The sequence below is a fragment of the Nesoenas mayeri genome (assembly GCF_963082525.1).
Source record: "Nesoenas mayeri genome assembly, chromosome: 8".
Classification (NCBI taxonomy): Eukaryota; Metazoa; Chordata; class Aves; order Columbiformes; family Columbidae; genus Nesoenas; species Nesoenas mayeri.
In genome coordinates, this window is record NC_137554.1 from 18,947,339 (window position 1) to 19,019,427 (window position 72,089).

Consider the following 72,089-nt stretch of genomic DNA (forward strand, 5'->3'; position numbering starts at 1 on the left):
AGGCCTGTCTCCTGCCCTCATGCTGTAAAGACTCAGGTTTTTCCCCTTGTCCTCAGATATGTGCACCTGAGGCAGAAATTCAGAGGGAAGCTAGGGTAGCCTGCTGAGGGAGTTGCTATGTCTAAAAGCCCACACTTGCATGAACTTCTCAGGTGGACCTACCTTGTTTTCCATTTTGTAAGGTGCATGTCCTTGCAGTAAGGAGCTGCTCTTAGTCCCTGGATAGTTTAATTGTACTTTGAGTTGAGCAAAATCTGAGGTACAGGACACAAAGATTTCTGTGTAAGTATGGTCTTCATGAGATAAATATTACAGCAGTTTTGGAAGGCAAATAAAGTTGTAGATTAAAAAGCTTTTCAGTAAATGGTTTAAGATCCTAGGGCTGTGTAAAATAAGCTAGCAAATGAGAAACCTTTACCTAATGTAGTTAAAGCAGCCTTGATTCAGCTCTGCAAACACAGGCATCTAGTCCCACTGAGCTATTCTAGGATACTCGGTGGCCTCCCTTCACCTCTGCAGCAGGGAATGGGCAGTGTGTCCACCTCCGTGTGTCATCTACCAGCCCCAGGGGAAACCTTAAATAGCCCACGGGCTCTACATACTGTAAAGTGTTTATACAGTCAAGTCAAGACAGAATATATATGTGCTTAATACTGATCACTTGCAGTATGCTTCAGGATGTCTCATTCCGTGTCACTGTTTCTATAAGCATATGCAGACACATAAAATTAACTGAAAGGACACTGCCTGGAACACATAATATGATGCTATCATGCTTTTAGGAATTTACATTCCAGTTTAAAGAAACAATTGCACAATTTGGCTGCAGTGGCTGATATCTTATTGCTGGTGTGATGTCTTGGAATCTGCACACTATAATGTCTGAAAGAGTACTTGGCTACATGATTTACTTCCCCAATATATGTAAAACGTTCCTCTTGTGTTTTTCTTTCTCTATAGATTGTTGCAGCTGTTTCTTTTTTATTCTTTTTCATAAAAAAAAAAAAGCTGAAATCCTTTCTGAATTCTAATCAGACCATGAATTGGTACTGCTATTTTTAATTTTGTAAAGTTTTTTTTACAAAATTTTGTAGAGCTTGACATTTAATATTTTGAAAACAAAGGATCTCTAAGCTGTACAGTTAGTGCTACTGACAACTTATTAAATTTGTAATTCTACCAAGAGAATTCACCTTGTCCTCTGTGAAGCTTTGTTGGAGGAGACTGTAGACAAGCCTGTGTGATGACGCAGTCTTTGCCCGGAACAGGCCATGGTCTGTAGCCACGTAGTCCAGCTAATTGGCACGTGCAGCAAAATGTTATTTTCAGAAGACTTCTTCCATTACACTCTTTTGTCTTTGTTTAGTGAACGTTAGACCAAACATCAGTTTCTGAAGGGACCTGGGATTGCAACAGTACTGTATGTTTGGCAATACTTGGAAATGCTGCAGTCATTTCCCTTTCCTCTGAGGCTGTAGGTTCCTAAACATCCTCATCTGCCCTGTAATTAGTGGTAAACATCCCTGATCATAATATTTGTTTAAATCAGTTGTCTACAGTACCAAGTTCTGGATATTACTTAATTACTCTGCTTAGAGTGAGACAGCCTACAATGTATTTATTGGGATTTAAATGCAGAAATATCTAGAGTTAATATGGAAGTATGAAATGATCAAGAGAACTTGAGACAAAAAACTAACATCATATTCTCTGAAGGCTTTTGATGGTCCAAGGGAGAGACATTATATCGTCTCATTTACCACCCATCTGTATGGAAAGGATTAGGCTTTGCTCTTCTTGCAGATTTGTTTTGACTGACTCTAATTATAAGCAGATTTTTACTTTGCTTTTTAGACATGATATGCAATTTGTATTTGTTTTTCTATATTATATCACCTCGACACCAAGAGTGGATATAAAACTCATGAAAACAGCAGTATAACCATAGAGTATGAATTTCATCACTTTTATTAAGAAACTAGGCCAACACAGCTCATATTTATGAAGTGAAATTATCTAATTGTAAGCTCTTTTCAAAACAAGCAAACTAAAATAATACCCCAACACAATCTGTCCAGTGTGGTGTGATTTTTTTTTTTTTTGAGCCTCAATAGGTCAACATTTTCCAAGGTTGAATACAGTTAATTGCTATAGTGGTTTTATTAATCTATCTATATCTATTATCCTGTCAAATGTAATGTATTTGAAAAATTGCCATCACTTGTTTTTTTTTTTAATTATTATTCTTATTAAGTAGATGAGGGAAGAATGAGACAGCATTCTGCCAGTTTAGCTATTTTAAAGTTTGGGGTTTTAATCTTGCTTAACAGAAGCTTTGAATGATTAATGTGAGCAAATGCATTTAGTGTTGTCTGCCAATGGGAAGTATACCCGAGTTACTTCAAGTGCTGATAATGAAAATGTTAAAAGCAGTGATTTGTTATTGCTGCTGCCATTAGTTGCTGTTCTACAAAACATGTGACCTGATGATATAAACTGTTATTGTCACACATGTGGTAACACAAAAGAAAAATCAAGCAAGAGAAATATCTCTACCAGTTAACAAAAAATCTATTTTGGGAAAAGGAGCCTCCCTCTTTCTAAATTTAAGAAAAAAACCTCAAACCTTATTTTCAGAAGGAATTATAAAGTTTATAAACCCTCCAGCAACAAGGGTTGCTAGACTCATAACTTATTAGCAAAATAAACACTAAGCATTTCATGCCATTAAAAAGAACTGAGAGTCCCTCTGTGATTTCTCTGAGCATTCTTTGTAGATGATTTTTTCTTCATCTGGATGAAGCGCTTTCTGCAGGCAGAAAGGTTCTCTCTATCTGCACACAACCTGAGCAGCCTCTTTGTGTAACCGCTTCAGAAGATGGCAAGTGAAGCCTGTTTGTATATGGAGAGGTACCATCCTTGGTCATCCCAAGCCTCTTCCACTCAGAGACCAATATCTACCTCTTCTGATTTCCAATCTAAAACAAATGGGAAGGCTTTTCAGTGTAGTTCCTTGTTTATTTGTTTTTCCCCCTACTCAGGCTGGCTTCTGTCACAAATGTGCTACCCTGAAGGAATGGCTTTTGAAATATCTCCTGCAGTTTTTCTTTGAGGCTGTGGCATCTGCAGGATCCATCAAGCCAAGGTCTGATGCACGGTACATACATCAGAAGTTAACAGCAGCAAAAGCTGTACTATCCCTAGCTGGGTTTCCTATTGAGTCCTTGCTTGCTGAAAGTGGTTTTTAAGAGCTGAATATTCAAACATTCATATGATAATCCTTTTACATGGGGTCAGTGTAAAACAAAAGGACTATCTCCTATATTAAAAATCTATTTTCCTACAAAACTGAAGTTACCTTAAAGCTTTTGGTACTAATGTGGTTTATGCTCAGATTTGCTTTGTATTCTGCTTTAGACATGTACTTAAATATTATCTTGAGAATTTAATAAAAATTATGGAGAAAAATAATTTGTGGAGCCTTGGATAATTTATAAGTTACAATATGATCACTTATAACATTCTGTAGGTTACCTGTTGGCTTTAGAGCACATGTACATAGTTACAATTTACCAATGTAACTTCAAAGCAAGCCAGACATATTATGCATATGGTAACTGTTGATAAGCATACTTATCTGTCATCATAGTTATATCACTGCTCAGAGATTCTAAACAATGATTTTTTTTTTTTGTGAGGGTCGAGACTCTACCTTAAAATATATTTACATATCTTATTACATTGGCAAGAGGAACATCTTAGAGGAATAACTATAGTTTCTTCTCACTACAAGGCACATGCAACAAAAGTGAAATCCAATTGTTTGCTGTCTGCACTGACCTGTGTTTTCATGTTTCTAAGGAAAAAGCTTAGACGTTTGCGTTGAAAAAATTAGGAAAATTCTGAGTGAGAACAAAAACTTAAGGGGCAAAAAGTACTACTGTGAGCCTTCCACCAAAAGACTAGGCTTTCCCAACAAAGGTGAGACAATAATTTATTACATCGTCACAATTATTGCCTTTTAAAACTGGGCAGCCAAGTTTACAGCTTAAAGTAAACTGTTAAAAACCATGAACTGGCAACATGACTGAAGTAACTTCAGTCAAATAAATGTATCCAGCTGAATGAATACTTCATTTATCCTGTGAAATCACCCCAGAGGATCAGTGTGATGCTGTCAAGGTTTATGGGGCTGCTGTCAGAATGGTTTGTTCTTTGTATTCCTGAGAATAATGCAGTTTGAGCAGATGCTAGAAAGGTCCCTGATTTCCTATGGCTTTCAGTGTCTGTGCCGAACTCCATTAAAAGAACTGAGAATCCAGTTTTAATGAGATTTGAGAAGTCAAATTGGTTTTTGAATGTAAACCAGAGTACTTTGATACTTGACCAAAGTATTATAGCATATACTGTAGACAAAGTACATTTATAGCATATATTGTACACCATAATTCAGCAAAAAAAATGGAATCTACACCATATGAATACTGCACTTCACAGCTTAAGATGAAGCAAACAGCTGTACTTCACAATTTGTCTTTTACTTTGAAAAAAAATAAAAGTAAAACAAAAAACCCCCAAAATATAGCAATGCAGGTATTTTTTCTTCTGTGTTACATATAGCCAAATAAATATTTAATTCCTAGCAGCAAAACTATTTTATTTCAGATCTCTCAAAACAAGAATACTGAAAGTATGTTATTAGAGTTGTCAAATGTCAATAAAAGACTGGAATCTTAGGCTATAATTTCTGACTGAAATTTTTAATACCTAGTTTTTAGGGTTTTAATGAGGGGAGAGGAAAACAAATGGGACTCCTCCATGGGAAAAGGAAGGTGGAAGGTAGTCCGTCATTAATTCTAACAGCAACAGACCAGTTCAGCAGCTTAGTATTAGTAATTGTCTACTACCTGATTTTTCCTGTCTACTTTAAAACACTGGCATTCCAGAAGAAACCTTTTGAAGTTTTCAGCCTTTCTCTTTAGTTTACCATTGAATTATTTCCATGAGTTTGAAGGCTGTGCTTGAGTTTTTGATAGAAATTTGATTCAAGAAATCGTGGATAAGAATCTCTTTCCATGTGCATGTAAATTATTCTCTGTGCTTCATCAAAACAGGATTGTGTTGCTTCTTGAATATTCCTTGTAATTGCGTTCCTCACAGGACTGTCAATGTTAATCTGAAACAGAAAAAAGAATTATTATACTAAAGTATCACTGAATATATGCCAAGGAAGGGTAAGGAAGATTAAATTTAGGAGACTTGTAATGAATGCGTTTTATTTATATCTTTGTATGTAACCTCTAATATCAGCACCTTACAAAAAACCGTGGATTCTACCAGAGTGGAATTCTCCCTATAATGCCAGAGTATCCTGTCTTATTAGTTGACCAATTTGTTCCTCTTTTGGTGTTTGATTTAGTAAGAGGCATGTTAACGGCTGGAGAGGGAGCTTGTTCCCTTGGGGACCAGAACCCTTCAAGACTAGGGGATGTCTGAATTTCCCAGTCTGCCCCATAACCTTAACAGAAAAGCCAGTTTAATCCCAACTATTGTGATCAGTGGAGGTCAAGACCAGTAGTAAACTCACTGTTGCTGGGCCCATATGTAGAATATGGACCAAGGACTTCAAACCTTAGGCATATTAAGCAATATATATTTTCCTCACTACTTCTAGGAAGGATAAGAACATATATGTGATTCAGGAGAGGATGAAGACCTGAGAACATGGAGTGGTTGCAGTGAAAGGAATAGCTAAAAGGTGCTGACATCCAACCCCCCTTTTGCTAAGAATTGTTCCTAGAGCTGGGATTAGATCCCTGAAGAGGAAGCCTAACTTCTGAGTTCTAATGAGTCCAAGTACCTAGAGGTGCACAGTACCTGTGAAAACACCTTGCTAAAATTATTATGATCTCTGAGATAAAACTGAGCCCATGTATCAACCTTGTTAAGGAAAAGTGTTCTGATTCCTAGAGCTCTTCTGCTGCAATCCAGGATTTGTAGCAGAAAAGCTGAAGGTCTGTGGGCGTCTAAGAGTAGAAAGTTTTAGCAACAGGAAAGTATAGCAGATACAATGCAAACTTTTGATAATCCATTAGCTCATGATGAATTAAATTGCTTTTTTTCAGCTTGACTTTGTCAGTATTGAGAGCAGCACTCTAAAGATGTGAAGTTAGTGCTGATGTCTTTCATATGTTGGGATGTTCTTCCAGAGAGGTCATTTGACTTGCATCTTCTAAATGCTGCTGAAATTTTAATATAAACTGTGTTTAAAGTCCTCATGAGCACCTACCTTTTTAGAGTGATACCTAGTTCTTGTGTTAACCGTGAATATCAAGAAAATGTAAAGGCAGAGTTGTGAAGACTCAGAAACCCGATAGCCAAGAGCAAGATTAACATAAGTATTAATTTAGAAAAAACAAACAAACAAATACAAAAAAAACCAAACAAACAAACAAAAAAAACCAACAAACCAAACCAAAACAAAAAACAACCAAACCACAGAGCATATTTTTAACTGTCCTGATTTAAGCCCTTACTTTTGGTTAATGAATTTGTGGTTGACATTACTGAGTTTGGGGTTTTTTTTTAAATGCAAATGTCTTGCTGAGTTTCCTATTGTTGCACATGCTAAAAATAAAATAAATGAGAAGAAGGCAGAAAAATGTATTGTCTTTCCAATTGGCATTTAAAACCAACAGAGGGAACCTTAAAATTTCTTCAAGGTTTGGATTCGTGGGAGTGGTTTAGTCATTTAAAGCATCAAGTGCTCTCTGCCAACATTTGGGAAGCCAGCTGAGTTGGTTTTGGCTTGCCCTTCAGTGTCAACAGGGAGGGTCCTATTTGAGACTCTATTATAGTTTTATTTTTACACATAAACCAGAAAATAATCTAGCCGGATTTTTTTTTAGTTATGTCATTCTATCAGAGGCAGCAGCAGTAAAAGCCAGTATTAGCTTATTTTTGCAAGGAGAGTAATAAGCAGGGACAGCTAAAGGTCGTAGAGCATGACTGGTTGAGCAGGAATGACTTTTTTTTTTCTTTATGTTGGAAAGAAAATCACCCTCAAACATTTTACATACAAATCTGCTCTGTCTTCCCTAAACTGTGTGCTGCTGGAAGCAGAAAATAATTAATCTATATTGGAACCTTTCTTTTAGCCCATTTTACACTGGGGACAGCACTCGGTAGAGTTTTTACTTCGTTCATTTATATTTACTCTTGCAAAGACCAGAGTAACATATACATGTAGCAATGGCATAATCCAGAATCTATTAAAATCATATCAATGAACTCTAGATCAGATGCTAAAAAGAATGGAATTAATCCAAGAACGTGGTTCTTAATCTAGTTGTGCCTTTTGCTTTGTATCCTTGGCAGGTACAAAGATATACCTATAGACAAGATGTCAAGGCAAGTATTAACATTCTGGATGCAAAAGAGTTTGGGGTGGATGAATAGCAAAGTTTTCACTCCCTTTAAGATGAGATGCTAGCCATTTGTTATTGCTTTTTGTCAGCTACATTACACATCGGGATTGCTAGTAGAGGAAATAGAGAACTCATGTTATTGTGTGTCACCTCATTGGGAGCCTGGGGTTGAATGTAATGTGTAAAAAGTTTCCTTGCCACAGAAATCCTTTTCCTCTGTGATGTGATCATCTTATAAGCTTCACAAGCAAGCCAGAATTCTATGTTTTCATCACTGTGCTCTGTCTTCAAGTAGGTCTTGTAGATCATAGGCCCATCTGTAAATTTCAGAAACCAAATTCACATACCATGACTATATGCATTACCTTTAGAGTCCTTCGAAGACAATAGGGGTGTTTACAAGGCTGTATAATTCTTGATTGTACTCCTATAAATATTTTTACTAGATTATGTCAAAGTGGGGAATTAAACACACTAACCCTGGAGCCCTACATTTCAACATGGCATTTTCCTGCCTGTGCAGAGCTCTCTTTAACCTCGGTGACATTTCACTGCGCAGGGACAGAGTGCTGAGAACTTCGTTCTTCCTAGTGTGTGCAAACTTCATCAAACATATCAAAAGGCTGACAATTACTTTAAAATCCCTGCTCTAGTTTTGTACAGAAGATATGTAAGTATTATCAAATAATCATGATTTGAGTTAAAAAATATATATATATTTTCTTGGTGTAAGAATTTGGGAAAAAACAATGGGGGGGTGGGGGGAATAACGTTTTTCTTGCTGCTGTATTGACTGAAGTTAAACAATTAAAAGAAGAATCTGTTCAGCAAATAAGTGGTTCTGCACCCGAGAATATCTTTGAAACACCTGGCAATAGAGTTTGACAGCAGCAATCAGTGGGATTTTGGCAAAGATTAAATTCCTGACGCTGCCTTTTGTCATGTCGTTAGTCTTGCTTTGTACAGGATTAGGCGATAATGTTGTTAAAATGCCTCTGGCCAGGAGAACCCTTCTGAGGCTTCACTCTATGCTGGCTCTTGAGCAGGAGTAGTCTCTGTACTTTCAGAGCAAAACCTAAGACAGGCGAACACTTTGCCCGCCTTTCATAAAGAGCTGCATATCCGTTTGATTTAGAGCTTCTGGCTTTTCATGTGAGTGCACCTTTGCATTTTCTTATATCATTAAGCATTTAAATCCAAAATTAACAAATCTAAGTACAGGGAGCGAGGTATTTTAAGAAGGGCAGCATCTGAGCACTGCTGGATGCTACAACATTTTATTTAAAGCAAGTTTTCCTGCTGGTGCAGCATTCTGGGCTTCCATGTTTCTAAAGACACTGAGCACTGCCTGTTGCTTGTGTTTTAATTTAGTCTCTTGTAAATGCTGGCTGTTGTTCACTTTATCCCTCTGCTTTCCGTGCAAACTGTAACACACCAGATTGTTTGCTGTTAAAGATTTTAAAGGCAAAATATTTTTCTTTTGACTTGTTACAAATTCTGTCTGTTAGTCGTCTTGCTCTTTGTAGTTTGTCTGTAGTTAGAAAATAATGCTAGTCCTCCGAAATAACTTTTAGAGGTTTCTGATGTAACTCTGCGACTTTTTCATCAATGTTTTAAAAAAAGTAGTTCAGCAGTGATGTTCCAGACTGGCGGCCATATGAGAAATTTGGGAGAGCTCTGAATGAGGCAGGAGAATACTGGAGAGGGAAAGTTCAGGTTTGTTACTGAAGCTACAGCTCTTCCCATACATGAGATGAGGGTCTAAGTTCCATGGATTTAACTTTACAGATGTACCATCAGCTGTGGTGTCTTTGCCATACACAGGATTTCCCAAGAATCTTCTTTCACTTCCTTCTAATATATATTGCTGTTAAGTGAGGATATAGCAGATAAACCAGCCCTTATCATGTGTCTTTATAAGAATTACATGTGCTTGCAGAAATGGCAAGTTTGAGAAAACATTTACAGCATGCTATGTTTCTTTTCAGTGTGATGCATGCTAAGTGTGCCACACAAAGGTGTTTTCATTAGCTGGTTATAACACAGCATATATTTTTACTGCATGACTTATTGATTTTGCATCATGGGAACTTTTGTCAGTAATTCATCTGGGATATAAACATACAATTACTTACATTTACTTGTTATCAGCTTATCAAAAGACTGGGACCATTGCAGCACTTCCTCCGAAGACAATCTTAGGAAAAAGGAGATTATTGTAGGTTTAGCTGTGGTTCAAAGTGTAACAAAAAAAAATAAATGAAATTACTTTATTGAAAATCTGTTCCCTAATTTAAATAAGATCTATATGAAACTTACATTTTAAAGAATTTTTCTGTGTGTCCAAGATCTTGTGTTTACTATGCTGAAGCAAATACTCCTCATGCTGTAACAAATACAGTTCCATCTCAAGGTGATCCCATGTAATTCCTTTGGTAATGACATTCACTTATGTAAACTGGGCTTAGGAGAAGCACAAGGAAAGTACTAGCTTTCTAGATAGCAACTTCTTTGGGACAGGAATCATTGTATCGTTTCAAATACTGATGTTTGTATTTAGTAGCAAAGTCTTTAAAGGCTTGAGATCTCGTAATACTTAAAGGGCTTTAACATCTGAGTTGACTTGTCACCTGAGAGCTGAATATAAGCTCGGAATATAAAGTAAATAATGAAAGGTTAATACAGTCTTAGCTTCCATCTCTCTCCAGTTGTTTACAGTGCAGTATGACACATTATTGCTAATCTAGACAGTTCTTGGAGGTGACTAAAATCAGATTTCTTTCTTTCTTTCATGTTTGCTGCTCTTAAGCAGTAATTTCATAAGTCTGTCGGAGTCTCTTGCCTGATTCTGGGAACCAGCATGGAAGTCGTGAGGTGAGAGACTAAACAATTTAAGGAAAAACAAATGTTTGAGGGCAAATAGCTCCATTTAAGTGCATGTAGCTCCACTTACACCGACTGGTTTTTAAGCATTGCAGTTATAGGACATCAATGCTGGTAACTTGGAAAAAATGCTTATGCTTATATTAGTAGAAGAAAGCACATGTGATGTATTCCAGTGGGTGCTTTCTGTTATGCATCAGCCAAACTTGGGTGGAGAACCCTTCTTATTGAGTATTATGTTTTCATAAGAGCTGTAATTTTGACAACAGTTACTTAGTATCACAGAACTTTATTTTAAATTAAAAGCAAAATTGACTCTGGTATGAGTGCTGCATGGTGCTTCATAGATTTCTGCTACACAACAATCGTTATATCACCCATTTATTTTTAACTTTATATAATTGTCATGCTGTGATAGATGTACATGCTGTGATTTACTGATTATATTGTCAGGCTTTCATGATCAGTCAGACCTGATCAGAGAAATATATAATAATAGTTATTACTATTATCAAATCGTGGTGTCAGTAACTTGCTAGTAGCTCTTGTCAGTAAAAGAGAATTTTTTTTCTCTTTGTTGTGAGCTACCGGCCTCCTCTCTGTATAAACTCAAGAAGCATGTATTGTGGGGAGTGAGAATCTCTAGTACTTTGAATGCTTTTTTTGTTGCTGAAGAGCTGCTTCTGAGTCAAATTCACTGTTATTAATGCAGATAATTTTCCCTTCAGCAACAGCACTTGTATATAGAACAGGTGACAATCTTGTCTGTCTCTCTGAGCATCGTCAGTAGGGACATCTTATTTCCATTTCTAATTATTTTGTGTTTAGTATTAATTTGTGAAGCAGAAAGAAGACTGCCTGATGGGACAGATGACACAGAGGAAAATCTTTTTACTTGTATTTTAAAATCAGGAACATATGAAAGGCAGTAAGGGAAATGTGAACACGGGTTACTGGGATCTGTATTAATGCCACTTTCACAGCTGCTGCGCTGACACTAAACATCTTGCTGCACTGATTTGCAATGTGATTGAATTTGCTGAATAACATATATTACACTGAAAAAAAACCCTGAATATTGTCCAAAAATAACTAAGACTTTATAGCTGGGACTCCAAATTTGAATTGGAAAAATGCTGTTGTAGTGTCTTATGGAGCTGTCATTCGCTTATTGTACCCTCTCCAGTGTAAGGGCTGCCCTGGCCACTGATGTTGGGGAGAGGAGTCCTCATCCAGGAGGCATTTTTCAAAATGCTGTCTGGATTTCTGCCACTTGACTTCTGAAAGTGCCACTCGGGTGAGGTCATCAGACACACCTCAGCGTTGCTGTGGAAGACACACTTCAATCAGTAAATCAATCCCGTGTATGATCTGATAGCAGCTGGCAGGTGGGTTGGATGGCCTTTCACCACCCCAGCGTGATGTGCTGACCCAAGTTGCAGCCATGGTTGGCCTCTGCTGAGGCTGGTGGCAGCTGAGGACTTGCAGGAGGCACTTGGTCTCTTATTCACCACATGTGTATTATTCAACATTTGCTGACAGTCTGAATTCTTTTAAAGGACTGACCCAAAATATTTGTATTACAAATTCTTCACAGGCCCGAATCTGGACTTAATCCAGAGGTTAGTTTAAGCCCATGCCTATTTAATATAAAGGAATTGGCTGTATGAAGGTGGTCAGCTGGGGCAGTTATGAAAATGTTGCACTCTTTTCCATGATCTTCCCATTGCAAATTTTGAGATTTTTGTCCCTCCTAACTTACAGGTGCATGTACTCCTGAACATAAGAATCTTATAGTTACTTACTTAGAACTGATCCCTTTTTCTTCTGCTCTGAATATCTTGCAAAGCCAGCAAGTATTTGGACTCATTCTCCTAAATATGGAAAATATGTGAGTTTTAAACCTGCTGTGCTTAGTTCTGGTTATCTTAATTTCCACTTATATTATAGGAATCCTACCAGTTCTAACAGTATTCATATTTTATGCATCTAATCTCTGAGCCATGACCAAAGCATTAGATGAAAAAATATGTTTGTAACATGCAAGAACTTAAAACAAATTAATATTAAAAAAAAAAAACCACCACCAACAAAAAAAACCAGTGCAATGGATATCCCTTAGGGAAAAATAGAAGTGTTAATAATTCTCTCTCTTTGCTTCTCTAATTGTGGAAAGAGATTACAAATGTGACCTTGACCCAAGGCAGAAGAAAACCAGGAATCTTTTCCCTGAAAGCTCAGGGTGACCTGGATCAGGGATCAGAGTTCAATGTAAACAGGACAGTGCTGAGTAATTTGTTAAGTGCCTGAGATTAACATTGAGATTTGTCCAGCAAATATCTCAAAGTCAAGAAATATTGGTATTAAACTTACTGTTGTGTAGAGATGATATCCAAAAGAAAAGGTGTAACTCTTTGTTAGGAATGAGGCAGTCTGTCTGAAAACAAACAAAAAACAACACCAAAAAAGCACGCACGTGCACACACACACCCTCCCCCCCCCCCCCAAAAAAAAAAAACAAAAAACAAACCCAAAAAAAACCCACAAACAAAAACCAAATCAACCAACCAACCAACCAAAAAACACTTGTGACCTCAAGTATGTCTATTTCTTCTCCTTTGGCTTTCGTAGAATCATAGAATTCTAGGGATTGGAAGGGACCTCGAAAGATCTGTATACACCTGCCTGAAATTGAAACACTAGTCATACATTATTTATTTAAACTCACTTTTTTTTCAGGTTTGGGTTTGATTGGCACATGCTCCTCATACAACCAATTTTTTCTTGAAATGCATAATAAAATAGAGCAAAGCTGTCTCTGTGCAGTCTTCTGAACCTGTGAGGTTATTGCATTTACCTTTAGTCTTATTTTCCTTCTTTCCTTACATCTATATCCAATTCTACATTATATGAGAGTCTTACCCAGTAGATTTCCTACAGGATAATAAAACTTAATTTCCATTGCCTGGCTCCTACTTTTGTGGAATTCTCTGAACTACATGCTCTGCTTGGTTTCTGTATGATTTCCTCTACATGTGCCTATTCATTTCACCAGTATTTACTCACTTCACCCTCTGCCTAAAAGCAATCTTTTAAAACTATGCCATATTCTGTATTTAAGCTGAGGTTATACATTTAAATTCTGGCATATGGTTGTTGCTTATCACATTATTTTAGACAATTTTACCCAATGCCCTCTATTTTGGGTGTTTTCATACTGCAATTCTTCTATTTACTGGAATATAAACAAAACACGGGCTTTGCGGCTTTTTTGAAACCTGAATAAGCTTATGTTGGTTGCCCACTATACAGAAATGCTTAAGAAATATTAGATGAAGCAATATTAGGTAATCTAGTTCAGCTACTTCCATCAGAATTCAAAGTGTTAATCAGTAATTTTTTTCTTCAGGTGACTGCTGCATGAAGTCTCATTTGTCTAAGGAAATGTTGTTGTTCCAAGGAACCATTTTAATTTGAGTTAAAGGCTTTAAGCAATTATTGTTCCCCAGGGCTTGTTGAGTACACACATTTGCCAAGCATACATCTAGGCTTTGTGGTTCTCTCTTCTTTTTGTATCAGAAATATTTCTTAAAAGACTGAGGAACAGAGCATGCTGATTTTATCTTTTTCAGTGCTTTTTTGGAATGTCGTTTTTCCACTGAAGCGTAATCTATGCTTCATGAGTTTAATGTTGCTTGTTTCTGCTGGCCATAGCCCTAAATTAGACAGGAATAGTACACAAAGCTACAACATGTCAGTTTTGAACTGGCTGATCTTCGTAAGCGCAGCCTGGGACTTATCTATGTTAGTGTCCTATCTTCTGCTGTAAACGGCAGCCCATCTACATCTTAACTACTTACTACAGCTTTGCAGTGTTCAGCTAACTCGATTTGGATCGTGGGAGCTGTTTGCACCTGTTCCATATAAATAACAGGTAGTATAATTTTTATTTGCTCATTATAAGGTTTTATTGCAACAAGGCCACAAGTTCTTTAACATGCAGGACCTGCGTTCCCTTGCAGGTCTTGTAATCAAAAAGAAAGTCACATGGTTACAACACTTTCAGAGAAGGAATTGCCTGTCATTATTATGTTAATGTCTGTAAAATATATAAGCAGTACTGATCTGGAAATGACTGTTTAACTACTATCATATTTTATATTGCAAAAATATCAGGAAAACTGCTTCGGTAGATCAAAGAACAAGCTCTATTTTTTGAAGTGCAACATAATTTTTGGCTTTCCAGCTCCCTTATGCTGTGCCAGTTCAATCTGTAGACTACCTTATGTCACAGTTTTTAGTACACAGCGTAGGATTCAGGAGAGCCTTTGAGAGAAACTGCTGTATAAAAGTTCTAGTGAATTGCCTCCTGCAGCTTCACTCAGCTTAGTTTGTTCTAAGAGTATTATGCAAAATATTTATATATAAATAAGAATAAAGTTGTTTATACATCAGAAACATTTCTAAAATGAAAGCCTTTGCTATTCTGAGGTAACTTTAAATGCCAAGAGAAAAATGTTTCCCTGCCTTTGCTATAATTTTCTGATAATATTTCAAAGTAAAAAACTTCTTACTTACAGAAACTCTTCTTGGATTTTCTCCCTTGGTTAAAAAGTTTCATTTAGTAGTTGTATTTGTAGGGATAATTTTCCAAATTCCTTGACCTGGTTGGTTGTTTGTTTTTCATTATTTTCTTGTAGTGTAGAAGCACTTACTACCCTTTGGTGGTGTCTGTGCTGCTCATGTTAGCGCCCAACTGCTTTCTGTACATGCCATAGGCAAACAGTGGCTGTGGTTTCTATCAGAAAAAGTTCAGTTGGACTGATGCACCACTGATAGAGGCTGTTTACTCTGAAATTATCTTGCTTCTCTACTGATCAGCTGTAAAATGAAATGAAGCTCTGTTTTACTTCATTGAAATATTGCATGTATTGTCCAGGTTTTGTGACCAATATTTTCCATCCCTTCATCAGAATTCTTTATATGAAATCTAAAGTCTATGTTGAACTTGCAAGATGAAAGGCAAACGTACCCTTGTACTAAAACCAAGTTTCATCCTCTTAGAGGCAGCATTATGAAGCAAGTACTTTGGGCTGCCTTGGGAGAGAGCCTTTATTTTCTGCTCTGACACATTAGTGTAAGGCTTTTATGTACTATACACCACCAGGGCGATGTTAGAGCAGAACTTTCTTTAAATGTCTATGAGGTCCTCTGCCATTTTCCTCATAGCTATTGTCCATGTGAAGGCCTCACTTTAAATTGAAACTCAAGCTGTGCATGTTTCACTTAATCTTCTTTAGCTAAATGTGTCAAAGCGGCCATGCAGTGCCATAGCGCCGGAGTAGCTCTCTTCATACCAGTGGTAGCCTGGTTTGTGGTGATACTGGGGCTGTGGAGATAGCACTAGCTCAGCTAGTTGTTGTAAATTAGTCACAGAGAGGGGAAAAAAAAAAATCTTTCTAGAGGGCTTTCTGTTCTTTCTGGGTGTAGTTGTGATCTCTTTGGATTTGCTGGTGTCTACAAGGCACAGGCTGGCAGTGTCAGGAGGCAAAGGTTGGTCTTTCCTCTGCTCCACCTTACAGCCCAGCTGTGAACAGTCTGCAATGTTTCTTTCTGTCTCATCTCTCCGTTTTGACTAATCCTTCTTTTTCTCTCACAATACCTCCTAGGCAAAGCATGAACCATGTAGTGTTTGAACTTCAGTTGAAGTTTGAGCCCACAACATTTTTAGTACACTCATTTATTTTATTGCAGCTCACCCTACTGGTACACGGGCTGAGTGTAGAGGGGTGGACCAGCCATAATGCTTCTGCTGGGGAGGAGCCGTGTGTGGTGTGCACGCCCAGGGCAGAACCTGGTGTCTGAGCAGGGCAGCAGGAACTGCCTGCAAGGAACTTCCCACGGGCCCTGACCTGTGCCTGTGGAAAGGGAGGATTCAAAAAGGAAAAAAAGCACCGTATGAATAAATGTCACTCTGGAAGAGCTGCATAATAAAAATCCCAGTTAAGTGAATAGTCTCCACTAGTTATTTGAACCAGTATTTAACTATTTAATTTACATATATTTTGTAAAAATCTTGTGTGTATACACATGTGCATATGCAAGTTCACTTGCAAAAGCTTAAATACATCTTATTATTGCAACAAATTTCATTGGAATTAAAGGATAATTGATCTAAAATTTTAGTATTAAAATGAATGATAGCAAACTATTTAGGACTTTTTGTTTTTCTGTCAAGCGATATTCAGTATCAGGATGCTGTAGATGAAAATATATCTTTGTAAATTTAAATTGTGCAGTTACTCATTATCAGTAATCAGTGATTTTTGTGTTCAAATATTTTTCTTTTACATATTACAGGCATTAAAAATACTGTAATATTGTAAAATTGAAACAAACTTTTGTTTTGTTTTTCCCATAAGCTTGTTTTTACTATTAAGCTGAAGAAAACACTTCTTCAAACTTCCTCTTGACTTGTACAGTCAGAAGATATTTAGGTGCAGGGTTTGTTGTGTATTTCATGTCTGCAGTTTTGTTGTCATCTTGACCATGCTCTAAAGCACCATTTGAAATTCAATGAGTATCTGCAGGCACCTGGGATTGCCTGAGGTCCTTTAGCACTGTGTGGTTGACTTGCTGGCAAGTCAGTGCAGTGGCACTGTAAAACCAGAGAATCTGGCTGGCTAGGAAGCCCTCAAAGACTGAGGGACTCCAGAGGGCTATGGATTTGTTCCTCCCTGTCACCACCATGCCTCCCAGCCAGGACCATAACTACTTACTCCTAACAGGACTGCCACCATTCAAGCTTGTTTCTATTTCATTAATCCTGTTGCAAATACAATTTTACAACTTGTTTCTTTGAGTCAGCGACTTTCCACTACTGTTCTTTCATAACTTGATACCCAGAACATTGCCTTTCTGCTTCCCTTTCCAGAATATTTTAAGTACAAAGGAGTGGAAGGTTTAGTCATTAACCAAGTATGCTGCTTTACTGAAAAATTATGTAATTGAACCTAAATCGTAATTGAACCTAAATCATACTGTTCCTCTTATTGTATAGATACTCCACTAGGTGTCACCTGGTATCATCCTGGAGAAGGTTTAACTTCTGTGTGTGTCGGTTCAACCTATGGTCTCCTGAGGGTGGATGTGGGTGCAGGCTCTGGGGAAACCTTCAGCAGTTTCTATCTCATTAATGGTCCTATCTAGCCTGAAAGAACCTCCTTGCCCAGATAGGTGAGATGTCGATACAAGCAGATAACCAAGGCATATGTTGAACAGGCTGGTTAACATGGCTTCTGACATGTCCTTGTTCCTTTGAATTCCTTATTGTTACCTCATGCATGGTGCGGAAAAACTTAGTGTCATGAGAGCATGTGCTATGTAGGAATCTTTAATTGCTTGGTTCCTTCAATGGTTGACCTGGACATGCTTTTCAGAAATAAAACTATGAGGAAAATTGAAAAGACAAATTATCAAAATTGAGAAAATGGCTATGCTATATCAGAGTTGCTGGATTTGTCAGTTGTCTGCCCTTTTCTTTTTATAAGGATTAATTATCAATTGTCAGCTAGTTCGAATAATATATGTTGGTCATTCTGATTGCAAACATTTTTTCATGTAAGTAAGAATCATGAACCCAGATGAATTTTTGCTCATAGTCCTGTGTTTCCTTTTCTTTTTTCTTGTTCTCACTTACATATTAGTGTCTTTGTTAATTCTCATGCCTTCTTTTTATTTTTTTCTCTTGTCCTTCTATTAATTCCTTCCTATTTGTGTTTCTATTTTAATGCTCTTCTGCTCAATAAACATCCCACCCACCTACATCTGTTCACACTAGTGAACAGAGAAGTACTGTTTCTCTCATTCTCTGTGTTGTACCCATTCTTTCCATCTACCAATGTACTCCCTTGCTTGCACATGGCTACCCTTTCTTCTGCAGTTCACCCCTGTGCTGGCGTTCATGAATGCAGGAATCCTGCTTGCTGGGGCTTGCCTGCTACTCACATTCCTGATGCAGTGTCTCACAAGGACATGTTAAACAGGAACACTGAGGATGTGCCTAGAGGTCTAGGATCAAGCACAGGAAAAGCAGTAAAATATAAAGAGGCCTTTGTTAACCTTGAGGAGAGCACAAAGTGGATACTCTGTTCTAGGTGCTACTCATTCTTGTTGCTGTTTGAGTGGATGTAGTATAGAAATAACAGATCAATGTTCTTTGTTTTCACTTAGTACAGCCATTGAACCAGGGGACAGTCCTGTTTCTCTAGTTGCATCTTACTTGGTGGCTTTGATCAGATTCTGTTGGGAACTTTCTTGTTATATAATTGAAAATAGCCTCAAGAAAAGTTAGGTTTGGTGTGCAGCAAAGATTTCACAGAACAACAATGTTCACAAGTTCAGCTCCTTACTGTTGGTCACAACAACCAAGAAACTGCAGTTATATAGATATGAAGTGGTTTTTGGCTTTGGGTAGTAATAGCCATGGCCTGCTAATAGTCACTGACTTCAAGAATTTGAATAGTTTTTGTATTTCAACAATAACGTTGGACAAATCTTGCATTGTGATCAGTCTCTGCAAACTCTATTAACAATAACCTGCTGAGAGAAAACAGACTGAAGCCTAGATACTACTTCTGAAAACCTTACCTCAGTTGTACACTATGACCTTTCTGTTCCCTTTTTTTCCCCTAAAAGCCGTGATGTCATTCTGTGAGCCTGACATTCTGCAACTATCAAAGTAGATAAGGAGATCATGTGACTGGAAGCTTGGACTGGTTTTTCCATGAACTTTCAATCCTCCCACTGAACCTGGCTTCAGAGAGGTTGGCACTGTGGTTTGAGTACACAACACCATGTACCCTTGGCTCTCTGACAGACTGCATACGCACTTGCATGAAAGTGCAGCGGTAAACACAGCTACTTACACATCTTGTGAGGGTACTCATTTTGAAGATGCCAGTTGCCCATCTTGCAGTTGTTTATCTCGTGGAAAATTATTGATTACAACTTGGTGCAAGTGGGTCAGAATATTTGACTATGTCAGTCCAGGGCATTTGTTTCAGCACATGAACAGTTCCTGGCTCGACTCTGGGCTTCGTTTGGACATCCTCAGTGGGTTCACTGTTTCCTCGGACTGGCATGAACAAGTACATTGGCTTACTCAAACTCATGTCTGGTCAAATTCTGTTCAATAGCAAGTCTCTGTCTCTAAAGTTGGCTTCTTCAACTTCATGGTTGACAAACCATTTGCTACTGTAAATATAGTAGAGACTTTTTCCATAAGTGGTATGAAATACACAGGTTACTAAGTTATTTCTGTTATTCAAACTGTGTTTATTTTGCTTTATTTTGAAAGTTTGTCCTCTAATAGCAGGAGCTCTCTGATGACAGGAACTAGAAGGAAAAAAAATATATTTTAAAAAAAAAAAAAAAGGAAAAAAAAAAAAAACACCCCACACCTTGTGACTTGAGTGATGTCAAGTTTGGAGGCAGCTGTATTGTCACTTTAGTACTTTGGCTGTATAACAGACTTTGAAGCATTGCTAGTCTGCTCTGTTTCTCTCTGCACATAAGTAGAGTGATGTGTAAGGCTTACATTTCTGTATTTCATTTTTTACTCAACCTATTTTTAGTTGTATTAGTGAAAGGCACCACATGAAAGCTCGTCACCAAACTAGTTAAGTGCTTTAAGGCTCTGTTGTGCTTAGACCATTGGAAGAACTTGAAGGGAACTGCTCAGTAGAATTAGAATTTAAATGTTAATCTTCTTTGGGGTCTTTCAATAGAATACTTTATGTGACTGTTTTGGGAAATGAGGGGGTTCGAGTTTATTTCCAAGATAAGCACATCAGTTCTTGGTTGATGTAAATCTCTTTTTTTGTTACTAAAATATTTAAGGCTCTATTTATCCAAACAAAGCTGGGAATAACCTTCACTCCTTTCTGACTTTGTTTCTGAGCATACAAGACAAATTCAAATCATCTAATGAACATTAAGCAAGAACTTGTTTTGCAATATCTGCCCATGTTTAATGACTAAAGACTTAATTTCAGAAAGCTTCATTGATAGACATCATGCTCTCTGATACAATCAGCCCATGTCTCTGAATGGAAGATGAGAACATCTAATTTTCCTCCTGTTGTCATCTATTTTTGCTTTTCAAACTCATTTCACAACCATGGAGGAGGTGACATCCAGAACACATGGTACTTCAGAGTGTGGGCAGGGATGGGTGTCATTTTGGGGTCTAAGGTGATGAATTTGTATTCATCACCATTTCAGCTTTAATTGCCTTCTGCTTTACTGTGCATAATGATAGAATGTCTCCACTGACAGACTTTCATGAATGGCCTTTTCAATATATGGGAGAGAATGATAATATGTTATACCATACATTTAGTTTTATTTGGCAGAATGTTAAAAATATGTATTTCAGGGAATATAATTAGAGAAGGTTTTCTAAATTGGAGGGTTTAGTTAGACCTTTACATTCGCATTCAGGGTCTGTTGGACTCCTGAGTCCTTGCATGAAGAAAACTTATCTTTGCAGCAGGTATAAGTTAATTAATTTCAAAAGTGTACCCAAAGATCGTTGTTTGGGGTTTTTTTTATTCTAAAACACTGGCAAACAATGAAAATGTTTCCTTCAGGGGTAGGGCAGAGCACTTAAAGTCTGAGTCACTACTGTTAAATCTTAAAGCTTCTCTTTGTACTGCATCCTGTTTTCCTATACAGATCTGTAGCTGATGGCCAAGCTGATTCAACCGGTTTTCTTAGAGACTGTGAATGGAACAGCAAATTTCCGTTCTCTTATGGTATATTTTTTCCAAAAAGGGAAAGCTAAATGTAGGTTTGGTTTTTTGTTTATTTGTTTGTTTGGGTTTTTTTAAGCTGTTTGACCTATTAAATATTTTAATAAGTGTTGGATGACAGCCAGACCCTGATTGTTCTGGAAACTTTTAGCACTTAATTGATAATTAACTCCATCTACCATATGTTGAAAAACGACAGTTTCCCCCAATTGCCCACTAAGTTATTTACAAGAGAGTAAATAGAGCTTGCATTCACAAGTTTCTCCTTTGAGTATGGGAAGTTTCCAGGGCTTTATGCTTTCTGTATGTGATGTGTAATGTGTCCCATTTTGGAAGAATCTGCCATGCTGGGCAGGGCACAACCCACAGCTGTGAAACCCGTCTACAGCTATTTGTGTGCATGGGTAGGGGAGGAGGAAATCACAACTTGATGTGGTATGTGCACCTTGTAAATGAACCAAAGGGCACAAAAAGCACTGAGTCCTTAATCCCTTTGATCTTTCTGGAGTTTTTCTGAGTGTGAAGATTCTCCATTTAGGCAATATTTAAAAAAAAAAAAAAAAAAATCACTGCAAAATAAACATTTTGTGTACTGCATTTTGAAAAACAGAGGTTTTGAAGAAATAATAAAAAATACATCTCTCTGGACTGTTTTACAACATGTAAATATTTTTAAGTGTCTTAAAAGACTGTGGGTTTTTTGTGTGTGTGTACCATTGAACAGTTACTTATAGCTTATTCCTTTTATAAAGTGGATTAGTATGGATGGCACTATAAATTGCCATAAAACACTTCCAGATCTCTTGAACCTTGTTTAAACAACCAGCTTTGTATAGCCCTGCTATAGCAACAGATATATAATGCTAGGCTTACGACAGCATCGCAGAGACAGCTCTGAATTTCTGCTACGCTGTTTATTGCTTGATGAAACATGGTTATGTTGCCAGGGTCACCAGAGTGGGCTGGAATATCTCTGGAATTAACAACCTGGGTGACTGACCTTTGTAGTTGTTTTCGGGTTCCTATTGCAAACAAGGTGAAAAACTTAGACATGTACCACGGTTGAGTTGTGAGGAGTGGAACAGTTTCTTTCAGGGGAAAAAAAAAAAAACTTTACTATTCTCACACTGTACTAAATCCCGAACCAGGGAGAGAAGCTTGTGGAAAAGAATGAAAAGTTCCTCTGTCTTCTCCACTCAAATATTCTGGTCTGTACTCGCTCCGCACAGCACCAGTGCTTGGTTGGTGTGCTCCTGGAGAGCTGTGTTAGTCCCTTCTCTGGGTAGGTTTAGCTTATTTTTAGAGGTTCTAATCACACGTCACAGTGTCACTTTCTCACCCTTTCCTGTCAGGGCAGACCCAGTGACACTGGGCAGGACGTGGGTGTGCAGGGGCCAGGCACTGAACCCCCGAGCAGCTGTGGGGGCTGCACCTGGGCGCTGGTGAGAGAATTACCACTGCCCAATGCAAAGCCACAGGGCTGTGGGCACAGGCAGGGACATTGGCCATCTCTTGAAGTGAGCAGTGGCACAACTCCAGCCTGCCTCCTCCTTTTCATTGTACCTGCCTCTGTGACCTGTGTTGAGTTGCAGACACATATCCACCTGTTGCCCCACTCAGCAGTTTCCCCAATGGCAGATGAAGTTGCTTCTGATGAGTAGTCCTCTCTGGCAGCAGCAAGGCATTAAAAAAAAATCCTAACTACCTAGCCATACTATTTTAGTCAGAAGTTTCATACAGGTGTTTGGCTAAACCCTGACAAAGGTGGGGAAGTAAATGAAGACTGGGCCCATACAAATTTAAGGTATTTACAGTCAAAAGAATGTTACTTAAATGCAGTATCTGTTTTAGAGAGTACCTGATGTTTCATAGTTCTCTTTTATCTTCTGCAAGGCTGAAACTGTGCAAACCGTGACATCTATTCCATCTTAACTGTATCAGAACAAACATGAGGATGCCTGTTGTATGGGAGACATAGTTGTTATTCCTATTTCACAGGAATTAGATGTATTCCTAATGATCCTGGAAAATTAATTCCTGTAAAAGAGAGCCAGGTGGAGACTGGTTTACATTGTTTCAGAAGCATTCAGGTTTTACAAACAGAGGCTCCCTTAGGTATACATATTTAACAAAAGGCAAAGAATACTGCAAGACCCAGATTCTTTTGTTCTGCATTTACTGACCTTGAATGTAGGAAGATGTGATTTGCAGAGGCTTCCAGCTACAGCAGTAGGTGACAGTGGAAGGTGGCAGCAACTGCCTCTTAGCTGTGTTCCTTCCAGCAGAGTTTTGCTTCTAGGGCTGAAGACTGGGACTTCTAAGGGAGGACAAAAGTCCCCAGAGGGTGGCAGTGTGTACAAGCTCTGTTCTCCCTGTGAGCTGACGTCTGTGGGTTTACAGCTTCTCCATTTGGTATGGAATAATGCAGTGTGCCTGACTAAGCTCATATTATTTTGGAAAATGGAAAATCTGCAAGGATCAGATAAAGTCTTGTGTTGCTAACCGTGTGATAGCTGTGCCTCATGATGGTAACTCATCAAGACGAGGGCATGCTTTTATCTGTTTTCATTATGAACTCTAATGTCACAAGATCTTAAACACTTCATATTTGGTAGTGCCTGTGTTCATAGTTACATGGTTCAAGCATAATTGGCAACTTTCCTTCTTTTACTTCGGTTCTCATCACTACCCACTGTGGTATAGGCTACTCATAGCATTGCATGGTTTACAGAGTAAATTTAATGCAACATTTGCAGTGAAATTAAATGACCTTTGATGCTAGTATTGGTATTGTAAATTAGAGTCTAGATCTTGCCGAGTAATGCTAATATTACAAAGAATATGACTGCTAATGAGTCTCACCAGTTACTGCCTCTCTACATAAGCAAACGTGGCTGATCTGTGCTCAACACATCATCAGTATTGAAGTGGATCAAACTGTGGGGTCATCGGTTAAATGGTTTCTATATTTGAGATTTGACTTGGGTGCTGGTAGTGTTGTTTTCTTATTGGGGGTTGTGAGTATAGGTCTGTGTAGGTCAGGATCACCTACTCCAGACAACTAAGATGATGGTTGTGTAAAATGGGTTTTTAAAAAAAAAAAAAAAGTGGAGAGTGGAGAATTAATATTTAGATAAGGAGATGGGAATTAGTGGCATAGTAGGACAGAAGGGAGTCATGGGTTTCAAGGTATAGGTAATTATAATGGAAAGATCACTTACAATGAGATGTAAAATGACCATAAAACTTTATTTTTAAGTAGATTTGATTGAAGAGTTGCTTATTTTGCAATAAATTAAATAGAAAAGATGCTACATACCTGCCTGTTGAATACAAACTTAGTAAAAGTACAGCTTATGTAATTCTTATATAATTTAAAAATATATAAATTTTAAGACATGTCAATTTATAATATATTTACCTGGCACAATAACATCATGGAGCTGCACTCACACATATTAACACTTCACAGATTAACAAAAGCCATTCATCAGTCTCGTCTGGTAATTTTCTTGTTATGCACAAAACTGTCGGTCATCCTTCTTTTTCTTCTGAACTTGATAATCTTTTCCCAATGCTCAGCTTGCTAGTCTTGCACTTCCTAATCAGCAGTTCTTCAGGATCTAAGACTTGGTTCAATGTTCACAGTGTAGTTCAAACAACAAATAGCAGCCATAGCCCATCTTGACTCCATGGTGTACGGGAAGAGAGAGTTTTCTCCCTGTGCTGCTCTCACCCTTGTAACAGTCTACCCAGCTGTTATCCTGAGTTCTCTTGGCTATGGAGCTGTTTGCATCTCCCACATACCCTGTTCCCAAAGCAGGGGTTCTCCTTGCCGAGATCCAGCCCTTCTGAAGAATCTCTCTGCAGGATATTTGACACAGTCTACTTGGCTCTTTACTGCCTCAGACACTTCATTTTGAAGTGTTGGTTTGCACCTGGTTCAAAAGGTTCAGGTAGGCTTTGGATTTCAAAAATCTGGGATATGAGTCCCTTTCCATGAGGATGTACACAGTTTTCTGGGCTTCATCAAAGCTCGTGTGAGTTGGGTCTTGAGCTCTTTTGGCTGTTGCTTCCCTCATCTGATAGTCAATATTGATCTGGAAAGTGAAAAACAAATGCCATTGACATCTTACAAATGTACTCTCCATATCTATCACTTTGTCAATAAACAAATTTATAGCCTTAGAACTCAGTGTGATAGTTCAATATCAGAATTGCAAAATGAGGGAATCTTAATGCTTATATTCCAGTCGTGCACAATAATTGTTACTTGCTATAGAAATGCAATTTCTTTATGGAGTCAGAATTAATACAACTCAACGATGGAGTAAGTAGAGGAACAACCTCCAATTAAAACAATAGGAGAAATCTTGTGTAGAGTGAGTCTCCAGTTTGAAATATGATCAACATACACAGCTGTAAGTTCTCCAGAATGCCCACATATTTTAAAAGACAAGAAATAATCCAGAGCTCTCCTACTAGCAAAGCTTTCTCTAAGTACCTGACTCCAAACACCAGCAGTAGTTCAAACTGGGCAGACTCAGAGAAGAGCATCATGTGCTGAGCTGCCAGTACCTCTGCTAGTGGTGCTCCCAGGTGCTGGCCTGTGTTGTGCAACTCTGCTTGTGGGTCTGATAATCTCAAGGCTGAAGACAGTAATGGTGCAAGTACGCTCATAAAAACATGTGGCTGTGTCAACTTCCAGTATAACAGAATGAATGTACAAGCATCTCAGTGAGGCTACACTTGTATCTTCTGATATTTTCCAAAATCCTTCTACTGTAACACTAGACAGATTAAATTTGTACATACCTGTTTAATAGCATCTGTCTGAACAAACTCCTCATAAATCCGCTCTGCTTTGCCATGTAAGTGATCAGACTTGGTTTTCTTGTAATCCTCACAAGCCAACCAGAACTCAATGTTTTCCTCGCTGAACTCTGACTTCAGGAACTCCCGAAAGACACCTTGACCGCCTAAAGCAAACACAAATAAATCATCATTTATGGCATGATATTTGTGACCAGGGAGGGTAAAATAAATAGCAGGAGCTGTATTCTTATAAAATCTTGCCAAAATACACGGCTCTTCCCTTCTTCAACATCCTACAGATGCTGTAATATTAAGGGCAATAGGAGTCTTTCTAATTATGTTCAGTGGTTTTTAGATGTAGACCCCCAGGTACCAAAATACATCAACGGATTCTAGTCCTACTTAAATGGATTGTCTTAGGATACTAGTGGACAGAAAATTCCAAATTAAATTGGATGTGTTATACAAGGACAGGAGACCAATCAGAAAGCACTCAATTGAGCTATTTGGGGTTTATTTACTATGCTGGGATTAGGAAATGAAAAGAAACAAAACAAAACAAACTTGGAAGCAAAGCTGAGTACAGTAGCCATGTGACACTGAAGCTGTAAGTAACTGAAATGCAACTGGCCCTTCCCTGGCAGCGTTTGCAGAATGTTACAGCTTTGCCTATTTGGTGAAATTAGACAAAATTTTGTCTTCAGAATAAGAACAAAGTCATACTGAATTAATACACTTACTTTGACTGGCCAAAAGCTTTTCCAAAGACTGGGACCACTGTATTACTTCCTCTGCAGAAAGCCTAAGATGACAAGAAAGAGAAAATTACTTCAGGCAAGAAAGCATGTGGTTTTATTTACATGCTTAAAGGAGAAAAAAAAAAAAATTCTATTCTGGGATATGTGCTAAGTATTTATTAAACTTATGTCTTTCTCATAATCTAACACCCTGGAGGCAAGCCCACATTGAGAAAGATCATCAGAGAGGGAAAAACAAGGAAATATGTTATCCTGAAGTCTGTTCACAGACAGATGAGCTTTTACTGTAACTAAGACCAAATAATTTTGTATCTGTACCTCTGTTTCCATATTCCTGAAATAAGAATGGTAATATCCTTGCTCCTTACTTAAGTGTGAAGCATCATTTCTTGTAAATATTTAGAGAACAGATACAGTGTACCCCTGAAGAAAACACATTGAACTGAGGTGTCTGCTCTCTCACTGTTCAATGCAAATATACAGGCATCACTAAGAAGAAACTCTTAACTCCATGAACAGTTTCTACTTCCTAGTGTTCATCTCTTTCATATTTTGGAAATTCTAGACATTATTCTAATATTTGTTGTTCTAGAATTAGTTTAGGAGTTATTAAAATAGTGTATTATGTAGTAATCTAACTGTACTTATATTTTGTTATAACTTAGTGTACTTACATGACATTTCTGGAGTTAGAAGTCTTGATGCCGGGTTCAATATGTGGTACCATGCACTTCAGATAATTTTTGAGATCTGCACCACTGAAACCAAGGAACAGACAATTTTGTGATCCATTAAAATTGCAGTTGCATTTAAATTCTACTTACATTTCTAGAAACTTTTAAACAGAGGCTGACAGTTCTGTGCTGTGACTGAAGTCTGGGAAGTTATATCTCCAAGTAAATTTTTCGAAAGACTAAGAGGCTTCCAGTGTATCCAAAATGTACGCCTGATTACTTAAGGGAATCAATTAATTGGTTTGCATCAGCTCAAGCCATTTTTAATGATGCTGTAGTCCTGGGCTTTGAGCAGACTTTGCATTCATTTAGCATAAATCATGGTGCTAATTCTTAATCTCCAAGATTATAATGTTATTTTCACTTCTAATGCATTAGCGTTTATATTAAGATATATATACTTACAAAGGCTTTTGCTTCTTTTTGTGGATTTTGCCTTCTGCAAGCTTACAGTCTTCTTTTCTATTTAATTCAGTCATGTTGCTGTGGGGAAAAAAAAATCCTGGCATTCTATTTAACTTTAATGTGAAGCGTCTTTTGCAACGATAATCCTCTGAGCGCCAAATGTCAGTTCACCGACTCTGCTACTGCCTTTTTATTGACGCAGGCAGCCCTGCTAGTTGGTGTGAACAGATCTGTTTATCATGTATCCTCACCACAAACTCTGGAAGTTCCCTTTTTTCAGTGCACAGTGACGTGAGTCTTTTGAGAAAGAAAACAGACAGCCGTGTCTCGTGGTTGAGGTTAAACCGGATGAGACTGAATTAGTCTGGGTTTGTTTTGTGTGTCTGTGTTACCCAAAAAAAAAAAATATCCCCTCTAGAGCTTTGAATTCTTGTCCATTTCTGATTGGTACTTTCAAATCACAGGTGCTTGTTAGTTCTATCAAATGGGCTGCAAATACTGCAGTTTTGTCTTGACAAAATTCACCTGCTATGTGCCCATGTTCTGAAATTTCATACTTTATAGCTGATTTAATGTGGGTTCAGGGGAATATTAGAAAAAAAAGTACTTTAAGATATGCCAGTATTAAGATTCGCTATGCAATAAGGTATCTACAAGACACCAATTGGTCTTCAAACAAGAATACTAAGTTAAAGAAATCTGATTTTCACAGGAAAGAGTTTTGACACAGCAAAAGTTTATTTAATTTGGTTTAACTTTTCCAAGTCAGATTATGTAGAAGCATACTGCCATATTTCAGGAATGTCTCTATAATTTTAAGTGATTCGACATGTATAAAGATTAAGTTAAAGAGCAGTTGTTTGTAAAGACAATATGCACATTACAATGTGCTTGAAGGAGATTTGCATTCTTCATATATACTTGAGTTCTACTGCAAGAAGAAACCATGGATATAAAACAAGATGAGGAATTAATTGTTACCCTCTATCTGTCTAGGTTGATGATTTATAGGTTTAAGTACTTAATATCCCCGGGCATCCCAATTTCTGCTTGTTTGGTGTTTTTTTTAGGGGAGTGGGAATTTCCAAAGATTTTGTTCTATTAAATAATGCATATAACTTTGATTGCTTATAAACAGCTCATCAATGATTTGTACGGGGCTGCATGTGATCATGGTAACTGAGAACTTGCTCACATATCTATAGTTCCATAGTGGACTGTGATGCAAAGGACTCCAGGAGACTGCAAGCTGGCTGCAGACAGATGTGCACGCAAGGACAGACAGTCTGTCTGCATCACGGTGGTTTTAACCACAGGAGTCGACTGATCCTCTGAATATTAGCAGTGACATAAATGTGTCTGCATAGGTTGTACTGCAGGAAGTGTTTATCTCCACGCTATCAGGTAAATACTGACCTTTGTAAGGCAGAAGTATTTACTAACTGCTCTTAACCCCCCTGAACAAGGCTAAAAAGGAAGAGATGTTATCAGTACCACATTTGTTTTCATACCTAGCATGTGGGTTTTTTTGACGTTCAGCCCCCTCAGTCTCTCATTGTGTGTCTTCAGTTAGTAGCTGTCCCCAGTGAATTATTGGGAGGAATGTGGAGGTGCTGCATCCAAACTCTTCTCAGAAGGGTGCAATAAAAGGCTAAAGGCAGCAGATAAAAGTTACATCACAGGGAAAATCCCTGTTCTCTACCACATCTCTTCTGTGTTTTGAAGCCTCAGGCTGCAAGGCAATGCCTTGAACTTACAGTTCCAAGCAGGTGTAAATAAGCCACCAGGTAGGTTCTATGAGTCTAAGAGGGAGTAGATAGAGTTGCTCCCCTGAAGAACAGGGCAGTTTGCTTCTTTGTGGCTACTACCAATACAGGACTGTTGACAATTCATTTATCAGAGGAGGAATGTCTGTTCTCCATTTAAAATTAGTTACTATCTTTACCTTTGTGATTTATTAAATGTATCAATGCACGTTACAGGTGTTGCTTCAGACCTTCCTCTAGTAACAGATCATCACTTGCTGCTGCATGGACTTTGTATTTCAGCTTCTTGCGATAACTATTGTACTAAGTAAAAAAGGAATAGTATTCTTGTCGCATCCAGGTAATGCTGCTGTCACGGAATATGTGAATTGTTTTCCAGGTACTTTATTTGCAAGAGGAGACTGGTTATCTGAGAGTCCTCTTCAGTCTTCTAAATCAGTAAGCCCCAGTTTCTGGACTACTGCTGTTCTTCATCCCTGTGCAAAGAAAATCAATGCTGTGTCTCTGGTTCACTCTAGCCCAGGTCTATTTGTCAACTTGTGTAAAGATTCATATAATATTGGCAAAAGTAGAAGTTAGACTTGGAGCTATGAGTATCTGCTTGGAGAAGGGATGAACAATGTGTATCTAGGAAGAAGTGTGGCATCTAAACTTCTAGCTTAGGGTCACAGGAGGTGTAAAGACAATGTAAAGCAACAATGTACTCACATTCTCCTGTAAGCCTTGCTCAAACACTGCAAAACCAAAGCCTGTTGCATTCAGTAACAGATACCTCAACATGGGAGTTTGATTATTAGTCACATTTCACTTTTTCTTTTTTTTTTTTCTTCCACTGTGGACAATTACTTTCTTCCTCTGAGTAACTCTGATCTTCAAGGCATCTTTTTTTCTCTTGATGGAATATTTCACCTACTCTGATTCACTCTTTCTATACAAGCCTACTCATCTTTAAGATTTTATTTGTTAAGCCCGACACAAGTCACCTGATACCAAGAATGGTAAAAGTATCTACAAAATTTAACTATGTGTAATTAAAATGAGAGAAAAAAAGAGAAACTATAATGTTAATAGGGATGACAAGATTTTTTCTGTTACTTGACTTATATTCTGCTTCTGTGGAGCACAGGATACCAGGAAAACACCTGCACATGGAATTTCCTAAATCAAAAATATTTTGCTAACTGTGAACATGGTTACTGTAGAGGATCCTGGTTTGAGCAGGAGTTGGACTAGATCCCACAGATGGACTGGATGTTGATCCGCTCCAGCTTGCATGATCCTATTGTTCCAAATACCTGGCTTGACGTTTGTAGTGTCGAAAGTGCTACTTATTTTTAACTTCACTTAAAAAATATAATACTCCAAAGTCTTTAGCATTCATTCATGTTCAGGTTTACTCTCCTTTTTTCCTATACACAGAACTGTAGTCCAGGCTCTGGTGGGATTTAACATGATACCATGAGGAATAGTTATGTCCTGACACAGTGGAAAGCTTTTCACATGACTTGTCCTCCTAATTTGCTGGGGGGTTTTTGTTTCATCATAAGATGGTTGGTAGCAGACCTGTTTATTTCATCTCCCACCATCTCAATCTACCTATATAATACTTCGTTCTGTTACTTTCATGCAGAACATGGTGGCTAATTGCTCATTGAAATACTTTCTTGTTTAATTAGTTTCATTCTCTTCTATTATTATCCTTACAGAAAGTTAAAAAAAAAATTTATCCTTAAAGTTTTAGGGTTTATTAGAATAACCCTGTCATTTGATATAGCACCCTCTTTGTCCTAAGGCTGGCATTGCCTCGTTTGACTCTGTCCACTAAAAGCAGTGGGGAGCATTTTTTGCAGCAATTGTAGCACAGCTGGCTATCACCAGCTGGTTTTTACTGTTTTCCAGATCTCTTGTAGGTTTGTGATTCATCTAACAGCTTAATGTGTACATAAGAGACTTAATGTGCACAGAAGAAACTTGCAAATACTTGCTAGTATTTAGCCTATTCCTGTGCATTGTTTCCCATTCTTTCTGGTGACCACTTGGTAAAGTGAAAGAGAGAAGAAATGTGAGAGAATTTCCAAGATGACAACACTGGACAAGTTTAGGTAAAGCAAAGGGGATAAAAAGTCCCATGAACTCTCTTAAGTCCCACTTGCTGGTGTAAATGATTTCAAGCTTCTCCTTCTGACTTCTGCTTTTAGGCTTATCAGTTGCTCTTGACTGGCCTTACCCTTATTCATTCTGCCTTTCAGCCCAGTTTTGTTTCTGAATGTTACGTTTTGGCTTAGGCAAGCTGTTATATTCCGTGTATGGCCAATTTTTAGCTTTACCATGCTCTGGTTGATCATCATACACTTCTCTGGAGTTATCTGGCCAAATCTGTGCTTGTGCTGGAGGGCTGAACTTGGGTGCCCAGGCGAGCAGTGCTGCCCCATTGGAGAATAGCCGCTGGCTGGTCGTGTAGCTGAGCTTTAACTTAACTGTGAAAACAAGTGATTTCTTTGAAGTGCTTCTGGCTTTTTACATGACCTAAAGAGACAAACTTACTGATAATCCATCTCTCAAGTAAAAGAGGCATTTAAAGGAAATAGAAACTAGTTTCTATGTGAGAGGAAACTGTTCATTTTACAAAAAAAAAAAGGGGGGGGGGGAGGGTGCTTTTGAGCAGTAGGATAATATTTTCTCTAATATCATGTCAGTCTATAAAGGTGTGATGGCATCCATTATGATTTTTCTTTTATATCTAATTTCTGCTACAAGCAAATGTTTGCTGGAATGAAATCCTGAAGCCTCTGAGATTAAAATCTTCCCGCTGGTTTTAGTGGTCTCATTCTTCGTGTTGGACTGATTTAATTGCAAACTGGGAGTTTTTGATATATATTTATTTGGGTTGAGCTTTCAGACGTTTCCAGTGTTTGCTTTTATTCTTAATTAATTCAATGGTATTTTTGCAACCAGTAAGGTGCAATCTGGGCTCAATGGCATCAGACTTCTCAAAATACAAGCAACCTTTTATATTTGAAAAACATATGAAGCCTAATGCCAACCTAGAGCAAGGAATGCCATAAGTTAAACTTTAGGTAATAAACTTCCACTTGAAAAAGTCTTGCTGCATTTGTTCTGTGGGCAGTTTAAAAGGAGTAACAGACATATTTAGCTCAATGTTTCAGCCCATGTGTGGACAGAGTCAGAGACTTGACTATGCAGGACGAGTGACCAGAGCTTTCCTGAATTCTGCTTTAGCTCTTTCACTTCCTCAGTATAAAATGGCTTCACAGAAACACTCCTGTGAACTGCCAGTTGTGTACAAAATTGCCCTGTCTACTTCTGAACTATCTGCAAAATACTTTCAGGGGGTTTTCTTAGGGGTTCCCCTGTTTTTTGTAGGGGACTTTGTGGAGTTCTTTACCATGACAGTGAAGGAAAGACCTAACGGAAGCTCTTGGAATTCCTGTGGAGACCCTACAAGTGAAGCATTCCCTGTTTTTACAGATCATAGGGAGATTAAAGTATAGTCCATTCCCTGCATCCATTCTGGTATGCCTGCTAGTTTTGTAAGGAGATTATGACAGGTTTTTCCTTCGTATATCTCAACCTCTAAATATTTCCATGGGCACTGAGCTCCCAGTTTGTGTGACTTTAGCATTGTTACTAACCTCTCTGGCTAATTCATGTGGCTGTTGTGAGTCACCATTAGCTATTGGAACTCTTTATTAAAAAACTGCTGAACAGAAGTTGCTCTTACAGTTACTGTGTCTGTATGTCTTTTTCTCAATACTAACAATATTTTATAATAGATGTTGTTAGCATTAACAATCCTGTTTATACTATATAGAGCCAGTGCAAGGAATTACATATGCATATTTCCTGATAGTTCTGAAGCAGGTTTCACTCTGAACATGTATACACAGTAACTCTCTTTTTTTCTTACGACGATTTCTTAATTAGACTGCAATAAGCTTATGCAGTTTATCAGAAATCAGATCCATTTCATTGTGGGGCTTTCCATCTAAAATAAATTAACTGTTTTATTTCTGTGAAATCAGGGGACTTTTGGTTCTCAGCCATACTGACTGACACCTGGATTGAAGAGAAAAAAAAAGAGAGAGAGAGAGAGAGAAAAAAAAAGTGCAATGCAGTGACTTTTGGGTGCTGATGGTGATGCTTCCTGTGTCTGATGTTGGGTAGTGCAGGAAATGTGTTCATCACACACCATATGGGAAACATACATATTTCTGATTAACTACCCATATTTTTTATGCAGTCACACACTGATGCACTGAACCAATGCACTGTTTCTTATGTGTTATTAAGCAAAATAAAGTGAGAACAGGACCTGAGTGCAGTGTGAAGCAGAGTTTGCTGAGTGTGGTCACTGAACATGGAAACATGATATGTGAGCACAATACAAGTTTAGCTTTTGAAATTTGCAGGCTTCAGTTTCACCTGCATCTTTATGGATAAAAATCAGATGTTTTTTCTCTCATACTGTTCTAATAGATGGTAAAATTTTGTATCCTTCAGTTTTAAAATAGCAAACGGCTTGATTGAACACAGACGACAAGCTAAAATTCTTGGTTTCCATTTCAAAGATGTTTTTAGGCACTTTTAAATAGGAAAAATATTACCAAAGCTTTAAGTGGTGTTATGCTGTTAAAGACTTTTCTGTAGAATTATAAACATTTTCAAGTGTCTATTTGATACTTGGTGTTACAAATTTCCCAGCTGAATTACCACATCAGTGCAGGCTTAGATACAGCTTTCACTTGGACCAAAAAAATCCTCTCAGGGGCGGGTTCGTTCAGGGATTGCCTTGTTACTGGAAGCCACTCCAGACACAAGAAGGGTCTGTCCTGCCGCTCAGGAAAACAAGCAGTTATATTGGGAGACTATCTTGGCTATGCAAAAAACTCACAACAGACCTCAGATTCAAAAAGCCGTGTAGAGGGTGTGGAAGAATGGACAGGCTACAAAGGAGGAATTTAGAAATGTTGTCCAGGTGTGTAGGAGTGGCTGTTGGAAAGCATCCTGATTAGGGGGGTTATAAAGAAGATGAAACCAGACTCTTACAGTGATGTGTAGTAGGAGGATGAGAGACAACAGGTGCAAGTTGGCATAAGGAGCAGTTCATGGATATGAAGAAAAGCTTTTCCCTGCATAAGGGCAGTCAAGCAGTGGAGCAGGCTGCCTGGGGTGCCGGGCCATTGCCATCCTTGAAGATTTTCCAGACCACACTGCATAAAGCTTGGACCTACCTGGCCTAGGCTCATAGCTGATCCTGCTTAGAACAGGGTGTTGGACTAGAAAGCTCCCCAGTTGCTTTTCAACCTGATTTATGCTGAGATCCTATCTATAACTCATGAATGAAACCCACACTAGAGAAGTCTTAAGTCAGTTAGAAGAGTCTTGCTTTAGAAAGAACAGCAATTGTAGAAATTAATGCAGATTTCCAACTTGACTTTTTTGAATGAGAACTGCATACCGAAAGTACATCATTCAAATTACCATTTCCCTTCTCTCCCTCTGAAAATACTTGCCTAGTGTATAGGTGGAGCAGCAGAAAGTTTATTTAAAAAATGGGAAAAATTAAGATAGCTACATAGTCTTAATTTAAATATATAAACATTTAAAAGCTAGATGTTTTCGGTGATGTTTTCTTAGTACCAGCTCTGCTGGTGATGAACAATGGAAGGAAGAGAGTTTAGTTCCATTTCCTGTCGCTTACTTTGAATCTCACCTGCTGTCTGCTCTGAATTATCAGGTATTAGAACGTGTGCAACAGAAAGACTTTAATTTTCTCATACTTGTTGTTTGATGTGGGAACTTGGCACTTTACAAGCTGTACCACAGGGACAGATGCCATCCATCCTATTAGTCTGCCCGCCTGCCCTTCCATATGCCTTTTGCCTGATGTACCCTGATAGCACAGTTGAGTCTTTGTTTTCCCTGATGCTCAAGAAGGTTGTTTCCTGCCAACCACACTGCCTCCCTCAATCTATTTGACCTCTAAGGCAAAGCCAGTCCTGCTGCTGATCACACAGTGAAACAAAAGCTGCTGCAGAGCTTGGGCTGGCCAGGAAAGAGCTGATATGCTACTAGTATTTAAATAGTTGCTTCTGCGTGCACAGGAGCTGCAAAGGGAATACTGAAATTGGGGAGGATGAAATTAGAAAAGGAGAGGGATCTGAGGATTTGGAGAGTCTTCAGGAGTTTGAGAAAGATGAAGCTAAGCCTGGACAATGAAAGTGCTAGGAAATTCTAATTTAGTCTGGGGAAGGGTTTTCACTTGCTAGAAGCGTGATTAGTGTCAGTTTGGTTTAATGAGGAAACCTGTAAGAAATCACATGCAGAGAGTAGTGGTCAATGGCTTGATGTTCAGATGGAGAGCAGTGACAATTGGTGTCCCTCAGGGGTCTGTGTTAAGATGAGTATTGTTTAACATACTTATCAGTGACATAGACAGTGATATCGAGTGCAGCCTTAACAGATTTGCAGATGACACCAAGCTGGGTGATGTGGTTGACACACCTGAGGGGACAGGATGCCACCCAGAGGGATGTGTACAAGCTTGAGAAGTGGACCCATGCGAACCTCATGATGTTCAACAAAACCAAATACAAGGTGCTGTAGCTGGGTTGAGGCAACCCCTGGTATCAATACAGGCTGGGGGACAAAGGGATTGAGAGCAGCCCTTCAGAGAAGGACTTGGGGGTGCTGGTGGATGAGAGGCTGGACATGAGCCAGCAATGCAGCCCAGAAAGCCAGTCATATCTTGGGCTGTATCAGAAGATGCGTTGCCAGCACGTTGAGGGAGGGGATTCTGCCCATCTACGTTGCTCATCTAGTTGAAGGTGTCCCTGCTTGTTGCAGGGGGCTTGGACTAGATGACCTTTAAAGGTCCATTCCAATCCAAGCAGTTCTATAATTCAACAAAATGTCTTTGCTAAAGTGGCTGCTGCTTGTGAACTGCTGACACCTCTGTGCATTTGGGGAAATTCAGCTACCAGCATATAATTGCTGGGAAGAATGTGGGCAAAGGTATTATTACAGTGCAAGTCTGCTACATTTCTCTGAAGATCTCTTTGATCATGAACTTTTTACGAAAAGCAAGTTATTTGTAACAAACAAGTGGTTTTATGTTTAACAAGACAAATATTCCTGAATATATTCTGCACATTACCAGTGCCTGCGTTTGGCACCAGTTTTCAGGCATGCATCATTCAGGATGCCGGTCTGAATGCTCAGCAAAATCTCTGGTGCACAAGCTTGAATAATAACAGTCTAATCCTTCTCCTTGCAATGTTAGAAACAGAGCTTATGTAGGTGCCTGTGGCAGTATTAAAATGCCTGTCTGCCTCTTTGGGTCCCTAAATACCTGGATCCTCTAAAGTGGGCGGGAAATAACTCTAAATGACACCTAAATTACAGGCCATAGGAAGATGGGCCTTTGTCTTGCAAAACCACCTTACAGTTCCTCACTAATTATTTGGAAGTCTACAGACCTTGGCTGATACAAGAACTGAACATATACTTTGTTCAAAAGAGTGGTTATCATACCCTCAAAATGGATTTTCCTGATACATGTCATTATTAAAACACCAAGTAACTACCATGTCCCACCACTTCCCCAGTAGTGGTGAAACATAATTATTTCAGGCTAGTTTCTGTGACTTCCATAGATGACTAAAGTAGCCTTTTCTGCAAAGCCGGCTGTACACCGGGAGGTTTGGAATTCCCCATTGACTGTGTGCTGCATATGTCAGTACTGCAGTAACGTAAACCAGGTGAGTTTTAATATGTGCGACCATTTCCTTTTAATTTTGAAATGAGTTTGAAGGCAAACAGAAGAAAATTCACTGTGCAAACCAAGATAACCAAATCTGGGGGGAAGGTTTCATTTGAGCAGCAGGAAACTGAACCCGCTGAGTTTCATGACAATAATAGTTTTGCTATTAACTGCTGAGCTTTTTCTCTGCTGCTCTGAGTTCCTCTGAAAGCAGTCATCAAAGCTTGGTATACATTCTTCTAACCGTGGCCTGAGAAATGGGGCCTAGAAACCACAGTATAACAACTCCATTCTAACGGCAGCTTTTCTATTGGCTGGCACTACTTAGGCAGTGCAAAAGGAAGCAAAAAAAAAAGTCTCTTTTCAGTCTTAAGAGTATAAGGTATTTGTAAAAACACATGGATATGTATGTGTATATATAACTTCACATTATCTCTAATAACCCTTTAAATGTACTAGTAGAATGGCTCTTTTCTTTCCCTACATCATGTACAATATCAGTGTTTGCACCAGATCTGATGAAAACATAGGTGCTAGGAAATATTTGTAGATCTTTACATGTGTTTTATTATTTGTGTTACTTAAAAGCAGCATTGAAACTTCCAAGTCCTCTCAAATGCAGTTTATTCTTGGTTTTCCTTTAAACCTTGGCAATTTAAAACCTTTAGCACTCAAGCAATGTATTGCAACATGCTGTATTCAGTGATAGAGAAGCACTGGACCAATGTTGATGCTACAGCTAGAAGATAAGAGTAACCCAGCAGATTATTATTCTTTATAGAAGCACGGGTCTGATATTTAGAATTATTTAGGATCTGATTACACCCTTCAGTTTTACCATGAACTCGGTTAATGTAGGAATATCCACAGTAAGTGAAGGAAATGGAAGATGACTTAAATTTTTCAGGTATCACTTTCTAATTTTTTCCTGTTTGTTATTGCCCTTGAAATCCTAACACTTGCTGTATTTGTTGTGGGGTTTTTTGTTGTTGTTTTGGTTTTTGTTTTTGTTTTTTTCTGAAAACTGCACTATGCCCCACCATCTATTTACTTTTAATGAAAAAAATCAAACCAGAATCAAATTCATGCAATTTGAATTAGTGGAATGAGACTAATCAATGCCAAAATTTTCCTCCTTAATTGAAATGGTAAGAGATCGTTCCCTTAGCTTGGAAGCTTTTCCTTTTTAGTTGTCACTTCCTTCCTCTCATTTCTGTTATTCAGAAGGAGGAAACTCAATACCAAGCTTACAGTGTGGGTTTTGTTTTTTTTTTTTCCTTTCTCTGTTAAAAGGCAAAAATGTGTGGAGCAACAGATAAATAGTGGAAGATTCTTGATAAAATTTCTCCTAACATTGGAAAATGGCACGATTTTTCCTGCTTCTTGATTGTCTTCCTCTAGTGAATTGCCCTCTCATGACACTTATTTTCTAGATGGGTATTGGTTATGAAGATTTTTTTTTTTGTGGATTCTTTCCCGTGAGAATTTTTTTCCTATTGTAATGATTTTGTTTGGTGACATTTTGCTTAGGAACATGATTGTGACAGAGTCCCTTTAACATAAACAAATTTTGCTGCTTTGAAAATGATAAAACAAGGGTGTCTTATTATTGCTGGGGAAAAAGGTGTTAATCTGACATTCTGCTTGACATGATCACTGTAAATTTGGCCATCAAAGACGGTATAAGCAGAATATGCTAAACAGAAAACTACAATGAACCTTGATGAATATTTAATACATCCTTACCGTATTTTCACGTTTCAAGCGAATCAGCCTCTAAAGTCAGGTCATAATAAGAGAGACCTAACAAGGTTTACTTGCGTCATTTGAAGTTCAGAATACTGTTTGCATACTGTTCTTTCTTTTAACTTGCTTTTGTCTCCTACTGTAGCGAGATTTGTTTTTTACAAGCCAACCTCTTTCTTTGTGATTCCTCTTGCGTTCATTGAATAAGCAGCACCACTTTCACTTGTCATCTGCTTTAGTCTCACTGTGTGTTGCTATGGAAGATTCCAAATATTAGGGAGCTGTGGTATAACAGAGCTCAAGGTTCCATGTGGTTTCCAGACACAGAGCAAAACAATTGGAAAAATATGATCTCAGAACCGCCAAGAGACTATCACAGACCTCAAACCATTACAACACATGGAATACATACTTTTAAAAGCTTATTGTGGTATTATTGAATGAGGATGCTGTTTACCTGATCTGTCAGTTGACAGGCTCATTTCTGGACTAGGCATGTTTTCAGGCTATTCTAGTATTTCTGCAAATGTCATTTCTGTGAATTTTACTTTCTTGCTTTCACTGGCTCATACTCACACCTCTTTGCTTTTTGCCTGACTTTTGTTATACCTTGTATTCATAAAGAAAAAAGAGCACATGTAGAAGAATCTCTTCAGTGATTTATTCTCTGAAGACAGACAACCATAAGACTTAACTGAGTACTGTATATGCTTCTTGCATATTTAAGAAATGAAGTGAGAGCTAATGCTAAGACAAAGAAGCAAATAACATAATTGCCTAAAAAGAAAAAAAAAATATGTATCACCCTGGACCTGTAGTTTATCTGGATTTTTTTTTTCTCTTGTTGTCAGCAACTCTTGCTTCACATCCTCTTTTTTTTTCTATGAAGCATCTCTGTCAGTGCTAAAGAGACCATTCAGCTCAGCCATTCTATCATGTTATTATTGCATGTGAAATTCAAGAGGATGACAGTGTGCAGGACTGTGGGTGAGATAGTGGGGGATTGGACTAGATGGTCTTTTGAGGTCCCTTCCAATCCCAAACATACTGTGATACTGTGATAGTGGTAACAGGTGAATGAAACAAAGGCATGGTAAGAAAGAAAAAAAAATAAAGGAAGAAGAGGGAGAGGCTACTTTTCCCATACAACCTGCAGCTGTGCTGTGGAATGTGTCCAAATCCTATGCTTGCTCTAGTCAACAGGCTTTAGTGAGATGAGGAAGAAGCTGTTACATTCATTTTCTCCCTAAACTTGATATAGCAGAGTTTAGCTTCAAATTTCCTTATGTTCCACAGAAGCTTTCCATGAAAATAACAAAGCAAGCCCAGTACTGTCCTAAACACAAAACTTGCCAGGATATGTAAAATGAGGTTTTTAGAAACAAATGACTCATAGTTTTGAACTTCTCTGTCTTTTGAGGGTGATAGTAAGATCTACTTGTTTACCATGCATTAGCTCCTGGAGTGATACAGAAAATCCAGCCTGCACCAACTCATTTGTTCTAGAATTAATGCCAAAGCTGTAAGACGTTCCTCTCTCCTTTTCTATGAGATCTGGGACTTGCTGCTTGACTCTCAAGAGCACCTGAAGCAGTTGTGGCCACCAGTGCATCTGCAGCTGCTGTCCCTAGGGGATGGCAAAAGGAAACTACTTCAGAATGAGTGGTTTTCCGCTGTCTGTGCAATGTTTATCAGCCTTTTTCAAAAGGTAACTGATTCCTCTTCACTGTTACAATAGCCAACAAGACATGGTAGGTTTAAAACAACCCCAAAGCCATGATTCTTTGAAATAAACTTGGAAATCTGTCATTTATACAGAGCATCTGCACAGCTGTATCTTGCTGATTCTCATTCCCCTTCTTCCTTCTCCATAAATGAGCCCATCTGCCTTTGTTGGGACCTCTGCTGGGTACCCAGCCTATTGCACAATATTTTTGATAGGGGACAAATGAGGAAGTTTAATGCAGCATTCACAGAACTGTAGGGTCCTCTAAAAATACGAATTAGAGACTGTTAAGAACAGTGAAAAACACTGATCTTAATTCAAAAGCAGATAAAAGGAAGTCACTTGGCCATCTGCTCTAAGAAATCTGTGGCACTGCTAGAGTAGCATTAGGAAGCTTATTCATCATTCTCAGTAGACAGACTTTGGATTTTTCAGTGTTTATTTTTATTAGAAAATTCAAATTAAAAACCAATACTTCATGGAATAGCACCTCTATTAATGAGAAAACTCTCTCATAATGAAGTTGAGATAAATTTTCAGGTTCATTATCCAAAGATCCAGCTCAGTCAATGGCCTCTTGCTTCAAACTCACCACAGACCTCTATCAGGTTCATGCTCATGGCCCTGCTCTGCTATGGATGCCCCAGATTTACACTGAGCCTGCTCCTCCCTATACTGCCATGTGCCATGAGAAGACCACCAAGGTCACATACAGACACCCAGGTGTGGGTCCCTGCTGCTGTACCCTGCACTGTCACTGCCACATCTGGGTGCAGGCTGCTTGGGACACCAACAGGGAGGATATTCTGCCTGGGCTCAGCAGAGGTCATGGTGTCAGTAGAGCAATGTTGGTGTCAGTCAGGTTTTGACTGCTGCTGTTTACACTCAAAGGTCTCTTTCCTCCCAGTGACAAATTTTCATGCTTTTTTTTTTTTTTTTTTTTTTTTTTTACAGGATGACTCCTTTGTTTCAGAAATCTCCTTGTAATTCCATAGTCTCTGTTGAACCTGCCTGTTGGTGGTTGTTGTTTTCTTTAACATAATCAATTTTGAGCAAATACCATGCCGATATTTGTATTTTTTTAACATGTTATCTAAGCCATTCGCCCAGGGTGAGCCATTCAAACATCCTCACAAGGAATACAGAATAATATTGCGCTTGTCCTTGAATAGAATGGGAAAGTGTTTGGAACCAACTTTGCAGAAAAAAGGCAGGATGGTGCCCTCTGAGACCTGCTACATTAATAAGCTTTCCTATTTACAGAAGTTTGCTAAGTATAACACTTGTAGACAGTAGAATTTCAAAAGCCAGTGTCAGTGCAGACGTGATGTGCTTTTTTTTTGTTAAGCTCCTCGCTGCACTGATATGCTCTTGCTGTTTTAGCTCAAAGAATGAGCAGGAAGAAGCTGCAAACATTTGTGAGAGGTGAGTTTGCTCAGTTTGGCTGCCTCTGTTGTCATAAAACCTGACACCGGCTTTGATCCAGTACTATCAGGTATAGTGGTAACTACTGCTGTTAGCGCACTTAGATAAGTAAAGGAGGATGTACAAACCTCTTGTGAGCTCTTTCTCTGTTCCAAGGTGCTGGCCATGGGTAGTCCTGGGTCCTCAAGGTCTGGGAGTAACAGGAGTTAGTTTCAGAACTAGGGAGCTGGAGAAGGGGCAGTACGTTCTGGTCAGGCATAAACAATTTGTGTAATTTATTTAACAGAGAGTTCTGGTTAGCTCTTGACAATGACTTAGACAGCTGTATATTTTACACAGTGGGAAGAGAGGAAAACCATACTTCTTTTTTTAATTCTTGAGTAGAACTTAAGTGAAATATTAGGGGAATCAGAGCAAAGACGTTTGGACAGTATGTTCTGGGGCATATTGATCTTGAGTCCCAACATATATAAGTCTATATTTGCAATGCAAAAAGGTAGTTGGTTAATTCCTGGAACAACTGTTGATGTGATAACATGAGGCACTCCTAGTGTGACTACTATAGGTTTGGTTTGGGGTGGTGGTGTGTGTGCGGGTTTTGTTTGGCTTGTTGTTGTTTTGTTTGTTTGTTTTGGTCTTGTATGTTTGTTTTTGCTGTTGTTTTGTATTTTTTAACCAAAACAAAAACCCAACAAAAGCAACAAAACAAACCCAGAATGCTATATGGTGCTATGTTCTTTGGACCTGTAAAAGTTGAACTCAGTTGTTTTTTGAATTAGTTTCTCCCTATATCATAATATCTTTGAAGTTTTGTGAAGACATAAGTATCTAAAAGGATATAAACAGGCTCATAAGACTGTACACATAGTAGTAGTCTCAAATTGGCGAGGCTTCATATGTCCCATAGTCACATGTGAGGCTGAATACTGAATACTATCTCTTATCCCATCCTGTTTTCAAAGAGATTTTGTCAAATGCTTTGTGTAGCTCTAAACTTTGAGTCTTTAGGAAATTATTTTAATGTTTAACATTAAAATAATTGAAGGAATATGACATGAGTCAACTTATAGAAACCTACAGAGAGATGTTTGCCAACCTTTGCAAAACATCATATGATATTTTACTTTGTCTAGTTCTGGTTTCAAGCAGAAACATTGAAGGACGTTACTTGCCCTTTGTGAGATTTTGATCCAAACTGCCACTTTTTAGCATGAAATTGCCTGAGAAAGATGATAACATGCTCTTTACATGAGAATTTTATTCCTCCTTTATACTTCCATTTTCTTTTTTGCCTTGTTACAAAGTTGTCTGCTGTTCTTACTACTTCTCCTTTGACTTACAGAAGACACTAACCAGTAGTATTTTACAACCTGTTGAATTTATACTGTTAGCAGTTTACTAAATACATCCATGCACCTAACTAAGTATCAAAGGAGATTAAAGACATTTGGAATTGGTAAAAATATGGCCTTGTGGAGACATGAAAGAGGGAAGGAGGTCAGCTTGCCACCTCAAAACAGTTAAAGGAATTTCAACTTGTATATTTTGCATTTGAATACATTTTGTCTGGTTTTGTTTGCCTCCTAACTGCTGTGGTATAGATAATTCATTATATCAGCTAGATACAATTTCATTTCTGAAGAGTGTGCAGATGTGCAGCTGAGTGCTTCAATGGATCTTAATCTGTATGTGGTCACCTGTCAGCAATATTTACTGCTACAGCAGTGAGAACAGTACGCGGCAGAGAACAGGAGAAGGAAGTAGATCAAATGTTTGGGAGAAAAATAGCTGAGAAGTCACATCAGAGTGATTGGAAGATAGAGTATGGGTTTTTTGGTGTTGAAGGATATGTAAAAAGAAGGCGGTTTCTCACTACCAAAAAAGTGGTGATCTGTTTAAAAAAGTTTCATTGCCAGCAATATTGGGGTCTTGTGGTTATGGGATGACACTTAAGCGAACTGGGTCTAATTTCTGGGCCTGCTGTGCATTTCCTGTGTGAGTTAGAGCAAAACTTAGTCTTTGTGTTTGTACCAGTTGCCTGGGCATAGGTGTCTGCTCCCATGTGAGATGTAGTGGGGCATCTGGAAAGTCTAGCCAGCACTGGCAAGTATGACACAGGACCTGTGACAGTTCTGTGGTCCTCTGAGGTGATGAATGAAGATCAGTGATGCCCGAGATGATGTCAGAGGGCATTATATCAGTATGTGAGGGCAACTGAAATGAATTAGCAATCTTTTTTGGCACCTGTAAAATGAGGAAAGGAGTAGTTGCTTCTTGCTCCATTTCATTTCTGTCCTCCCTACTGAAATTGTAAAATAAGCTTTCCAGAGGCTAAACATGATATTAATAGAGCCTCTGACACCTTTACGTTCCAGCAGTCTTTTCCTAAAAACTCATAAAAATATTCAAGTTTCTTAAGTAATATCAGAGAGATAAACAAACAAGGTTGGTGAGTTTCGTTTGGTGTTATTGTTAACAGGGGATTGACAGGCAGAAGGCTAACATTATGTTCAAGAAAAATTAAATTTAAAGTAGTAGGGATGTCACTTTATTCACTTGAATGGGAGATTTTTAAAAAGTATTTTAGCAAATAATCAATGTAAGGTTTATTAGCAGCATAAAAATATTTTTTTTTCTTAGAGATTAATGATTTGCCATCATTGGTCATTATAGTGAGAGGTTTTTTTGTTTCCATCTGCTTTAGACACTGGAAGGCTCCAGTGCTGTGCTCTGTCTTTTGCAAGCATTGCAAACCACAGAGAAACCTTTTTTCCTATGTTCAGTCTGGGGCATAGCGAGGGCATGGAGCCACAGTCCTAGGTCTCATAAATCACTGCAAGGAAGGCAGAACCTGTAATCATCCATATACAAGAATGTACAAGTACAAAGTTCTTACACCTGTTTTGGCCACTTATAAGCTAAGTGGCAAGAACAGAAGTCTGAAGAAAGGATTTGTATGGGATTTAGCAAATTTGCTGTAGGTAGCAGAACAACCTAGATCCAGAAATAAACTTAAGGAGAAAATGTAAAATAAACCTTGGCACAATTTCATGTGAGCAAAGACCAGTTTCAAGTTTTATTATCAGATTGATAGGATTTCTGCATTTCACATAGCCCTGAGCTAAGAGCTAGTGTTTACAAGGGAATTTTGTCCAGTTTGGATATGTTAAGCCTAGAACAGGAAGGCAGAACTCAAGAGGTGATTAGTCCAACCCAATGTGGATCTGAAGTGAATTGGTAAGTTTTATGAAGCTGTCAAAGGTACTTGGCCTGGATTTGATTGTCTTGTTTTATATATTTATTATTATTTTTTTTAAAGCGGTTTGCTCAGAGTATGAATAGCCAAAGCACATAGATTTTTGGCAGCTTCAGGCAGACTGACCCTGCATCACAGGGACATTAGCAGTGGATTATTTTACCTTTCTTTGGGGGGACACTTTTTAAGATGTGTTGTCTCATTTTGCTGTATTGCTTCTTAGGTGATTAAAACCAGAAAAGTATTTTTTTCCTTCCTTGTTTCCTTTTCTACAGCTTTAGACATGACTACATCTGTTGCTTTCCTTATTTACACTCCCTACTGCTTTACTTGAAAGGTGAATGTAGGGAGAATATGCTTCCTTCATACTCTTACAATGTTCCATCATTAAAACAGAATGTCAGATAGGTCCTGAAAGTCTTCTGCCTACACAGCACTTTTTTTTTTTAGTCTCACCATGAGAATACAAATATAGAGTGAAATGAGTAACACTAGTCCTGACTGATTAGTCAATCTTTTAAAATGGAAGCAAAAGACTTCCACCCAGAACCACGCTGCAGAGGAGACCAAATGTAAAAAAGGAAATTGGGGGCAAGTAGTCTGAAAAACTGCGTCCGAGACACACGTCCCACATAACCACATGCTCTTGTCAGACAGACCCCAATCTGGTCTTACGCACTGTCTCATGCGAATAAATCAACATACTTAATAGGTCTTTATTACAGTTGTTGGCATTTTTTTCAGTTAAGCTCTATGTCATTTTCTAAAAATAAAAAGTCTGTTTACATATAGTAAAAAAAGTCTGTTTACATATAGTGTGATGGGTTGTAGTTCATGCTAGATATTAAAGCAATTCCAGTGTGTATTTTCAGTATATGTAATCCAATTTTTAACGAAAATACTGTTCTCTGACTTTGACAAATCTTACAACAGTTAATCCTAAGTGCTCCTTAGGATTCCTTTAGGAATCCTAAAATGCTCTAACACAGGTTAAAGACCTGGTCAAATTAATTTTTAACTCAGTTATTCTAGCATTTGGATCTAAGGATGAAATAGATTTTAAGCCTGACATGGAAAGAAATATTTTCAATATATTTAAATGGTAAAGATTTTAGACTGATAGATACATTGTGAGTTTCCATACAAATTAAAAATTTCAAGAATTAGAGAAATAAGAGAGACCAGATAACCTGCAGTATCGATTCTGGGACTTGAAAGTTAATACGTCCCTCCTAAATTTCTCGTCTCCCTCCCCACAGACGTATTGAGAGGTTAAAAAATAGATTTTCACCAAGTGACAAAAGCCTTGGATTTTCTCTCCTGTCTCTCTAATTATAATATTTATCATGTAATTTATCTCTATGCTACCTAGGGAAGGGTATAAAGCATTTCCTAAATGCACGGTTGGACATGCAGACTTGGCAGAAGTGCCTGTGAGCATTTATCCCTGACAACACAAGTGGCTAAGAAAAGAGAAAAGTTGGTCAGTCTACCAAACTGATGTGGGTTTTAATCTTACTAGTACTTCTGCTGATACTACTAAGTTGACTAACGTTTGCTTTGGACAAGACTACATAAAGGATTAAAGAAGATGTCAGACAGCCATTATTGGTGAGGGCTTTTTTTTAATCAGACGTTATAGGGACAAGACTGTCCAGGTTTAACAGAATTATGACTCCAATTGTAGGTCAACTTAAAATTATGTGGATGCATTCATATGCATTCCCTTTCGTATTAAATGCACCATAACCTGGTTATCTTTACATAGCTTTCTATTAAACCTGTAGTTTAATTTCTCACCTCAGATAATAAGGGAAAGATAAAATCTCTAACAAATAAAATACCTTGGTAATATGACCTAATTATGTTCCTGTAGTTGTTCACTTGGATCTGCAAAAATGTAACGGTAGTAATGCTCCTTAATAAAGTTCATTAATCATTGCTACAATTTTCAAGTTCTTGCAGATTCTGCTGAAAATGAAACAATACAACTGCCAGGACAACTGTTTCTAGTTGTTAATAGCAACCAGTGCATACCATAGAATAAATGTCCAGCAGCCAGGGTGTTCTGTGTTTTCTCTTTTTCAGCATTATTTGACTAATGTTAGTACGCTCAGCTTGCATTTAAAAAGATTTATTGGTGGAAAAACAGAATACGAGCACAATCCTACAATTTCATGTACCTCATGAATAGCAATAAAACAGCAACTGATTCTGCTGATTCTCAAGTCCACGTGAATAGTTATGAGGTTCATGAGGTTTATATTATAGTAGGCCCTACAGTAATTCTATATGTCAGATCAAAGAGGTAATGATAAGATTTTAAAGGGTTTAAAAAGTACTTGTAAAAGGAATTAATACAAAAGATTCAGGCACTTTTAAACCTGAAAAAGACCACAATGACCCAGTCTGACGTGCTGCAAAATGAAGGTTTTACAATCATGTGCGAGTAAAGCAGTCTTTAAAATTATATCCAATTTGGATTTAAAGTCTTGGTGTAAGTCTAGCATGACTTAATGTGGTGGTGTCATTGAAAAGTCTCTCATTCTAGTTTGAACTTCTCTGGCTCTTGAATTTTTATTTTGATTATAGGCTGTGATGAAGGAATTTGGTTTTGTTCCTTGACAAATTAAACAGATTGGGGTTCTTTGTTCTTTCACTAGAAAAGAGGGTTTCTGGACTTCCATGCTTGTTCTATTTATGAGGTCTTTGAATTTTGAAATGGTAATTTTAAAACATGGAAATAAAAATTAGGTATGGGATGGTATTTATGACCTACTTCGTATGCAAGGACATTAATACCTATCTATGAATAATCAAACTACAAAAATGAATTTCCTAATCACATTTGGAATACAGAAAATATGCATGTGTGTAAATAATACATATGTTTAATATAATATAGATCTTTGGATTATAGTCTGGTCTGGTATCCACTCACTATGGGTGATGTGTGAATAGCTCCTGAATTAAAAACAATCCAGGTCTGTACATGAAGAGCAGGAATACTTTTCCTTGTTCAATTCTGCTGACTTCTTTTCAAAGGATACTGCAGTTTAATTATACACAGCGCATTCATACATTGATAGCTGTTTGGATATGGTTCCATTCATTTTTCAGTAACTGGAGATTTTACAGGGTAGCACATGTTTTGTGAAAATATTTTTAACAAACCAAAAGTCTCTTACTGATATGTTTGCAGGAAGGATACATTTTCTTATATGCTGAAGTTTAAAATAAAACTTTTCAATTTTCACTAATCTTTTAAATAAGAAATCCTTTGTCAATATTTTTAAGACACACAGTCAGTGCAAGTTTGTGATGGGGAATTGGTGACAAAAGTGTCATAAAATCATGGAAGAACAGCTGTGATCAGAAATTATTACCCGAATTTCAAAGCATCTTCCCTATCCAAAGAACCAGAGTGTGTGAGCCAGTTGCTTAAATATAAGTGTACACTGTCACTGTAGGTACCCTAAAATATTGAAGGTATAGGGCTGTCAGCTATGATATTGAACCTGCAGATCTCTGCCCTTCTGAAATAGCAACTAAGGGGAAGTAGGATCCCACTCAGCATGTAAAATAGCACTAAATATCTTTATTTAAAAATTTAAATCTTCCCCTGGATATTTTAGTAAGCAAAATAGGGTAATGGTTGTTATATTTTTAATCAAAGATTGAGCCTTGAGACTGGTACTCTGGGTCTTTACTGTGATTATTCTATGGTTCTGTTTGAATTTGAGCACTCATGACTCTTCCTTTTTGGAAGCCTTTGCCCGATGGTATCTAAAGACTGAACAGTCTATTGTATCAGAGCAGAAAAGCAGATAAATCTCTGTGTATGTACAAAGCCTTGCTGGCCCCTGCTGGTAACTAATGTAAAATTCTTTTTAAACGCCTTTAAGGAATCTTGTCTGAGCTCACTTTTCTGCAAACTACTGTTCTTTTTGTCCCTTTAAACCTTGGTAAAGTGTTTGTTTTATTTTTGTGCCTGTGCTTGAGTGATTTGGGTCATTGAGGCAGAGTCCTCAAAAACAGTGGTTCTGCCAGTGTCTACTGCTGTATGTAATGGGATATAACCAGGTTAGAAACCAGATTCTATTCCTGGGTGCTCTCTTCTTCATGTCACTAGCAACTCCATGAAGAGTGAGGTTAATGAAACTTATTTCCCAAGGAAATGAAGCCTGGTTATATTGTCTTCTGTCTGCCTGGCCACCTTGCACAGTAACTCTTTAAACTTCAAGACAATTTGACTGAACTTGACAGAGGTGTGCAGGTTTGGTCCTTCTGGCTTTATGAGGCTGGTGATGGGGCAGAGGAGATTTGGTTTGATATGCTGCTGACAAACAACACACAGTGTCTCTGAATCACAGGCTGTTTCTGCTGTTCCTTGTCTTGCCAGAGGTCTACAGGCAGTGAGAGGGTGAAGGCATGAAACGTAAGGCTTGTGGGTGTATGAAGTGGAGTCTTATCTGAGGGTGAGATGGCAGGTGACAGCAGGACAAGACTTCATGATACTGAGTGTAGAAGACACAAGTTTCCACAGAGAAGAGGCTTCACTGGTTCCAGTGTTCTCACCACAACTTGTTAAAAAGATGCAGTTGCAAATGCCATAACTAGATTTTAACTTCTCATTCTAAGAAGAACTCTTTGAGCAGAAAAGGGGATTGTGTACCAGACTCGGTCAGGCTGGGTAATTCAAGAGTGGCAAGGAGGAGAATACAGCTGGCTGACTCAGCCATGCCTTGACAGGTTGGGCATGTCGGTAGATTCTTTCCGTGCAAGTCACCATCGTCTTTCTGGTTTTTGAGATGGCTGTTAAAACCTGCAGTTGTGGAAATATCACATCTATATATATAGATGAAGAGGCTCAAATGTGACCCAGAATCCTATCTCCATCCTCCTCCCATAAGTCAGACAAACAAAAAACATCACACAAGGTTGCAAAGTCCACTCCAACACTGAGTGGCATTTAGCTTTCTGTGCATATACAGGCAGGGGATCGATCACATCACCAGGACCTCAAAACCCAGAATAGCCCAAATCAAGAAAAAAGGCAAGAAGGAGGTGTGGGGGGAAGTGGGGAGGAAAAAGGGTCTGGCTTAAAAAAAAAATGTCACTAACAACTTCAGTATAGAAGAACTGAAACTACTGCTCTTACAGAAGAACCCACACCAGTCAGACAGACACCGCTTAGTCACAAGATAAGCAGCATCTGAAGTGAGGGACCCTTGAGATATCTGTGCTGGGCTCTGCATGTGCCTTCCCGTGTCCTAACTTAGCTTGTAAACCACTGGTTATTTCAAGAGAGAGAGAGGAAATGTTGTGGTGAAGAAGAAAATAGGTTTGTGTTGGATTTTTGGCTTTTGTGTGTGCTGTGGTGTTTTTATTTTTTTTTTCTATTCAGTCTTGTCCTGAGAAACTTTCCTGACAACCATCTTCAAACACAGATTTTTTTTTTTTTTTCCTTTTTTTTTTTAAATCTGGGGTTTCACTCAGGATTCTCCTATCAAAAAGCTTTTGTTGAAAAATCCTGGGCAGTTTTAATTACTTGACATACGGAAAAAATATTTGCAGGCTATTTGTTTGTATATTGATTGCAAGATCTGAAATTGAAAGGATCTTGCATACAAAGCTGCAGAATGAGGTACAGTTAAGCTGAGAGCAAAAAATGACAATTTTTGCAAGTGTATCTGATGGAAGCCGCCTCCAGCTGTGTGTCTCTGCTACCTCTCTATGCTCCATTCTGCAGACGGTTTGTGTATGGCAGTTAACAGCTTCCTTATCCAGTGCACTGTGGCATTATTCAGCCTGTATTGTAGCACAAAACTAACAAACAACAAAAACCCACCAGAACAAAACAAACAAGCAAAAGACAAAATAAAACAGCAGAAGGAAGTGTCCAAGAGCTGTATCAGAGTTTGAAGACTTTTCCTGAGCTTTCACAGTTTTCAATTCCAGTCTGCGTAGACAAACGAATACATACAACTCTGTGATCGTGCCCTTGCCACTAATCCTGTAACTGCGGGAACACAAATCAAGGAAACGGAGTTTTCACCTGTCTTCTTGCATAAATGTGCAACAATTTCTAAGGTGGTTTCAGAAGAAATCTACATTTCTGTTGTGCTTCATTATGTTGCTGTTCTCCTTAGGCAGTTATGCCCATGTTTTCTCATGTTGTTCCTTCCCTTTTTCAGGGTTCTCCACAGCAAGGCATTTTCTACTTGCCAGCTGTGAGGTGGGCACGTGTTTAAATACTTTCTGAACTGGCCTTCCTTCTTGAGGAGATGACATGTGATGTGATCTGTTACAAGTACACAGCATAAAACGATAAATGGGAGCTTAGCGTGTTAAGGGTAAAAAAGCTGTTTAAGAAATTTTCCTTTAATTAACTCAATATATCTTCCATTTCTGCTTGTTCTCTTGTTGTGAGTTACGACTTATTTAATATAACATCAAGGCATGGGCTTATATCTACCATAAATGATGGATATTTGCAAAGATTATTTGACAAGTTACGATCAACATTGCCTTATAGAGTATGCATGAGAAAGCTTGGAAAACAAATGTCCCAGGTACATAAGTGCCTACTTAATGGAAAAATGTTTTAGTATCGTAACAGGCTGTGACACTCTCTGTTAACAAGGTAGTGTGTGCTTTTAAAGGGAAGCTTTTAAAAATGGAGATAAATATTAAAAACTACATATCTGATTATTCTATCAAAAACTAGTATCCATCAGACTGCTTCAGGAGAAACTGTTTTAACTCCTCTAATCACCAGGTGGGCACTCTTTTGTGATCTTTTTTTAATCTGAGTCTGAGGTAAAGAGCTAACAGGCATTTGGGTGGAGAGATTAGAAAGTGTGATGGGGAGATATCTAAAGATAAGAGCGTTCTTGAGAGGGTCTAAGAGCCTTTGTTTACATTTTGTATTGCTTTATGTTTTACCCTTATATTTTCTTTTCAGCTTGACCCAAACATCTGATCTTTTGTTGTCATTTTCATATTCCTTTGCCAGCCTTAATCAATAGTACATAATCCATATGTTTTTCCCTTTGGGGTTCGGCTGGAAACTAGAAAGGGTGCTGGAGGAGAACTAGACCTTGCAGAACCATAAGCCCCTTCTTCAAATGGATTATTTTATGCCTAATTTCTGTGCCAGCGTTTAATCTTTTTTACACTAAGCTGATGCTTGTAGTTCATGAACAAAACAAGGGAGCACATATGAGTTCAAGCTGGAATGTGGCACGCTGCTTCAAATCTGAAGCATTTATTTGAAGAAACCCAGAGCTTCTTTGTGCACACGATAAACAACCTGTAAACTACCATTTTCAAACATGAGTAGTTCTCCTTCCTGCTCTGTGTTTTCTAAATCAGTCAAAGCTGTAAGAAATAAATTTGTACCTAAACTTCAATACCCTGAAATGGATGTAAACCAAAGCACAAAGTCTAAACAGATGGTACGTCTTGTTTAAGAGCAGGAACCTCATTTCCTGCAGTGATGTGGAAAGGAGGATGAAGATGGCTGTGGGAGAAGCAGACCAAAAGGTTCTTGAAACAGTACTGTTTATTATACTTGGGTGTCTCTAAAAGGATTCTGAACCAGAAGAGTACAGAGAGGCTACTTAGCTACTGGCCCAGCCAGGTCACCTAAAATAAATGGTTTTCAGTCTGATGTCTCCAGTCCATTTAGCAGTATCCGGATTTCTGTGTTTTCTATCCAAAAGTTCATCTTTACCAGCTCTGTTACATGCCTGTTTGTTTTCTGGAGTTTTCCATGCCTTCCTCTAATCTTAACATCACTAGAACAGAAAGCTGCTGTCTTCCCTTCCTCACCTCTTGCTGGCATCCTTCTCTTTGCAGATCTGTGAGACAACAGAGACAACCTGGGCTCCACGGCAGTTCCTTCCCTTTTGTGTTGCTGATGCTGACCGGCTCTCTCCAGCCTCCTGCACCTGCACAGGCAGGGACACAGTGACAGGGGCTGGAAGTCAGTCCTGCCTGACAGATCTACCTGGTGGCAGAGAAGATTCCACAGGTGAGTTCATATATATAAAGTAAATTTCTAATAGTGTTGGAACACTGATATCCAGCTTCCACTGAAGTACATTTGAATGTACTTCAAATATTCTATAACACAGAGGCCCGTAAATCCATAAAGTATTCTAATTGCTAGGAGGGTGCAGATGGTTCTGAATGTAGCTCAAAACTCTATTCAGAGCAAATGCTGGTTCTTCTGATTTCATTTTTGAAACAGTCATTCAGTCTTCATGCCAAGAGTGCTATCCAAAAACCTGCCACAAGGTGGTACCACAAGATTTTGTATGTTGAAATTACCATATCAAACTATTTTCTTAATATAGGTGTGATGTGAAAGAGATGTGGATACAAAACATGCTTTTATTTTAAGATAATGCCCCTTAGTACTGCAAAAGTACTCACCATAGAACTTTGAATTGCTCCTATAAATACTCTAGCAGTTGGATTAGTTTGTCTGCCAGCACTGATTCAACAGGACGCTGGTGTTTGCGATGGGCTTTCCTGCTGTAATTACTCAAGACAGATTGCTTAGGTGCTGAAAGTTAAGCAGATTTAATATTTTCTGAAGTTACTGCCTAAACAAGTGAACTAATCTTGCTGTCTTGATCTTTTACCTTTTTTTCCCCATATGCTAGCCACTGTAACATTTTCCAGTTCTTTGGTAAGGACAGTTGTGACTGAATTGTATTAGAAAGATATAGACATATAAAGACATTTCCCTGGAGATGCAAGGATACCTAGGAGTCAGGGGAAGCTGGGCAGTTTTGCTTTATGGCAATTGAGCACCAAAGTTGTGTTCAGTGTCTGCTGTAGTGGTGGGGTCACTGTCTGGCTGAAGTGAATTATAGGCAGAAAATAAATATTTAGTGGTGAAGTCCATCTGCTGTGCAAGTGAGTATTTCCTCTCTGGTCCATCACCTATTTGTTATTCCAGTGAGTATCCCATCTCATGGGAGTTCTGTCCTCTCTCTCAGGATAACCAAGGAAAAATTCCTAATCAAGGTTCAATCCGTATTGTGTAGCTGTAACCCCATCACTTTGGTTCCTTGAATCCATGTCTTCTGTGTGTTTGCTGCTTTAGCACACATGGTTCACATCTCCTTGACTGAGACACTGTATTTATGCTCGTCTCTTTAATGTTTCTTCATAAACCAAACATCTGTTGCCCTCATTTCCTAGTCACTGAATTCCTGACAGTTCACTAAATTGCTCAAATAAATGATGTGCCTCCAGTTTCAAAATGCCAATGTATGAAAATTTTGGAGAGGAACATTTCTCTGTCCTGTGAATACTAATACTATTTTGAAAAAGAAATGAGCCCTATATAGTTCCAGACTGTAATGGTCAAGATGTGTATTGAATTGGAAGGCTATGTTTGGACCTGTACATCCAGATCCATATGTACTGCTTTCAGTCCTTGAACCAAAGCTTAGGGGAGTGGGGTGTCCTTAATGCAAAGCCAGGTCCTTGGAATTTTACTTCTGTATTCCCCACTGTAGCCACAGCCTATGGGGCATTGTATAAATATTATCTATTGGTTCAGATCTTTGAAAGGTGTTTTTGATAACACGTAGCACATATATCTGGGTAAACGAGCTCTTATACCAAGGTGCACAATGTCTTTCAACACTGTTACTACGTACCGCCTGTCCAGTGGGCTGCATTTTATGCTGTCTTCCCTTAAATATCTTAGATTAACATTTATGAAGCTGAATGTCATGACCTTTTTTTATTGTTGTTATTCTGCTGCCTTTGTACAGTTTCTCTGCAATTACACTGTACTACCTCCCTTCTTTAATGCCTGCAGATTACATTTGCATATGAATTTCCCTCACTTTTATATAATTGAAGAATGTAATGGAGATCTGTAATGGGCTGTAATTCCTTCTGTCATTTCTTTTTTTTTTCAAATGAACTACCAACAAAAAAATCAATTCGTGGGATAATTTTAAATATATAATTAACATAAAAATGAATAATAAGACTAATATTGAAATTTATTACAAAAATAAGATGTAAGATACAATTTTGTTTAAAAATAAATCCAGTTAATTTAGTGACCTACACTGCAAGGCTTCTGTAAGCATTTCGGTAAGCAACAACCCATAGGAAATGCCTGATAGACCTCAATTACCAATGCATAAAAAACCTCTTTTCACAGGGGACAGTATAGAATGAATTCGTTCCTATTTATATCCATTCTAAAAGGAAATAACCTAACCAAACAAAAGACCTTCTTTGTTTACAAAATGAATTTTATGTCACTCCAACAGGCAAAATGATTGCATTTAGATCAAAATCCAGTCAATTTGTTCTGGAAATGAAATTCAAATAAATCTGAAACTATGCATATTGTGTAGTGGCTGATGGTGCTTAAAGAAAAGTGTGATAGCACAGTACAAATTGAAAATGGGGTTGAAGCAGGATAATTCCCGTCATAGTGAGGAGCTTGGGTAAGAGACCAAGGAGACAGAATGCAGAACTTAGAAAAATATTAGCAGTACAAGCAGTAGTGTCCTAGTATTAGTCCATGGTATTTTATCTGATAGCTCCCAGTTTATGTAGTGTCATTTCCCAATGTCAAGGGCATTTCAGAGGTTTTTTTGATGTCGGCCCATTCAGCCTGAATTTGCCTATGCATCCTATGCATGTAATGTTTTAAATAACAAACTAGTTCAACCTTTCAAAGGAGTTTCTCCTGTTAATGCGAAGAATGAGCTTTCTTGAGTTTGCAATATTTATACTTTCCAATATTTATCTTTTATTTGTTTAGAAGAAAATGTTCCTTGAGCCCTGGATGATGGGTATTTGCTGCAGTTAGTGGCAGAAATATCTGTAACTAGACCAGAAGAACTACTAATAAAATTGGTCTGGTGTGGTAGTAGTTTAAAGACTAGAGACTCTGTAGCCTGTAGTTAACATATTAAAGTTATTCTATATTTCAGAGGGAGAAAAAGGTAATACACTTTTAATAAGAGGGGTTTTTGCCACTAAAATTTGGTGAAGAATTGAAAGGTGGATACAGTGCAACTCACCAAAGACACTTCAACCCAGGGGTGATGGAGCGGTGGGGGAGACTGAGCTGGGTAATGGCTCTGTATCCTGCCTTGCTGCACTCCCCGTGCTCTGCAGGCAAGCAGATGGTTTTTATCCAAAATACTAAAGCATATATCTTCATGGTTTCTTTTCTTCCTGCCATCTTCTTTCTGCTAAAACACAATATATAAAAACCAGCATAGTACATTTGAAATGATTCAAGAAATATAACTTATTTAAGGATTTTTCCCCTTTCTTTTTGGGTTTATGAGCTTTTAGGTTATAACCACTTTATTAGGAAAAAAAAAAAAAATCCCTAAGGTTTCTACTGCATACATGCTTTTGTTTGCCCTTCCTAGGACTGTTATGCTCATAGAACTAAAAATAACATACATGCAAACCTAAGTGGAAACAGATATGGATTAAGAGACAAATCCAGCTCTTCTTATGTTATATGCAAACCACCAAACCTATGCAATATAGAAAAAAAAAAATAGAAGGTAATATATCATTTAGGACAGACAAATGCTAACATGACAGCTAGAAACCATAGCAACAATATAAAAAAAAAAAAAAAGGCACGGAATAATTTGCTCTGGTATAGTCTCATTTTCCTCACTAAAGATCAAAGTATCCCAGGTCTCCTCTGAATTGTGTAGGAATACATTGAATCTAATTTCCAAGGCCTAATATTATAGAAGTTGAAAAGCTTGGAAAAAATAGAAAATAAACTTTTCTGGAAGGTGTTTTCTAAAATGTACAGCTTAAGAATGTTTAGAAGTTTTAGCGGTAATTTTAGTTTCATTTATCAGTTCTTCAAAATTGTTTCTGTTACTAAATGAGTATTTCAAATTAAGTTTTTTCAAAATTGCAGTATCAAATGGAATGAAGGTGGAAGTGCATGAAGATCTGGTTTTCATTATTCTATTTCATTTTTCCTTAGCAAACATGGGCTGCTTCTTGGTCTATGCAAGACCTTTAACCAATGTTGACAAACGAGACAATGCCTCTTTTCATGTTGTTTTTGTTTGTTTGTGGTTCCCCCCTCTTCCTCCTTTGTTTTTCAGTGTACTGGAAGGTAGAAAGTATGCTTCATTTTTCAGATCTACAATGTGCTTTGGAGTTCCACCAGCAATACAAAGTGCAGTTGTCATTCAGACAACTCTGTAATCAGAGGTGAATATTAGACTTACATATTTGGATACACGAGCAAAACTGTTATTCAGTGTGGGTTAATGGGTGCACAGCTCTTCTCAAGCTATGTAGGTTCTTAGCGTGATGGCAGGCACTGCTTGAGGGATTCTGTGTCCTGAACTTTTTGGTTTGGATCAAGATCATAAAAAAAAGACTAGGAGGTTCTTATGCAAAGTCTGTGATTGTGTGTCTGTTCAAGTGCATTTTGGTATTAGAGAGTTAGAGAATTTTCTGACAAAATGGAAAATACAGAGTCTTTGCGTCCAACACTTACAGAAGCATGCTGAATTTAACAAACTTTTGATAAAACATGGGTAAGAGCCTTGCAAAGTCCTGTCTGCCACTGGAAATATAACTGGCTGCCTATAATTTGGGATCCTGTGCTTCAAAACAATTCTGATATCACACCTGTGTTGAGAACTAATTATGTATTTATAATATTTATGTATATGCTTTTTTAATATTTATATCTACATGCATACAAAATGTATACATATATTATATATTTATTTATTATTTTGCCTTTAACTTTAATTCTGGTACAGTCCTGGCATAATGTGAGCATGATGGCTCTGATGGGGTCTGTCCATCTAGATGCTGTTGGAGCTTTAGGATTGGCACTGCATGCAGGAATTTCATTTGGGTTTTTTGTTTGTTTTTTTTAGAAATATGATGTCCGCTTCGCATTTATTTCTGCCATTTCCATTGAGTGGGATTATTTTTGTAAATCTGCTTTTTCTGTGTGCTGAAAGAGACTGAGTACTTAAAGGAAAAAAAAAAATCTTCTCTGAATTGAGATTTTTGCCTGGCTTGGGTTTGTAAACAGAGAGGGGAAAAAAACCCTAAATTGCCACTTTTTATTTTGCAGTGAAAGCAAGTGTGGGGCTTGGAGAGCAGACATGGTTTCTAATGCTGCCTTTTATGAGTGCCTTCTAATTAGCTACAACACTATTTTCTTCCCCTTTCTATTTATGGGCTAGCAAAAAAAAAAACCAAACCCTAAACAAACAAGAAAAACAAACAAACAAAAAAACCCACCACAAACTAACAACAAAACAAAACCCAAAACAAAACAAAAAACCCAAACCAGAAACAACAAAACCCCCCTAAAATTTCCATTGTATCTTCTGTAAGATAGTTATTGAACTTGTAATATTCAGTATTAACAACACTGTAGTTTTCTTTTCCAGTTGTAACCCAGAGCTTTAATTAGGACAAATAATTCTGAGAATGTGTTAGGGCTTGAGGTTCCAGAAGAACAGGTGATGTACAAATTTATAAGGGTAGTTGTGACCTTTCTCCACAAAATTTATATCCATTTTTTTTCGAAATTTAGGGGCTTTGACAATGAAGATCTTACTCTGATATTAAATGACTTTGCTCTGAAGCCTGAACATAGCTTCTGCTTTCCTGCAGTGTCTGTGTGCCCCCAGATATTAAAGGCCATAAATATGCTACATTTTGATGGAAGATGAAAGTAACTTCTCAGTTTCATAACTGCTATCCAACAGGTTTGGGCCAAGCTCATGCTGGCCGTCCTCGGTAAAACTTTGAGATTTTGGCAAAGTTCAGTCTAAATCTTCTAAATCCCTCTTCAGTGCCTGGCCTTTTCCTGTATCGAATTATCAGAGCTCAGATGCCTGGCTGTGACCTTTTTTTGGTGCTGTAGAAGTATGAGGCATAAAGTTTAGACCTAGAAAATGAAGAGAAATAACGAAAACTGGCTTCCATCTTTCACATCTGTGTGTTTTTAAATACTTCCTGAAATAGATCTTTAATAGTAAGCTATATTATAGAAGCTTTCAGAAATTTGATTGTAAAACTCCAAAATATTTCAACATGCTGTAGATTCTTTTCTTTAATTTCATATGATATAGCCAGATAGCTTTTTGAGGGTTTTAAAAATTAATTGTGAATGTGCCTCCAATTATTTTTGGATATATATGAATCATAGTGATTACTTATCTAAACCTTGTGAAGTTTCATCTCATATTTAAGCATCTGAAACAGATTAAAAATGTTGAAAGGCTTGATCAAGAACAAACGTTTAACTTTATTAGTTAATTAAAATGAGCATACTTTTAATTAGTGCGTTATGGAAGGATTAGTAATGTTACTTCACACTTCAGTCTGTGATAACCCCTAAAAGTGCAACTACTGTACATTTCCCTTACAGCATTCTAAATGAATTGAAAATGTGTTAAAACCAATCATGGTGCTTTATTATGTAATTATTGAAATGAATGTCAACTGCTAAAATGTTAGGAATTATCTACTCTTGACAATAATGATGCTGTTGATCATAGAGAATCAGCCAGCCATCATATGGGCATGATGCTTCCTGCTTTTGTTTTGCTGTAGTTACTAGAATAATAGTATGCGTTATTTTAATCAAGTTTGACTGTTTTATATACATTTTTAACTTCTCCATATGCTGTGTTTTCAACCAGGAGTTGTAGATCACTGGCAGCCACCTCTCTTGTGACTTTCTAGCTCTCTTTGTGATGGGGTGAAGTCAGAAGTGTGCCAGTTTTAAAGGAGCACAGAGAGTTGTGAGATTTCACAATTGCACATCTATTTTCAGGGTTCTTTTTTATCCTTGGGTCCCAAACAACTGGTAGAGCAGAACTTCTTGGTTTTCTACTTGCCCTATTAAGAAAGGTGACATGATCCCGCTTCTTCCTACACATGGGAATTTTCTTTTCTGAAAATGAGAATTTGATTTGTAAGAAAGGAAAATGAGTGGCTACATTTTTGAGTGATATAATTTCAGCAACTCTGATTGCTTAGTTTACCGTGACTTTAACCAGCAGAAATCCCCTGGTGCAGATAGGACATCGCGGCTGTGCTGCAGGAGGAAGTTGCAATTTTCCACTGAAACATCATTGCAAAATGAATGGCAGCTGTGGGGCTGCAAAACAAACCCACATCCTCCTTGTAGCTCAGCCTCAGCCAATGTGTTCATTTCTCTGTTAACCATTAGTGCTGGGTAAGAGAGAAAAGAAAAGGAAATGCAGATGTCAAGAAGAAAAACTGGGTGATAGAATAGCTGACGAGTATCAAAGAATAGATATTTTACACCCTACCTACCTACATATAAGCTGTGGCAGGACATTAACCTAACTACATAACCGAAGGCAGGGTATTTGGGCTTTCTGTTATTTTTTTCTCTTCCATGGTAAAGATTCTTCCTGCTCCATTTGGTGTGAAATATTTTTTCTTCAGTAGTATGCCACAGTTTCCTTCTTTGCCTAAATATATACAGTAAATCCTCTAATAGCAATGAATAAGTGTGTGTATTTGGAGACACCTGAAGACTGCAGTAGAGTCCTGTCGTATCTTGCTTGTTTGAAAAATAACACCATGACTGAAACCTGAATTACATGCTTCCTTGCCTAAAACTGCTTCTCTGATGCCTACTTTTCCACTTATCTATATTTAATTGAAAAATGTTAATAATTTTTGATATTACTCCTTCATGAGCGCATGGGGACAGTATCACTGATACATTTGGAAAAGCAAGGAAAATGAATTATTAATTGAAAATGTATAAAGGAAGATTTACTCATTTTTTTCCAAAATGCCTACACAATTAATAAATGATACTTTTAAATAAAAATTTAAATGAAATAAACACAAAGAAAATTGAAGATAGTTATATTGAAGAGAGTTATATTATGAAAAATTATTTTGCTCTGAATGCCAGGAACATTTGTTAGGAAGCAGCTGCCTATTTATTAAATATTATCATAATATGTTATCTACTGTATTTCTGCTTCTCTTGTTTTGAATTGGTATAAAACATGCTTAAAAGAGAATTTTAATTTTTATTACAAACAAGATGATGAATTAATGAGTAAATGTATTCAAGTTCCCTGAAAGAAATTTGGTTTTGAGGCCATACCTCTAAAGAAAAAACAACAGCAAACCATAAAACCACAACATTCTGCTTAAAAACGTGAAAACAGTTTGACAAATAAAGCATGCACTGGAAAAATTATCAATGTCCAACTACTTTGCTAAAAAGGTAGCTCAAATGTCTTAGCATGTTTCATCCTGTTTCTTGAATATTTATCTACCAACTTTATTAGAAATTATCAAGTGCATATTATACTTAAAAACAAGCTGGCAAAGGTAATTCTTAGATCTGTTTTGTGCAATCACTTTAATATTATTTGTACTGAGTTTTGCAATATGAGACATTTACAACTTAAAAATCCCTCAAGTCTGTGACATTTGTTTTCTTACAAAAATGGGAGCCATCTCTTCTGTTTTCCATTCTGTTGCTTCTTTACTAGTTCCTTGTACTCTTCTGACCTTAAAAACCTGGGAAAAGAGTCCTTTGCCATCAGACTATAGATTAACCTCTGAGCGTCATCAAAGCAGCTGAGGGTGGGCTCAGACATATTCTGAGTGATGTGGTTTTTGGTGTGGAAGTCAATATTAATCTGTAAGAAGAAGGGAGGCATAAAATTAATGTCTGATTGTTTGGAAAGCTGAGGTCTGCTTGTGTACAGGACACAATCAGCATCTGAATTTCTTTCCAAATACCCTGGCTGATGCAAATAAGAATGAAAGTTCTCTCATCATTTTCTGGCATACTGAATTTTAATATTTTTTTTGCTCTTAAAAAGACGGCATTGCTGAAAAAACTAACAAAACCAACCAACCAAACAACAACAATAAAAAACTTGCTTCTGATTGTCTTTTTGCCCAAGCAAATCCCATGAAGGTACCAATTACCAAAGAGTAAATTAGAGATGAAAATACTTGGCATTGTTTTAGGTTTTGGCCCTATCTATTTTGTAAGGATTTTTTTTGTTTTAATAAAGTTGATTTCAATCATATGTAAGACATGGGGACATTCAAAGTACTCTCACTGTCAAGGGCAAAACCATCAGCGTAAAAGTCATTAATTAGCCATTTGTTTCTTCACAGTAAGCATTTAAAAAATATTTATAAAATTGAATGCTGCAATGGAAATTTTTGCAAGTTTAGTTTGCATTTTGATATTCATGGCAAAAGAACAAATACAGCCATTAGCATTCCAATATACTGTTAACTCATATATGGAGGAAATGGTGCTTATTGCATTATGAAAATGGTTAAGGAAAACAAATTATATTGGACATCTATTCTCTTCAAAATTTCAGAAGGTGAGATAAACCCATGACCTATATGAAGAATGTACTTAGAGTACTGTATTTAACCATAAGATGTGTTTGCTTCCCTCACAGAGTTCCATGCAGTGTTTTCCACCTGGTAAATAATTGACATGAAAATGGAAGCACAGACACATTGAATTGCACTTTTTGTCATTTCAGGAAATTTGGGTCTGAATTTTCCCATTGATTCCCATTCTCAGTGAGTACCCAAAGTATACATAAAACCACCTGTTTACCTCCTTCGGAGCATCAGCTTGTATAAAGTCAGAATAAATCTTTTGGGCTTTTAAGGCAATCTTAGTGGGGCACTTGGTTTTCTTGAAGTCCTCACAGGCCAGCCAGAACTCCACGTTCTCCTCGCTGAACTCTGACTTCAAAAATGTCCTAAAAGCTTCCACGCCATCTGGGGAAAAATGCATGAGATCATGGGTGGAGGCAAACTTGAAAAAACAATGCATACTATGTGTATGTGTATGTATATATGCAGAATACGCAGTGTAATTATTAAGACTTAAGTGGAGAGAAGGACTCTTTGTTACTACTTTGTTCAACTTTTGTTCACTTTTAAGAGAAAAACAAACAAAACCAAAGAAAGGCTTGTTTGGAAGAATTGATTTTAAAATTAATCCATATCACAAGCTGTTAGAAAAGACAACTGACAGCACCCAAATTTAGTTGTGTCAATCAAACTCCGTGCAGAAGCAGCACAGAGACACCACAGGGTCCTGGCTGCAGAGTTCCAGCAGGAAAATGGTGCAAGGAAATTTTTAACAGTTCCATGTGGTTTAGGGCTTAACGTCAGTAGGAATGCGATCTCTTAGAGGAGTGACTTTGGGTGGTTTAGAAATAATCACTATCTATATTTCTTTGTAACAGGAATACCTAAGAAAAGCTTTGTGGTTGTTTTTATTTAAAAAAATATAGGAAAAACAGAACTATTGCACAGAGAGTTTAACAACCATTATCTTAATAAAATTAAACTCTTTCAGAGCACTTCTGCCTTCTTAAATGTTCCTGAAGCGTTGGCCAGAAGCTCTATTGTGTTTGCAGCTAGAAGAACTGTTGCTTTCGAGCACAGCAGCTCGCTCCCATGCCTTTAGCAGCAGTGCTGCTCTGGTTTTAAGCATGCGTGAGTTGGATCGCAAAGCGGTGTGAAAACCTAACAGCAGTGTTTGTGAACTGGGTCAACACATGTTCTTTAAAAATGTATTTTTTTGTGTAATTCTTACCTTTATTAGCTAGTACTGTATCCACAGACATGGACCAGGCCATTGTTTCCTCAGCATCTGACCTGTGGAAACAACATCTGTCCTTGAAAATAACATAGTGACCTCTGAGCTGTGCACTCTATGGTAGCTACTCTAGTATTTGGCTGTCTCCTTGAGGAGCAGGTGAGTAATTCATACTACCCCATGCACCAGATAACAGAAAGTCAACAAAAAGTATGGTGCTTCTTTTTTTATTATTATTTATTTTTTTAAAAAAAAACTTTTTTGAGTGTAGAGAACAACATAGACTCATAAAGTACAACATTATTTGACGTTGACAACTTGATTATTCATCTAGGGGACAGCAGCAGTGCTTGCAATTCATTGAACTATAACAGAAGCATAGGAAGGATATTAATGTCCTAGAGTATGTATTGAATTTCTTTTCAAGAATAAGGAGCATAATTCTTCAACAAATCTCAGTTTAGTGGTTTGTAACTGAAATTTTATTGAAATAGGGTTTTTTTTCAGAAAATTTTGGAAAAAAATATCAAATCTTACGAATTTCCTCATCCAAAATTTTTTGAGCTAGAGATTTCAAATGTTAATAATTTCCTTCTGTGAACTCTATGGACAGGTCGTAAAATATGAAGGATTTTGTTGAGCTCATACTCTATTACGTACCCAGAACTGACTCAGTACAAGATTTTATCTTATGTTAAATTTTAGTAAAATTAATGCATATTACTTTTTTAAACATAAAAGCGTAGATGGAATGAAGAATGTTTTAGTAGCATTTTGCATTGTGAAAGATCTCAAAAGAAAACAGTTTAAAGTGCAGAGCAGAGCAATTGATTTTTTAATTTTTTTTTTCTTCCCCCACCCACCCCATTTTGGATACAGGTTTTTTAAAAGGAGATAAAGAGACATGTAAGCTCTAGAATACCTGCAAGAATACCTGGAGAGGTAAGCAATAATTAAGTAGATTTTTATCTCATGTTGTTTTTGTTGAAACTGCCACATTTTATACAAATAGTAGAGATGTATTAACCGCGCAATGAGAGGGGAAACAAACTTTCTAATCCTCTGGTTATGTATCTTGTACAGGTTATGGTAGGCAGGGGGGAGTTGAAACTGAGTTTAAATTCTATGTGAATATAGTAGTCACTTGACATCTTGGCAGCTCTGGAATAATTTCTGTGCATCTTCTCTCTCATTTGGTGCAAAATCAAAACAAATTCCAGGATGTCTGATGGAAAGAGAAATCTTATTTTCTGACCAGACCCTGTTCCCATTTAAAAAGCCTCACAGTGTAATTTTGGTGGAGGTTAGTCGTTCTGCACGGAAAGGTTTTTCTCAGTCGGCCTCTCTGGTTTCAGTCACGCAAACTCAGGGGTGTAATTCCTTTCTCCCTCGTGCGTTAGGGGAGAACATTAGTTCATCCTAACTAAACGTGGAGCAGGTTGTCCTTGGCTCAGCACGGCATCATGAGCCGTGGATGCTGCTGACAACACTGGGGGATGGGAAATTGGAGTGAGGGGAAAAAGAGGATGGAAAAGGCTCTGCTGAAGCACAGCGCCTGCCCGCAAGGGCTGCTCTGCCTGCAGGCTGTGGGTACTAGAGCATCTGTTTATTCTGGAGGCTGATCAGGTGCCCATCCATCACGAGAGTGTTTCAAAGGGACCTTTCATGTGAAGTTCGCTGCATTTTTGTCTCTCTGATCAATAGGTTCCTGAAATCTCACCTATGGAAAGATCATTGTGCTGACTATTGACTTTCTGCCACTGTATATACTAACTTAAAAAATAGGTATTCTAGGAGCTCAAAGGCTCTGGATTATGATAAATGGACCAAACAGTTCTGTATAAAATATTACAGGGTTTTGTGTTTGTGTGGTTTTTTGGTTAGTTGGTTTTTAATTTAGAAAAAAAACACCCTAGACTTCTGTTAATATATATATATTTATATTTATATTTATATTTATATTTATATTTATATTTATATTTATATTTATGTGTGTGTGTGTATATATATATATATTCTTTAGGGGACTGACAGACAGAGCCTGACTGACAAAGCCTGCTCTGAAATATACAGGTTAGTATGAGAGTTGTATTCCACTTTTTTGTCAGCATCACCAGTAATGGCATTTTCCAATTGTAAATTTATAAAAAAATTAGATGATAGTGTGACCATATTAGGTAACTGTAGCTACTGTTACAATAGATTGTGGCATTGTCATCTTTAACAAGCAAGGGACTTTTTTTGTAGCTGTCAGTTTGTATGTATCCGGACTGCACAAAATTACGTTTAAACAAAAATTTAAAAATGTTGTGTATCTGTACGTATACATGCACACATACATAAAGGGAACTGGACTGCAAATATGTTCAGTCTGTATTGAAAACACAAATGAAAACTAAATGTAGCATTATGTAGTACTTTGTGAGATGTGTGCTGATGAAATTAATCAGCAGAGAATTTGTTTTAGTAACTGTAATAAATTTTTATCAAACATATAACAAATGTTCAGGTTGCTAATTGAGTATTTACTAGCTTTCTTATCAAACAGAAAAAAAGCTAAGTGAAAGACCAGGATAAAATAGACAGCATAAGACTCATTCTGCTTCTCTTCCTCACAGATAATATTATTTGACTTAATACTTACTGATCACTCAGAGAATGATCTCACTATTTATATTTCATTCGATGTACCATCTTCTACTTGTATTACTCTGCCCTGAAAACATTTTCATGTAATTTTGTCTTCTGATTTTGATAATCACATCATTCTTTTCTTTCTTTGTCTGTTGCCTGCTGTCCCTGAACAAGCTGGCCCAGTGACAGGCTCCTTGCCTCTCTCCAAATCTCACCCTGCTCAGCTTCCAGCCTCTCAATGTCTCCACTTGACATAAACTTCCAGTGATTCAGCAACTGGGATCCAGCTGTCCCAAGCTGCAGAATAAGGGATTTTTGTCTTCTCAGTCGAAATATTTTGCACCAAGTAGTGCAGCCTCAAGAATTTAGGTCCCAATTGATTTTTCCTATATGATCACACACAAAGCTGCCTTCTGCCTGAGGACACAGTCTTTCTTATTTTAGATAAGTCAGTGTTCTAAGATGAGAAACAAAAAGCCAAGCACCACATGCCACCTCTTGACCTAAGCAATGTTAGGGGGTTGTTCCTCATCCTCAGCTTTTGTGGATCTGTAAAATAAGTTTCAAGCCAAACTGTTTGATGAACTTCACAAGAAAAAAAAACAAAAAAACAAAAAACCTGAATCTGGTCAATAGGGCTCCAGAAAGTTGAAATCGGATAGGAACAGGTATAGAGGTAGGTTACTAGGATAAAAATAAGAGACTTCAGTTTGTTTGTAAAATGAAAGTAAAGAGGAGCTATGATTTCTCTCTGAATACAGAAGGGTAACCAGAGGGAAAAAAAAGCTTCTTTTAGCTTAAGGATCATATTGGTAAAAGAAAAAATGTGTATAAACATCCAGTGAATAAATTTAGGCTGGAAATCAAAAGGAAGCTTCTGAAAAAATGTTTTGTCTCCCAGTAGAATTTTTGTCCTCTCTACTCCTCTGTACTCCAAAGATAGAGCTTTGTATATTTGTGAATTAGATTATTATAAATGGTTCCCTTTGATAATAGCAAACTAGAAATGATGAACCAATATACCTCTTTCAGTCCTACATAGTACTAAAAAAAGATTTCTGGCAGCAAAATATGAATCCTTTCTGCAATTTCTTACCTTTGCATCCACTGGCTTCTGAAAGTCATAATAGGAGAGAAATATGAATTATCATCCTAATTGTCTGCAGTGCTTCTTATTTCCCTTTATCAGTTATTTTTCTCTTATTTCCACAGAATGCATATGGCAGACTGTGTAACATTGTGCCAGACACGACCAAAAACTTTCCATGCATTGCTGCTAGTTAAACTTCAGCATCTTACAGGTGGAGAAAAAGCCTTCAGTACCTGCATTTACGTTAAATACTTGGCAACTGATTCAGTGCCAGGTTTGAGCCTTGGTAAAAGAGGATAAACATAGTACAAAATCCAAATAATATTGATTTGGAGAGTTTCTGGCCTGGCAGAATGTTAATAGCTACAACTTGAATTTTCTAACACTGAGACTGTCTCTTTGTTACTCTACTTCTGAAATAGCACTTTTTTCCAGTGTTCTGGTTTCTGATTTTCTGGTCTTACCCTTCTTAGGTAGCAAACAGCAGGTTCTTTAAAGCTGTACATGCAATTTATGTGTCTTGGTATTTTTAGGAAGGGGCTTGACTTTTATGTACCCTAAGTTCTCACTGAGAAGTGGCCAAGCTTTAGAAGCAGTTCAAAATAGGTGTTGAATTTTCAGCCAAATAACAAAATTCCAGATAAAGGCCTGATGCAAATTTCGTCCAGCTTTCTTAGTGCAATGCCAGTAAAATCAGTCCAGTTATGAGAACCGAGATGACAAGTTAAGCAACAAATCATTCTTTGATTCCATTTATTTCTCAATGTTTAACCTGTTTCTAATCCTGATGATTCTACTGTTCACCCACCTTAGAACTGTGATTGCAAATTGACTAGTTTTATGATTTTGAAAAGGTAATACAGTTTTTGTTATAGAATAGTCCCATTAACTCCTGTGAGACTATTTATGAGAGGAAGGATTACAGTATCTATGCCTATTTTTTTTCCTAATCATCTATGATACACATTTTTAATTTAAAACAAGAGTTCCAAACAGTGCAACAGATACATTTTTTTTTTTAGAAATTTCTATCTAGTTGCCTGATGTCTGAATGATACAGACATGACTTTCTCTTTAATATTTTCAATGCTGCTATAAATTTTTAAGCCATTTTTAGGAGCCGGAGAGGGATGCTAAAACCCAGAAGTATTCTGACTAGTGCACAGAGTAACTAAATGATGCAATCTGATTGCTGCTTGTGTTTTATGGAGTATTGATCACAATTCACAAAAACACAAAGAAGTTATGAGGGATTTTCACCAGTGTAATATTCTGTTCAGTGATTGCTTAGTCTATCTAAGTTGATTGTATTTCTGGCACACAGCAGATAATGAGATTGTTATTAATATCCCAGTACAAATATCACAAGTACACTGATTGAAATTATGCAGTCACCTCTTCCCATAAAAAGTAGCTGGTAGTATTGTCATATACTTCCTCTGCTTGGAACTTAGTAACTTCTGGAAAGAAACTCTAATATTTTACTGAAAATTCATAAGGAGAAACAGTTATCTTAGTATTTAAACAGAAGCATCAGCTGCTTCTGCAAATCTATTAGCTATTAATAATAAACAGTATCAAGCAAACGAAAGGGAATTTGTACTAGAAATGGGCTGGAAATTGCACGTTGAATTATGTATAAACCTTTTGGAAATCTGGATCCAGCTGACACTGCTGATGTCTGCAGTTGCAGTTTACTAATAACCCAGACTGGGCTTTTGTGGTGGCTCAGGCCCTTATCTGCTCAGCTAATTTCAGTGTATTTTAAAAACTTTATCTGCGAAGCCTGTGGATTAACATATCCGTAACTCTGCTGACTGTGCTGTGGACTTTTGTTCTGAGTCCCCTGTGTTTGATAGGCCATAGGAAAGATAGAACTGTAGGAAAGGGAATGATGTGGGTCTATTGATTGAATGTTTCCTTATTTACCAGTATTACTTGCTAAGGACTACTGATTTATTAAATATTTAAATCTGATTTTTAGGCTTACCGCTTGACTTTTTAACAATACTCTTTTTTTTTATTGTTTAGCTACCTTTAGGCATTAGTTTCTCTGAGTTATCTTTCTTTTTGAAAAGCTATTGGCTGTTTAGGGAATAAGGCATGCCATTTTTTGTTTCTCTCACCCACATCTCAACTAGATACTAATCTCAATAGATAGTATAAACCAACTCTTTATGTATTAACCCAAGAAATCAATTTCATTTATGTATGTTCCTAAAAGTGTTACCTTCTACTCACCCAAGTGCAATGTTGAGAAAAGGTCACACTCTCCAATAGGTGTTTTGCTGTGCTGGTGTTTCCCCTCAGTCAGGTTCAATAAGTTATTGCCCTTCAACATTTGGCCTCTGTGAAATCCATCCCATATCTGGGTTTGCTTGAATAGTATTGTTTTGTATAGTGTGACCTCAGCAGAAAAAAAGTTAATGTTCTGCTGGTCCAAGCAATTCAAGCAAACAGGACTTGCCTGAATTTCTTACGTTGGGAGAAGCCAAGATAATCTGCTGGCATCCTAGTAACATGGAAATGCCTGTCATATGGGATGCAAATACATTTTAATCACAGCCCTATGTAAATGCCTACCTTCCAATATCATTGCACAGCATGGTTAACTCGCAAAAATATTTTTCTTTCCATATAAATAGCTCTGTGTATCTTCAGTATGCCACACAGCTGTTTTGCATAAGAAAATGAGCTGTTATTTTCCACCCAAGCAAAGTATGCCCTTCAGGTAAAATGTTTTGATTTCGAGAACAATTTGTCAAAGTGTTTTACAGCATTCCGGGCTCCTTGTGTACAGGATTTGCAAGTACCATAAAAACACAAACCTACATTAGAAGAGAATTGGAAACATTGTCAATATGCAACCTTGAAGATTCTCATTTAGCGCTAACTAGTAGAGTGTTTGGCACAGCTCGTGTCCTGGATGAATACACTATTACTTACACAGCATCAGACTTCACAAAACTTCCTGTTGGTATAAGAAGCCTATATAGTGCAGACATATAGGACCATACTGTGGTCTTGTCCTTGGAGACAGGTATAAATTGCACCACAATAAAAATATACGAAAGACAGGTGTTGTAACCTGGAATGCTCTTGAACCATAATTCTTTCCATCAGCCATCTCTTGAGTAGTGCCTTGCAGGTGGTCCCTCCCAAGCCAAGCAGTGCCAGGTACTGAATGAAAGGGAAAACCTATGTGTTCTTGGTTGCCTCTTTTTGTAAAGTACTATTGGAAGCACACTTCTGACTTCTCCAGTGTGCCCAAACCCAAGTAATATGGGCAAAGCATGTGTATGAGGTAGGAGAGCCCCTTCTGAGTCCCCAACACGAGGATTTAATCCTTAGAAGCCTTCTATTCCTCAAGGAAAAACTGGAGTAGCATTAACTGCAGAAAATGTAAAACTGGAAAGTTGTGAAGAAAGGGTTTCTAAAGAACAAGTAAATTGCATGGTGGAAAAACAACAGTTCAAGCTTATCCTTGTCAGGCTTTAGCTTAATGTTCTGTCCTGTTTGAAAACTCTAAATTGACTTCCATGGGATTATATTTCAGACTAGTTAATTTTAATTTGGTTTCATAGAGAAGGCAAAGATAGGTGCTATATCATAAATCTTGGTGTTTGGATTATCCCTTGTAAGGAGACTTACAAGGAGTTTACACAAACAGATGCCATTTAGGCGAAGAGAGAGAAAAGCTTTGATATAAAACCAGAGGGAACTTTTGAGACTACAAAAAATGGGAGATGACAACAAGACATTAGCAAGAAAAAAGTAAAACCAGAAGCAAGCTGTATTGTTTATAGAGGAAATATATTTTTATCTCTGGCACAGAGCCCCACAGGAGCTTAAAGGACATTTGATTGAGGCATTTGACTAAAATGCAAAAAACAGATCAGGATCTAGGACAGGCATCTGAGCAAGGCATAAGTTTATGAGCATATGAATCACTTATACCATTTTTTTTTCCCAGTTGAGGTCTTTTTCAGTATGTGTGGAAAGGAAAGGGAACTGCATTGAAAGCAGTAGTTAACTAAGGGAGGCTGAGCAGCTGGGGACAAAAAGGAGAGAAAAATGATCTGCCTTTTGTGAGTCATTTATAAGTTGTAGCATGTAAAGGCACGTAAGAGCCATATTACTGATCACCTACATTAGTGGAA

General features: G+C 37.7%; 3 protein-coding genes across 3 annotated transcripts; all 3 read right to left on the reverse strand.

Annotated features, from left to right (window-relative positions):
• Nucleotides 1-4,884: 4,884 nt before the first annotated feature.
• RGS13 (regulator of G protein signaling 13) lies at nucleotides 4,885-15,054 on the reverse strand (the record flags this gene model as incomplete). The annotated part of the gene is made up of 5 exons (XM_080349071.1): nucleotides 4,885-5,176; nucleotides 7,578-7,744; nucleotides 9,563-9,624; nucleotides 12,116-12,184; nucleotides 15,029-15,054. The coding sequence occupies 5 exons, from the start codon at nucleotides 15,052-15,054 to the stop codon at nucleotides 4,979-4,981; spliced, it is 522 nt and encodes a 173-aa protein (XP_080205197.1). The 3' UTR covers nucleotides 4,885-4,978.
• A 9,910-nt stretch (nucleotides 15,055-24,964) lies between these two features.
• Nucleotides 24,965-27,969, reverse strand: RGS1 (regulator of G protein signaling 1). Its single transcript, XM_080349151.1, has 5 exons — nucleotides 27,837-27,969; nucleotides 27,372-27,455; nucleotides 26,680-26,741; nucleotides 25,940-26,103; nucleotides 24,965-25,224 (listed from the first exon to the last, which is right to left on the reverse strand). Exons 1-5 carry the CDS (start codon nucleotides 27,938-27,940, stop codon nucleotides 25,039-25,041), a joined length of 600 nt encoding a protein of 199 aa, XP_080205277.1. The 5' UTR covers nucleotides 27,941-27,969; the 3' UTR covers nucleotides 24,965-25,038.
• A 34,083-nt stretch (nucleotides 27,970-62,052) lies between these two features.
• On the reverse strand, nucleotides 62,053-65,073 carry RGS21 (regulator of G protein signaling 21; the record flags this gene model as incomplete). The annotated part of the gene is made up of 4 exons (XM_080349072.1): nucleotides 62,053-62,256; nucleotides 63,210-63,376; nucleotides 64,203-64,279; nucleotides 65,069-65,073. 4 exons carry the CDS (start codon nucleotides 65,071-65,073, stop codon nucleotides 62,053-62,055), a joined length of 453 nt encoding a protein of 150 aa, XP_080205198.1.
• Nucleotides 65,074-72,089: the final 7,016 nt, after the last annotated feature.

Coding starts and splice junctions, on each gene's coding strand:
- RGS1 (XM_080349151.1), bottom strand. CDS start 27,940: ATGCCAGGATTTTTTTTTCCCCACAGCAACATGACTGAATTAAATAGA. Junction 27,456..27,836: donor AAAAAGAAGCAAAAGCCTTT/GTAAGTATATAT, acceptor CCTTGGTTTCAG/TGGTGCAGATCTCAAAAATT. Junction 26,742..27,371: donor TCTAACTCCAGAAATGTCAT/GTAAGTACACTA, acceptor TTGTCATCTTAG/GCTTTCTGCAGAGGAAGTAA.